The sequence below is a fragment of the Neovison vison genome, chromosome 9 (assembly GCF_020171115.1).
Source record: "Neovison vison isolate M4711 chromosome 9, ASM_NN_V1, whole genome shotgun sequence".
Classification (NCBI taxonomy): Eukaryota; Metazoa; Chordata; class Mammalia; order Carnivora; family Mustelidae; genus Neogale; species Neogale vison.
Genome location: NC_058099.1, coordinates 2,267,812 through 2,336,717, shown reverse-complemented (window position 1 = coordinate 2,336,717; position 68,906 = coordinate 2,267,812). Strand labels below are relative to the sequence as shown.

The 68,906-nt window shown below is 61.8% G+C and overlaps 1 protein-coding gene across 2 annotated transcripts; it reads right to left on the bottom strand.

The window, feature by feature from the left end:
- Positions 1-33,564: 33,564 nt before the first annotated feature.
- Positions 33,565-68,316, bottom strand: OLFM1 (olfactomedin 1). Of its 2 annotated transcripts, none has more exons than XM_044264528.1 (6): positions 68,166-68,316; positions 53,919-54,068; positions 49,588-49,743; positions 47,397-47,616; positions 39,742-39,848; positions 33,565-34,457 (listed from the first exon to the last, which is right to left on the bottom strand). In XM_044264528.1, exons 1-6 carry the CDS (start codon positions 68,259-68,261, stop codon positions 33,783-33,785), a joined length of 1,404 nt encoding a protein of 467 aa, XP_044120463.1. In that variant the 5' UTR covers positions 68,262-68,316; the 3' UTR covers positions 33,565-33,782. The 2 variants fall into 2 exon arrangements, with proteins under 2 accessions (XP_044120463.1, XP_044120462.1); XM_044264527.1 differs by lacking the exon at positions 68,166-68,316 and adding an exon at positions 56,050-56,237.
- Between the last annotated feature and the right edge of the window lie 590 nt (positions 68,317-68,906).

Here is a 68,906-nt window from a genome sequence, read left to right as displayed (position 1 = left end):
TCCGAAAGGCAGAAAACCCAGCAGGATTCTGAGCGAGGGAGCGGAGCCGGGGGAATGACAAGGCAGCCGGAAGTTCGGGGCCAAGGGCAGCGGCTCGCAGGTGGGGACCGCCCTCCTGCCCCGCGGGGCGCCGGCTCGCATGCGCCTCTTTCAGAAAGCGGCCAGGACGCTGAAGCAGTGACGACGACGTCTTTCCCCCACCCGGGGACGGGGGTCTGCGGGGTCTGCCTCGAGCGCTGGGGACGGGGGTGGGGGTAGCGCACAGCTGAGCCCCTCCTCCTGCCTCCTTTCCTTGAAGACCGTTCCTGGAGTCCCAGAGGACAGGTGGCTCGGGGCATCGGAGCACGTGGCAGCCGGAAGCAGGTGGCGTTGCTCTGTTCCACCCGCCTTCACCGCCGCTGAGGTCGTGACCGTCACATAGCTCCGTGCAGCACCTGTGGCCTGGACCGGCGCCCTGGGAAGACCCCAAACCACGCTGCCTTCCGTTCTCAGGTTCCCGTCTCCCAGTGCCCACTGTGCACCCAGCTGGACACGAGAACCCTTGGTCAGAGAAGCTTTAAGGAGATGAGTGTGAGAGGGATGATGGGGGCCTTCCCGGAGGAGGGGATCGAGTCTGTTGGCAAAGGACGTGGGTCCTCCTATCCTGCTTGGGCTGCAGTTCACCAACATCCCTTCCTCCACGGGCCATGGGGATGTCGGCTGCCTGGAGCCCAGGCTGGGTCTGACCGCTCCGTCCCGCATCACCCCCACCCCAGGAACCCCACTGGCCAGGTTGGGCCGCACCCTGGCCTTTGTCCCTGTCATGCCCAGTCCCTCGAGGATCTGCCTGCAACCTGTCCCTCATGCACACTGAGCCTGCCCCCCTTGCAGCCGACATTCTGGGGGACATGCCCTCCCCAGACGCCCACACTTCCTGAGGTCGGTCCCCTTTCTGCCCATCTCAGCAGGCCCGTGGCCAAAGTGTCTACCTCAGTAGCCCTCTCTGTGGGGACAGGGCCTGTCTTGCCCTGTTGTTCAGAGCCTGGCACACAAGCGGCATCTACAGACAGTCCCCGACGGGGCAGTGGTGGGCTCCCCCACCCAGAAGTGCAGGGAAGTGGGCTTCCGGCACCTAGTGTCCCAACCCGTCTCTGGGGGCGGCTGGGACTTCCCACCAGAGGATTCCTCCGCCCAGGAAAAGCTGAGGTGTGGGGGGTACCGTCTGCTAGGACTGGCATCACCCTCCCGTCCCTCCAGCAGGAATATGCCTGATGTTTACTGAAATGAAGCGCATTCGGGACTGTCAGAATTTTGGTAAAAACAACAAAATCCCTTAAACGTCTTGTTTCCCGATGGCTGCTCTCCTGGGGGCTTTGAAAGGCACTTGGACGCAAGCGGCGGGGCCCTTCCCGGCCGACAATGTCAGGGGCTGACGGATCGAAATGAAAAACGGCGCGAGAAGAGGAGCCTGATTGAGAAATTCTCCTGATAAGCATTTCAATGCTTCCCCAAATTGATTTCAGATACCAAGATCCCTGATAAAGTGGAGATTTACAGTCTGACTCCTAAAATTCCTTCTCTATCATCGACTCAACAGATGGTATTTCTTCAGGCCACCTTTAATAGGCCTAGAAATTAAATTAGTGAAAAATGGAGAGCTCCCGTAACATTAAAAGTCATCTGTGGCTTCAGGAACCTGGTGAATTTCCACCCACAGTAGCAATCCTATATGAAAAGAGGTCGGAAATGACTTTCCAGTGTAAAATAGAATTGCGTATCTGTCACCCGCTTGGCTCTTTGGGCCAAACCCAGGGGTTGGGGCTGCAGCCAGCCGGTCCCTCCCGTGGATGAGCGGCTGAGTCCGCCAGGGTGACCTCGGGGCTGCTAGCGTGTGTGTGACATCACGTCCCTCTGCAGGCAGAGGAAAGAGGCACTGAGGTTCCTGCAGGCACACTGTGCGTCAGGCACACACGGACACAGACCGCTCATCGGGGTTGGCACAAAAGTCCCTAGTGAGAGCGACAAGGAGACGGGGCTCGGGTTCTGGCCATGCCTGGCTGTCCCCGCGTCACAGGCTGGGAGGGACACAGCCGGCCCCAAGTCTGTGTCTCTCGGACCTCAGACCCAGGTGCTTTCCTTGACCCAGGGGTGGGTACCATGTGACCAGAGCCTCTTCTGGCCGGAGGCCAACGTCAGCCTCCCATGAGCAGGACCAGGGGTCCCTGGCTTCTTTCCCCGCTGCCACATTGGACATGAACCGCCTTCTCTGGTGCCCGGTCACGCGGTCATGCTAAGCCATCTGCTGTTTGGAAACTCTTCCCATGAAACACGTCCCCACTGACCTTTGCCGCGAGCCCCATTACTGGGACCAATGTAATGAATACCCCTTCCCCCAAGCTCTGTGGTCCCACGAATGCTTCAGGCCTTAGGAGGAGCCCTAGACGTGGCTCGGACGGGGTCTGGAGCCCAGCAGGTGGTCTGCGAGAACCGGGGTGCGTCCTGTTCCCCTCTCATGCGGACTTGCGTTTGTCACGTGTTCCTTCCTGTTTTGCTCACCCAGCTGGCATGCCTCTTCCGTGGGCTCCTGCTATGGATTCCAACAAACTCAGCTTCAAAACTGGGCCAGGAGACCTACCCCCGAACATGGGGCTCCCTTCCTGCCTGATAAACCCAGGTCCACAGTCACGCGCACCGGGAGTGGGGGACACGGGCGACACGGGAGCTGCTGTCCCAACCCTGGGGATCGCTAGAAGTCACCGTCCCGTGCACCCAAGACCCCCACCCCGGAGAGGGATAACACAGGGCGGCCTCGCCATGTGAGAGCCTCAGGGACACGCAGCAGAACGTGCGTTCTCTGCTGATGCCCGCAGGTCAAGGGGAGGCCAGCAGGGAGCCGAGGGCAGGTCTCCCTGCCCTGGGGCCAAGGGCATGAGGAGTCGGGTGCAGGTGGGGAGGGGGCGGGAGGGGGTGCGGCTTCAGCTCTTCCCAGAGTCACGGTCGGTGGAGGCCCCTGCACGTGGATCCCGGGTGTCCAGCTGGGGAACCGGGGCCCCTGGGGTCACAGTGACACCGCACGCCCACGACGTTTGAGACTAAGAAGAGTTTGGAGGAGTAGAACTTGGAACAGCACATTTCTTGAACTCCCTCCAAGCCACTTCTGAACACCACCTGTTCCTTCCTAGGGTTCCTTCCACCAGGCAGCTCTGAGAAACCCCCGGCCGCCCGCTGAGCTCTTCCCTCGCCCACCCCCGACACTCCCTGCTGGAAACTGGCTCCCCTCCCAGAACATTTTCATGCATGTCTGTGGGAACCACGAGGACAGGTACATTTTTCATCTGGACAGGACATTCTCGTGACCTCTCCAGCAGGGCAAAGCGCCACTGTGCCCAGACCCTGTGCGTGTGCACACCACACAGAAGCTCCGGCCAGCCACGGTCCACCTGGCCGTCAGGGACAAGAGGACTTCCGGTCGGAGTCCGGAGGCCTGGTCCCAGCTGGTCTCCCAAGCCCATGTCCCCTGCTGAGGAGCTGCCCGGGCTGGGACGGTCTCCGGTCCCCAGGCACCAGAGAGAGGAGCAGGTGCTCGTTGAGAACCTGCATCCGGCGTCCTGGGGGTGTGATCCCGGGCTCGCCCCCCGGCTCCTTACTGCGCAGTCCCCTGATCTGTGAAATGGGAACCACAGTAGCTCCCAGGTCACAGGACAACCGTGCACATCAACGGGATTGCGCACCGTGGTGGTCTCAGAGTCTCAGACGTACGTGGGGCCCAGCAGAGTCGCTCTGGATTCTCCTGGTTCCATCTTCCCATGCGCCGGCTTTGTCTTTGGGCCGGCGGCCCTCATGGTCGCAGTGTGGTTGCCAGGAGCCACCCCTTGGCGTCAAGTCTCCTCCCTTCCATCTCGGAAGAGCAAGAGCCCATGACATCAGGATGCGCCTGTTACGGCCTGTCTCTGGGCCGCCCCATTCACCCGAGGCCCAAGAGTGGGGTCTGCACGCTGTCTGGTCGGGGCAGGAAGATCAGGTAGAGGCTTCCTTGGTAGCCCGCTCTCTACCCCAGTCCTGCTGCCGTTCTTGCCGATGCCGCGTGTGGCCCATGACCCAGGCTCCGTTCCTGAGCCACCTTCATAATCCAGAATCCGGTGGCCTCAACCTGGGAGTCCCCAGTCTTCAAGTAACAGACCAGGGGTGATTTTTCTTCTTCTCGGCAGATAAAACAATTTTTTTTCCCCAAAGCAATAGAAATGTTCTTGCTCCTTTCTTTGCTGTCCGCGATAAACGGAGAACCCCACGGCCACATCTCACCTTCCCTTTTGCCCCCAGACACCAGTTTGCTTGGTAGCTGTTGCTGTGTAACGGGGAGTGTTGACAGTGAATCGGGTTCTCCTTGCTCTCGCCAGCCCCGGCGTCTGCCTCGTCAGCCTGACCAAACAGGGGGAGCTCGGGGCACCCTCCTTACCTCCCCCAGGTCTGGGCCTTGCGTCCGTGTCCTTGGGCTCCCGGGCAGCTCCGCACCTTCCCCAGCTCTCCTCTGTCCTCGTGGGAGAGAAACGGAGGGAAACCAGTCCCATCACCGTCCCGGGGCTGACGCAGGACCCCTCTCTGGAGCCAGGCAAACCTCTTGGGGCAGGGGGGAGGCAGGCATCAGACCACTCAGGAGTTCAGTATGATGGACAGCGGTCCCCTGCAGGGTGTCTCAGTGGGGACAGTCTTCCCTGCCCTGCGCCAGGCACCCCTCATTTCTCTGTCTGCTGATGGAGAGGCTGGGCCCCTGGGGGGTTCAGCATCACCGGTACAGCTGGGACTGGAGACGGATGGGGGCCATCCCCAGCCCCCTAACCGCACAGCTTGAGCTCCTTGGAGCGGATGTCACGTGAGGGTCCAGTCACCTTGGCCGTGAGACCCTCCTTGGTGCCTCCATCAGAAATGGTCTCGCTGCCACACCCGGGCGCACTGATCTGTCCTACCTGTAGTGCTCTCGGGCGGATAATACCCGGTTTATTTGCCCCGTATTTCTCAATGATGACCCCTCTCCCTGGCGGCACCCTCTGGCGGGCAGCCTGCCAGCCTGGGCCCTGGCACGGAGGGGAGGAAGGACGGAGTAAGGGAGCACACGCACGAGTCCGCGGACTCTCCTCCGTCCACCAGAGACACCTGCCAGAAAGCAGCATTTCCAAAGCAGTGGGTTTTGCTAAAAATATCCCCTCCCCCCCTCCGGGCCTCCCCCCGAATTCCCCCTTGTACCATTCCTAGGGCATTTGGGTTATGAGCCTTCATTTGGGTACAGTGTATGTGGGGCCCCGGGAGGCCCCCGGGCAGCGCGGGGTTTTGTCTCCTGTCCAGGCAGGGACACCTGCTCTGCCTTCCCGTCCACCCCCAGCCCAGGAAGATCTCCAGGAGCCAAGCGGCCAAGGGGACTCTGGGTCCTGGACGCATGTGTCTCAGGGAAGTGCCAGGTGACTCACCCTGCCCTTCAGCAGGGAGGACGTACTGGGACAATCCCTGCGCGCCCACGCAGCTCACAGCCTCAGGGAAGCGCTCATTAGCTTGTTGGAGATGTTTTGGCTCCTGGAAGGCATTAATCCCGAACTACACCCCCACCTTGCAGGCAGGCAGAAGTCTGTCCCAGCCGCTCACGCTCACCCTCAGGGCGAGGGGCCGTTCTGGGGACACTGCTGCGGGGCTGGTCTTGCAGGGGGGCGGGGCGGAGAGATGGAACGGCTCCCAGTCCAGCAGGTCCCGCAGAGGGGCCAACAGGCGACACCTGTGTGAGGCAGGGGTTCGAGAGCCACCTGGCCGGCCATGAGACAGACGGAGCAGGGGACTCAGGGGCCACTGCGGGCAGCCGCCCCCATCTGGCGCCCCTCGGGCCTGGGACACGGCGTCTCGGTGGCTTCCCCAGCAGCAGGGTGTCATCCCATCTCCGGGTTCGGGGTCTTCTCAGGCGGCGTCTGTGTCCTGCGGCTGTCCGGCCCCTCGGTCCCAAGGGCTTCCCCCCGCCCGGGCGGGGCCCCACGCTCCCCCAGGAGGGTGGCGATTTGTGTGGGAACATCGAGTATCCAGCGGTCTGTCCAGGCATGAGTCTGGAGGCAGGTAGGATCACTGCGTCTGGAAGAGGGGGTGCCAGCCGGAGCAAGAAAGCCTGGGGCTCCCATGAGGCACGAGCCTTCAGCCCCCGCCCCCGGCTGAGGGGCTGCTTCTCAGCAGGACCCTGTTGGGAAACCGCCGCCTCGAGGAACCGTCACGCATGCGAGGACTCAGCACACTCCCTCCGTGGCCCGTGGGTCAGCCCCGCGGTAGGAGCAGGGCACGAGCCCAGCAGCTGTTGTTGTCAGAACGGAGAGACGGTCCCTAAGTGAGCAGCGTGGCTCGGAGCGGGCAGGAGAGAGTCGGGTTCTCTGTGGGGTGAGGAGTGTCTGTGGCCGTGCAGAATCTGGCTGACCTGCTGTGGGCAGAGGGGCAGCACGTGCAAAGGTCCTGAGTCGGAGGCCAGCGGGACAGGTTCGAGGAAAGGAAAGGGCAGAGTGCTGGGGAAACCCAGGTGCACTGTGTGCCGGGGGGGCTCTGGCCGACTCCAGAGGGGGCTTCTTGGGAAGATGGGGTGTAGCCCCGGGGTCTGTTTGAGGACCCACGGTTTGATCGATATGGCCCTTGCTTGTGTTCTCCTGGGTGTAGGGCTGCCCAGTGAGTCCTGTGGAAACGAGCAGGTCGGCGCCTTTCTCCTGCTTGGGAGGTGAGCAATGGAAATGACTCTCCCTCCCAGCAGGGCCAGAACTCCCCGCGGCGAGACAGAGTCCCCCAGCGCCGTCCAGCCTCCGGGCTTCGAAGCTGGGGGCTCCCCGGGCACAGGGCTGCAGCTGGAAGGGCTTCCTGGGTCCACGTGGCTTGACCATCCTGTTCCACCGACAGGGGCGCTGGCCGGGTCCTCCTGCCTCGCCTTCCAGCAGATTCCGCCATGTAACCGTAATGCGTGTCGTGACCTCAGCCTCTGCCTCTGCCTCTGGCCTCCACGGGCCGGCTCCATGGGCCTCCCTTGGGGCAAGGCCAGAGAGGCCGTGCTAGCCTAGGTGTGAGGTATGACATCCCAAAGGAGGGCTGGTAACATGCCAGGCCCCTCACAGCCTGTCCCTGGCTCCAGCGGGCTGTCCCTGGGGCCCACGTGCCTTTGGCCGAGCTCGTCTTAATGTCCAGGGGAAAGGGCTGCATCTGCAGAGGTAAGGGGCGGGGAGGAGGGCGAATCTGCCGAGTCATAATGGACCTGCTTCCCCTCCTGCACTCTGGCCATCTCTGTGTGGCCTCCCACTGTCGTTGAATTCTTTAATGGCAAGACTGGGCAAGGGGCTGGGGCTGAGCTCCTGCATCTGGCCAGTGCCCTGGATGCCCGTCCTCTCCCCCGAGGCCCTGCCGGAATGCCCGCTGCCTCATTCTGGGGCGCCCGCTCCTCCCGGAGGCTCTTCTAGCCTCGGCCCGCGGGCTCTGGGAGCCCAGACACGAGGAACGTCCAGACCCAGGTGCGGAGGCAGCCAAGCTTCTGAGGCCTCGTCAGACAAATGCGAGGCTCCGTTCCCCGCTCCTCCCTCCCTCGCCCCCGAACAAATGAGCTGCCTGTCGGGAGGCGGCAGGAGATCCGTCTCCCCTCGAGCGGTGGGGCCGCCGCGCGCCCGACGTGTGCATCCATCTCCATCCACCTGCGAGAATCCGTCTCGTCCTCCTCCTGAATTTATGGGCGGCGGCACAGCCCCTCCGGAGAAAATACGTTAGCAACGATAAATACAGGCTCCAGCCTGGCAAACAAATGCCCGGGCGTGGAAGTGAAGCCACCGCCCTGGGATCCCAGGCAGCTCCGGAGAGGCCTCGCCGGCTTCGCAGCCCGCCCGTGTGAGCCTCGACCAGGACCCCGCTGAGCGCCGCAGCCCAGACCGCAGAGGGCTGGGGAGGATGCGGGTGGAGGAGGATCCGTTGGAGACAAGGCCGTCGGGGGAGGGAGAGGAGGAGAGACACCTCCCGGGGTCCCCGCTGGAACCCAGCATCCGCGGGAGCCACAGCCTCAGCACTCGGCCCGGTGCTTATGGCCGAGGAGAAAGGCCAGCCTGCCAGGCAGCCCTGAAGCTGGGGAGTGGGACAGAGTCGGGGCCTGAAGTCCCTGCAGCCCGACATTGGGCCCGCCACCCGGCATTGCTGCCCCGGAGGCACTACCATGCCTCCCCTGTAGACGGGGCCGGCGAGGGTCTCCCCACACCTCTGTAACAGGGGGGCGGGGGGGCGGGCACGCGCCTCGTCTCCCCACACCTCCGTAACTGGGGGGCGCCAAGAACACGCTGTGCAGGCTGAGAAGCCGGCTCCGTCTGCCGCACCCTGGCCCATCCACGCCCAGTCTGGCCAAATCCGGTGTTTGCAAAGCACTTTCTATCCATCCTTCCCTCCTGGGCCCCAAGACTCTGCCATGACTCCGCCCCGTGGAGGGTAACATCACCCCCGTGTGTGGGCACGAGCCCAGCTTGGAGCCTGCACTGCACCCAGGCCCCGGTGCCCGCTCGGCCCCTTCCCACCTTCCCAGGGGCCCTGCTCCAGCCCCGGCATCGGAGGGGAGCTCTCCTCTTGCTCTTCGTGCCAAACACCGCGGCCGTCACCAAGGGACTGTCTCTGCTACGGAAGGGGGACGCGGAGAGAGCCGTCCACACCGGGCCAGGGTTCGGCTGTAACAGAGGGAAACCAGTGGCGCGTGGGAGCCGGGATTAGTAGAAGCTGGTTGTGTGCACACCGGACGCTCGGCAGAGCGGGGCGCGGCAGCCGGACCACGGACCGCGGCTCAGGCCCATGACTACGAAGCAGCTCATGCGGCGGGAAGGCGGTGACTGTGTCCTTCCCAGGGACTGGCTATGACGTTAGGATTTTCTTTCTTTTAATTTGATTTACTCATTTAAGAGAGAGACAGAGAGAGCACAATGGGGGAGACGCAGAAGGAGAGAGAGAAGCAGACGCCCCACCGAGCGGGACCCGGGGCTCGATCCCAGGACCAGGGGATTTTCTGAAGTGGCGGAGTCCGGGGTCAGCTACCTCGTGTCAACCAGTCTTGCTTGTGGTTTCCAGAGACACGAGCCAGAAACACCCCGGGCCAAAGGAAGCTAAACTCAGCTCTGTTGGCATGAATGTACTGGTTTTGTCTGCTCAAGGAATTTTAAGGCTGGTCCGTTTTGTTTTGTTTTTGATTTTAACAGTCGACCCCCGCTCTCTGCCCTTGGCCGTTCGCTCAGCGGACTGGAATGATGACCGGGTACGACAGCACGGTCCAGTCGCCACTGTGGATGCTGTCGGGCTCGGGGGCCACATTCGGGGCTTTACTCCAGCCGCGTCGGCAGACTGGAGCACCGCGCGGTACCCGCCTTCCTCGCTCTGTGGTCACTGTCACCCAGTCGTCCGATGCCCCAGCGCGGGCTGCCCACAGGCACATGAACCCCCGGCGCGTGTGCACACACCGGACAGCAGGGTGCCGACTGCGGGGGGACAACAGACAGGGATCCTCACACTCCCAGAGCAGAGCTTCCCGGGAGCCAGCACCGATCTTTCAGAGAACTCAGACGGGCTGTAATTTTTTAAAAGATTTTATTTATTTGGCAGAGAGAGAGCACAAGCAGGCAGAGCAGCAGGTAGAGGGGGGAAGCAGGCTCCCCGCTGAGCAGGGAGCCCGATGCGGGGCTCGATCCCAGGACCCCAGGATCATGACCGGAGCCGAAGGCAGACGCTTCACTGATGGAGCCACCCAGGCGCCCCGAATGGGTTACAGTTTTTTGGAAGCTGCTCACAGAGGCACACAATCACGCGCCCTCATGATGACTCGGGACAGGATGGAGAGGAACACGTCTGATCCCAGGAGGGGGTGTTCCGTCCGCCTGACTTAGTCCTCTAAGTCAGTCTCGGGTCTCTAAGCAACCGGGTCATCTGATGAGAACCATTTGTATGGAAACAAAAGAGAAGCAAAGGTTCAGAGCCCCAGCAAGTCACACACCCGCTTTCCAAGTGCGGAGAGCAGCCAAGGCTCCAGACGTGGGCTCTGCCCACACTTGAGGGAACGAGGGCAGGCGGCGGCAGCCTGGTGGCTCTCCCAGGCCTGCAGCAAGCTGTCCCTGCCGGTCTCCCAAGGCCACGCGGCAGCCGGCAGGAGGGCCGTCCGCACGGGAGCCACGGTGGCGATCGCCGTGAAGCTCGGGCTGACCTGTGCCGGGACGGCTGACGCGGCCTCGGGAAGAGGCTGTGCTATCTGCATACTGATTCCAAATCTAAAGAGGGAGAAAAAATGGGAATTAGCATTTGGAGGGCTCCAGCCCCACGCTGGAGGAAGCTAGAAGAAATCGGATCCGGTCTGGTTCCTGGTGGGAAAGGATGAGCCGCTCTAGACTCCGACGTCCATGAAGCCGCGTCCTCAAAACAGGACCTTCTCTTCCGTAATCATTCCTGGCTCTGTCCCAGGTGACCCCGGGAAGCCCCGTTTGTCGGCCAAACAAGTCCGGCTTTCAGTACACTCGGCCGCGCTCTTCAAGCAGCAAGAGTGACCGGTCACGGCTTCCTCCTCATCTGCTTTGCTGGAACTTTCCGTCAAGAATCTCACGTTGCACGTGGAGAAGCCTCCGGAGGCCGGGAAGCCCAGCCAGGCCTCACCCGGTTGGGTCCTGCTCCAGGAGGCATCCGTCTTGGCCTCACGCAAATACATAAATTGTCACGAAGAACGAGAACACTTCCTGAGAGTCTCTGAATTCTGGACGGATCGGGTAGGGAGAAAAAGATAAATGCTTTGACCTTTTTAAAAAGATTTGCTTTGCCAAGTTGTCGTAAGCTACAGGCAGCCACAGAGACGGGCGGGGGGAGCCGGGCCCCGTGAGCCCGGGAACGAAACGCCGAGGGAGAGGGACGCAGAAGCGAGACCCTCCAGCTCTAATCGCCGCCCCCGGCTCACCTAGCCTCCCGCACTCCGCTCTCGCTTGGCTCGGTCCGGCTCTCCTCCAAGGCAGAGAGGAGCGGAGTGCGGCCTCCTTGTGCAGCTCACAGGACAGAGAACCGCCTGCCTGCCTGGGAGTTGGGCGTCCTTCGAACCCCTTCATCGAAAGCACAGGCCTTGACCTCAGCCCAGCACAGGCCCTGTCCGGTGGGGATGGTGAAGTCCTCCAGCGGCCGGCACAGAGGCCTGCCCCCTCTCCTTCCACCCTCTATCCCCTCCTCAGGCACAGCACCTTGTTGGGAAGATGTCCACAACTACATAGGCCCGAGGCTGGGGTGGCCCAAGACTCTGTGCCATCAGGAAGGTGAGCACACGTCTGGGGTTGGGACTTTTGGAAAAGCTGGCGTGTCCCTGATGAAGGGAGGCAGACTCTCCTGCTTCTGTCTTTTGTCCTCCAAGGCTCCCCCTTCCTCCAGCCTAAAATGCGACTGAAGTCCGGGGCTACTGCAGCCATTTTGTGTCTAAGAGGCTGAGAGTGGGTCCCTGACGTCATTGTGGCGTTCCCATACGAGCCTGGCAGCAAAGCTCTGGATTTATGTCGTGTGACGAGACAGAGAATCTGAATTTGGGGAGGTCACTGCACTTAGGTTCCTGAGACATAGAGCTGGGTGCCGTCCATCTGGACCCCCACCTCACCGAACCTGGAAGGAAGGAACGTGTTTACACACACCTCAGTCTGTGCCTGACGGAGCCTCGGGAATGATGGTTAAGACTAAACCGTCCCTCTTGTCAGTTATGAGGGCAGGTTCTTTTCGTGGACAGACGGAGGAGACAGCCAGCCTGGCTGTGGGTGGCGGCCTTCACGGGCACCGAATGCCTGCATGGAAACAGCAGACTCTGTGTTTGACCTGGGTGTCCACGAGAAATGTCAGTATGCCGAGCACGGAGCGGGGTGCTGTCCCCACGTGGGCACTGGGGGAGGCCATTGAAAGGGGTTCCTGGGCCTGGCCAGAGCCTCCTAATCAGAATCCCTGGGGGGTGGAGCCGACTCTGCATTTTTAATAGTCTTCCCATTCCGCAGGGGAGTCCTACACCCTCTGCAGCCTAAGAGCCCACGACCCGGTCCAGTCTCATTTCACCTTGAGAAAAGGAGGGCCAGGCCTCGCCGAGGTGTCACACGGCCAGTGCCCAGCCCAGGGTGGCTCCCGGAAATGCAGGGAAGGGGCTGCTCAGCGGCTCTTCCTCCCCGCCCAAGGACACCCAGCACAACTTAGAGCGGAACCGGCATTAACTGGCTGGAGGAAAAGGTGCTGCCCTCCAGGTTCTTGGCAACCTGCAGCCGGAGACAGCTCGGCGTGCGCACGACCGTCTTCCCTCCAGGGAAGGGCATGGCTGGCCCCTGGACCTCCTCCCTGCACCGTCCTCTGTGGGGGTGGGCGTGTGCACACCCTCTCCCCACGAGCAGGACGCTGAAGGCCGTAAGGACTCAGGACATACTGTACGGAGCGGGTAGCAATATCAACTCTGGGGACATTGCTGTGTCTCTTCTGGGGCTCAGCCTTGAGCTGGAGATCTCCTCATCTGGAAGTCACAGGAGGGCTCCATGGGGCTAGGCCAGCGGGCAGGTGAACCCCGAGGCCCTCCCTTCCCCAGGAGGGGGCGCTGGCTCTGGTGCTGACACCCTCCTGCGCCTGCGTCTGACTCTTCTCCCGGCCTCCGGGTCACCTTCACCCGTCCCTCTATGAGAAGGGCACGGGCTGCAAGGGTGAGCCCCAACGGCCAGGCGCCACAGAGCCCCCGGAGAGCCCTGGGTGTCTCTGGCCTGAATCCGTCCCCGACACCTGGCAGACCCCGCCTTGCATGAGGCCCGGTGATGGCCTCAGCGGGCAGCCTACCATGGAGTCAGAGTTGCTGTGACGGGTGTCATGCAGAGGAAAGAGACACTGGTTCCAGCCCTGGATGACAGATGCCCTGGTGACATGCGGGCTTCGGGTGGAAGAGGAGGGGAGACGGCCAGCCGGGAAGCAGGACAGCAGGAGCAGACTGTGGGGTGTGGGGGCGGGGAGGGGCCCACAGGCAGGGTGAGACTCCAGGGGTCTCCTCTAACTGGTGACAGCACGGATCACCCCGCAGCCCCAGCTCCAGCCGTGTCCTCTCCGGTGAGCTGCGCAGCCCCGTGCAGGTGGCTCTGTTTTACAGAACAGCTTCAGCTGACGGGCCTGGGCCACCGTGCTGCTTTGCATCAGAGGCCACCTTGTCTAAGTCCCAGTCGCGAGCAGGGGCCTGATGCGCTCAGATCTGAGTCTGGAGTGGTCCTGAGCATAAAGGATGGGGGGGCAGGTGTAGCCGGAGAGGTGAGGGGGGACCGTGGAGGGCTGCACGGAGGACTTGGGAAGGCAGGCCGTCAGGTCCAACGGACGAACAAGGTGCACGCACCCACCTTCACTGTCTGCTCCGTCATGGAGGCGGGCGCCGTGGGGGCTGGCAGGAGCTCCCCCAGCCACGGCACGGGAAAGGGATTCTGCTCTGAGCCAAGCCGCAGTCCCGGGAGGGTGTCATACTGGGGGATCTAGAGTGCGTGTGACCACACTTCGAGGAATGGTCCCCAAAACCCAGACTGAGAGCAGACGCCGCTTCCAGTGGGCTCTGCCTTCAAAGAACATGAAGTGTCCTGGGTTTTATGGGCGACCTGATTTGTTAATTTAATAAACACTGAGTACCCCATCTGGCCCTCAGTCGGGGTCCCTGCCCTCCGGGGGTTCGTGGCTCTGGGAGCAGGGTGCTGGGAAGGGGGCATAGGTGGTGTCCGGATGCCAGTGTGTGCGGGTCTCCACCTGCCAGGTACCACCAGGAGGTCACTTCCTGGGTTCCTGTGAGTGGTCAGGCCATGTGACCGCTTGGGGCCAAGGCACTCTGACCAGGAGGGGGCATGGCATTCAGTCACAGGGGCAGGGCCGCCAGGACCAGAGCTGCCCACAGGGCTGCCCTGTGGTGACCTGCACAGAGAGGGCAGAGCCCTCGGCTGACCCCCGGTGCCCGTGTGTGGAAAGGGCAAAGACCTTGCCGTCTCCGTCCGGACTGATTTGGGCACTGAGACATAGTCGGTCGGTAATCCCAGACTGCAGATCAAGATGTGTGTTTTCCCGAAGAGATTCTGGGAGTCGGTTTTAGGGATCCAGGTCCTGTCACCTGTGGGAAGAACGGGAAGGGGCTGAGGGGGCCGATGAGGTGGGAGAGGGGTAGGGTGCCCGGTCCTAACGTAGGGCGGGGTGAGGGGCCGTGACGGGGCCTCTCCAGGAGCTTGACAACAGCTCTGCCAAGTCAGGGCCACGGGGACAAAAGTAAGGGACAAAGGCCAAGTGTTCCAAAAGGCGAGACAAGGAGGTGAGGGCCCTCCCGCAGGGGCCACCCTCGACCCTGGTGCTCCTGGTAGAAAAGTCATAAAGGGTTGTCTTAAAGGGGACCTGACTCCCGAGGATTTCTCCCAGAGGTGTGCGTGTGCGTGTAGGCCCTGCAGAAAGAGGCAACAGTCGGGGTCAGGGAAGGCCAGGGGACAGGAACGCAGCAGGAAACCCCCTACGGGAGAGTCCCCCACATGCTCCCAGACCCGCCATGTGTGGGCACGTGGGCTCTGAGCACTTGCTGGTCGGGAGACTGGAGCCCCTTCCTCCATGGCAACCCTGAGGGTGGGCAACCAGGAGTGGGGGTGGGGGGCAAGGTGTGTGGCGGGGGAGAAGGCCACGTGGCCTGGCAGCCCTCCCGCTGGAGCGCGGGACACAGCGGATGGTCCGTGCAGCATGTCAGTGTCTCTTGACCTGGAACAAGACCTTCTTTCCGAACTGAGGCTGTGTCTTTGTGCCCCGCTGAGTGTCATAGGTCTGGGAGTCAAGGAAGCCTGCCTGGAAGAGGAGGTGTGTCCGTTAGCCGCTGGCCTCTGCTCACTGACCGGCTGCCTCAGGGCCTGCACCTGACACTGCACCAGACAGTGCAGGCTCAGAGCAAAGTGGGAAAGAGGGGTCAGCAGAGGCAGGTGCTGGGGTCTCGGGGGGGCAGGAGTGGGCTGCAGGCACTGCCCTGGGGGTTGAGCCCTCCATCCTCTTGGCAAGAAGCCTTGTGCCTTTGCTCCCAGCTGGAACTCACTTCTCGTCTGTGAGGCCGCAAGGGAGGAAGCAGAGCTCGCCTGCACGGCAAGCGTGCGTTTGAGTGTGGGCTTGCGGTGGGGACTCTGTGAACAAGTGCCCTCACCCTCCCACCAAGGCCTGCCCTCCCGCGGCGGCACAGGGATGGGGTGCGTCACCCCTCGGCCTGCCGTAGGGGCAGTGGGGGAGGGGCGAGGGTGAGCAGGGTCCTGGCATCCTGGAGGGGACAGGCCGGGCTCTGCGGTCCGTGGCCGGTCCGTGCGGACGGGGCGCCACGCACAGGCCGCACGTGGGCATGTTCGGATACGACGGGACGCCTGAGAGCGGGGGCTCAGCACCCGCGTCCTCGTTCCTCCCGCTGCCCTGCCTCAGTCGCCTGCCCTGTCCCCTGTGCATGGGCCCCCCTGCGTGATTTGGTACCAGGCCCGAGTGCAGTGAGCAGGGGCACGCTGGCCGGAGCAAGGCCAGGCTGGCCAGACCTGGTGGCTCTCACACAGCAGGAGGGCCAGCTGGTGTGGGACCCTTGGGAACCAGAGGAGAGCGTCGGGCACAGGCCTAACTCACGGCGCAGCGGGCACATGGGCACAGCTGGCCTCGGAGGGTAGGGTGCACAGCACGGCCCCTCGCAGACAGAGTCAGCTTCTCCTCCTCCCTGGCTACAAGAGGGGGACGCGTCTGCCCCATGAATGTGGCCGAGGAAGCGCCGTGGGCCGGGGTAACGAAGCCCGGGCGTCTGGTTGCCGTGGCTTTTCTGCCAGCGCCCATGCCCCTCCGTTGGCAGAAGTGGGTCACGCGCTCACCTCCTCCTTTCTGAACTTCTGTAAAATAATGAGTCAGAGCCAAGCGTGTGCCCTGCCGCTGCCGTGATCTCGCCCCTTGACGGCTCCTGAGCTGCCCTAAGGAGCTTGCCAGCCTCACGAGGTGTCCCCACTGCAAGTCCCCTCCGGGTGCCTGTGGACCTCCACGCTCCCAGGCCTGCTTGCGGTCCCCACTGGGGAGGTCTGGGTCCCGGCCACACGCCACCCGGCAGGTCCATCCGGGAGCCTGGACTTGGTGCTCTAAGAAGGACTGCCGGCGGGGGCAGCTCTGTCCAGTCTGTAAAGGCCTCCCTGCAGGATTTTTATTTGTCTGGGAATAGGGGGCCCAGCAGGGACTTCTGCTTGCCCCTGCACCCCGCCTGCGGTTCCCCAGAGCCAGATAGAGGTATTTTCACAGCGGCCACCTGTTCTAGGCACGGAGGAGGGCGAGGCAGGCAGACAGACACGGCGCTGCCCTTGGAAGGGGGGTGGGGTGAAGCGATTGCAGGTGCAGGGGGACCCGAAACTAGGAAGGAACGAAGACGCACGGCCGTGGGCAGGTCTGTCCGAGATACGCCTGCTCAGAGCCCGTCACTGTGACCTTCCTTGGAAAGAGTCTTTGTAGATGTAATTAAGTTAAGGATCATGAGATGCGATCGTCCTTGGTATCGAATCCAAGGGCAAGTGTCCTTAAAAGAGAGGAGCCTAAGCGAGGACAGGGTGACGCCCAGTGACGCTGCCCCAAACCCAGGGACACTGGGGGCTCCAGGAGCCGGGAGAGGCAGGAGAGACCCTCCCCTGGAGCCCGTGCCCCACCTGGATCTCAGACTCTGGCCTCCGGGCTGGGGTGGGGGGCACGTTCCCGGGGTTGTAGACCCCCAGGGTGTGCTGGCTGGTTGGGGTGTCCCCAGAGCACTAACCACACTGGCCGGAAGGTGCTGGCCCGAGAACAGCAAGAAGGACCCCCAGCCGGGAAGGATTCGGGCAGAGGAAAGCGAGGCCTGCCCTCTGTGCCAAGCGGGGGCAGGGGCTCTGGAAGGAAGACCGCGGTGGGGTCCGGGGGGCCACTGCATGACATCACGGGCCAGATCAGGACGGGGGGGCACCAGCTGTGAGCAAGGCCCATGCAGACTCTCCGTCGAGAAGCTCGGTCTGCAGTGGGGGCAGGGGCTTGGGGAGTAGAACAACCAACAGGACGGGTGTCCGGGGGGACCAGGCGGAATGCTGAGGAGGCCGCGTGAGAGCAGGGTTTGGGGGCGCGGTCCCCCAGGACACGGCACTGGGCTGAGGTCTAACGACAGGAGATAGGCCTTGGAGACTTGGGGAGGGCGTTCGGGCAGACGAGCTACTCCCCCCAACCCCGAGGCAAGAAGGAGCTGTGCGGGACAGAGCCGGCGGGGGGTAGCGGGCGGAGCGGGCAGGGAGGGGCTCTAGGGAAGCTGAGGGCCAAGCTCGGCGGGAGCAAGAACATGCGGCCTCGTGTCCGGTGTCCAGGGATGGCTCGCGGAGGCTGGACCGTGGAGCAGCGGCGTGGGCTGGGGACGGGCAGGGCATCTGCTCGGGCCCAGAGGCGAAGGTGGTTCCTGTGAAGACGGAGGGACCTGCGTGGTCTGGGGGGTGGACGCGTGAGGGAGGGCCTCCGGCACGTCCTGGGGTTCTGTCTGAGCTGCCGGAGGAATGGGGTGGCAGGGGGTGACAGGAAGGTATGGGGGCTCTGGGAGTGACGGGGACACACTGGGTGGACATTTCCACATAGACGTCGATGGGGGAGTCTGAAGCGAGGAGGAGAGGCCGGGGCAGGGAGGCGGGGACGGGCCTCAGAGCCCTCCGCATGCCCCTGCCTGGAAGGACCGGGCTCAGAGTGGGTGCACGGCGGGTGCCGGCCAGCGGCCAGGGAGCCTGCAGAATCCGCCCCGGCAGGGGTGGAGGCGGGGCTGGGGGTGGTGGGGGCCGCTCGAGGGATGGGCCTTCTCCGGAGTTTCCAGGGAGCACAGACGCCTCCTGCAGCGGCCGTGGTTCGGGGAGCACGTCAGCAAGTCACCGCCCTCGTCTGTGTCTACAGACCCACCCTCCGGGCCCGTTTGGAGCCTGGGGACCCGACGTCGACGAGTCTCACTGCCAACCGTCCAGGCCTTGGCAACCCTCGTCCCCCCAGAGACAGGCAGTTGCGTCACCCTGGGGCCTACCTCACTCCTGTGGCTCTGGCCTGAGGCCCCCGTGCAACCATCCCCTGCTGGGGCTGACCGCCGCCCCCCTGCTCCCCAAACCCTGGGAGCCGGGGAGGTCGGACTTCTCGTGTATGATTTCGGGAGCCAAGGGGCCAGTGAACACATACGGGTCCTGAGAACCTTCGGAGGAGCACAAGAGCGCCCAGGACAACATCTGGTACCCCTCTCGGGGCTCCCGGTCCTGGGCAGGGCGGGGGATGTTGGGGGACACGGTTCTCCCAGCGTGCTCACTGTGCCCACTGGGCAGCTCCCCCTCCTCCCTGGGCTGTGGGTCTCCTGGTTCCTTCACCTGGACGGGACGCTGGAGGCTTCTGCAGGGGCTTGGGTGTGGCTTCTGTGGAGCAGGAAACTCCCCCCAGCTGGTGGGTCCTGGAGACAACAGGGGCTTTGTTGGAAGTGCCCGCTGGGCCAAATGCTCCGCTTCTCAGCTCTGGGGCAGACCGCAGGGGCGGGGGGTCCTGTACTCCCGGCCCACCTACCTGCTCCCAGCACACGCGTTCTCAGGAAAGCGTGCCAGACTGGTTCTCTGCACCTGCCTGTGACATCAGCAGGGGGTCCTGGGACCCATACCCCTTCCCCAAACCGAACGAGAGCTCCTGTCCTCTGGACATGGGCTTCAGACACCACCGAGGGAAAGTCCTGACTTGGAGGCCTTCTGCCTGAGCGTCACCACCGGCCAGGACCAAGGGAGTCCTGGGCCTGGGGAAATCCCGGGCTCCGGAGGCCTACAGAGCCCCTCCCGACGCCCATCCCTGTTGATGTGGAGAAGCCCCCGGGGCTTCCAGTTGGCCTCCTCAGCCTGCTTCTGGTGAGGCTGGCCGCTCAGGGAGTCCCTGCGGTGTCCACACACCGAGGGTCCCTCAGGGTCCGTTTCTCAGCTGCCTATGCTGGGCGTCTCCTCCAGGAGAGCACCCTGGGATCTGCGCCTGGCAGTAGGGGTCGGGAGGCCTTCACTTCTCCGGGTCTCCGAGGCTGGGCTGCTGATGAGGCTGGGGGTGAAGCCAGCAGGCGGGCTGGTCCAGGAGCAGAGGGCCCAGCTTCGGGACCCGTCCTGTCTGGTCATGTCGGAATGGGGCACCCGGCCCCTGGACCTGTCGGGCTGCACTTGCCCCAGCCCCGCGGTGGCGGGTCCCAGGACGGCCACCAGCAGATGATTGCTAAGTGAGCCACTTGAAGTCAGGGGCCACGTCCCTTGCTCAGACCAGGGCTCTCAGCATCCCTGCCTGCCCCCAGCCACCCCCACAATGTCGCCTCCTTCACCGGCACCTTCAGCCCCCGGAGGCTCGGCGGCGGCCCGCCCCCTCCCCGTGTCTGCACCTCGGGACTGTAAGCTCTGACGGCAGAGCTCACTCACACCCTTAACCTCCCGTGGCGGGGGGCGGGAAGAAGGTGGGGTGCTCGTGGCAGGAGGGACGGAGCTGGGAGTCCCACGGCCACCCTCCAGGCTCCCCACGACTCTCCGCAGGGGCAGGCGCAGCGTGGCTCACGGGCAGACACCTGGGATTTCTAGAATCCTGCTCTCCCTGGGGGGGCCCTGCGTCGTGCTCCGGCCTGTCCTCTGCCCCGCCAAGCCCGCACCCGCTCTGGGGCGTCCTGCCACCAGGACTGCCGTGGGCTGAGCGGCAGCAGGTTTTTTCCACTGCTCCTCCGGTCCCTGACACTAACTTAATTAGCTTCTGTTTTCCAAACAGGCGACGTGACTCAGCACTTCCGCACGCTCGCGCCGTCTAAATCTGTCCCTAAACCCCAGGTGTCTCTCAGCTCAGTCCTTGTCACCTGAGATCACAGGGTTAGAGCCCCACGGTGGAGGGTGATTTCCAGCAGCTTCCTGGGAGGACTAGGCTGGGCCCCGCAGATAGCCCTTGCTCCTGCCCAGCTCCCCACGGGGCCACGGCCACAGATGGCCCAGGTTCTTTCCCTAGGTTTGTCCTTCTCCGGGGGGGCAGGAGTCGGGGGGCCACGCTCAATCCCCAGGAGTTGCTGGAGGTTAAAATCAAGGTCACCATCCACACTGTTGCTCTGCAGGCATCGGGACCGGAAAGACCTGCCGAGCTCTGCTTCAGCTGCTTGGGGTGAAGGGCGGCAGAGGGGGGACGGGGTGTGGGGTGGCTTTGGCAGAGAGCAGTCAGGGGTCAGGGTCGCAGGCCGGGGCGCCCTCCCCACGGTCTCAGGTCCGTTGCTCCCTCTCCCTTCTCCCCGCTGTTCTCCCTCTGCCCTGCCCCCTTCCTCCCCCCTCTCCCCTCCCGATCGGCCTCCCTCAGTGCCAGACCTGGCGTGGAGGCCCGTCCTGTAGTGAGGGGTTGGACGTGGCCCCCACCTTCGTGGCTGTCCACAGGACGCCAGGCAGTAAACGAGCCTCCCAAAAGCTGCTGTGACGGGGGAAGGGGAGGACCTCCGTCCAGCCACCCACCGTCCCTCACTCTCGCCCCAGCCGGGTCCTGAGGGCGACGTTCACGACGCTTGTCCGGATGGTCATGGACACCCCAACAGCCAGACCCGAGCCTGGCGCCCCCGACGCACCCCTTTCTCTGCGCAGTAAGAGCGCGTGCTCTGCTCCCACCTGTAGGCGCGGCCGCGGGGTCTGCGGCAGGCGAGAGTGGGCAGCGGTGGGGGCGGTGGGGGGGACCCGGGCTGCCCCGAGGGCCTCGCGTGAGCTTCCCGGGGCTGCTCTAACAGACCGCACAGGTGTGCCCGCTCACACTAACACCCCCTCTAAGTCCGAGCGCCACGGTGTCAGGGATGGGGGCACGCCTTGTGGAAGCTCTTGGGGAATCTCTCCCTTGCCCTTCCTGGGGCTAGTGGCATCTCTGTGCCTTTGTTCCCTTGGTGGGGGGCCCTGTTCCGATTCCCCTCTGGGGCCTGCCTCCGTCCCGTGAGGACCGCAGGACGGTGCTGGGCCCGCGCAGCCGGGAGCATCCCTCATCTCAGGGTCTAGCATCTCGAGGCTCCCTCTTGACCCGGGGCCCATGGGTCCTGTGTCTCAGGTTAGGACACAGGCGTCTCGGGGGCTGGGACTCTGTCCGCCGTGGAGTCCCCAGCTCTCCCAGGGGTGTTCCAGCCGGACCCTTGTTATTGCCGGGAGCCTGGCAGCAGCGCCCCTGGGCCCCACCTAACCCACCTGGCTGAGGCTCCAAGGGGGCCTGGTCCTCGTTAAGGCCCGAACCACAGGCCGCTGCCATCCGATAAGCTGGGGGCCTGGCGCTCTTTCATTACTGGTTGCAAAACATAATTACGGATTTGGAATAAATTACATGTTAACACGGATGATCACTCCCTGCTTCTCCTGCCATCATCAAGCAACTAAATAACACGGCCAGATGCTCCAGAACAGGCGACCCATGTCAGCGCCCGCCCCCCGCCCCGAGCCCAGATGGAGTCACCAATCAGACGCTGACGGGCGAGCGCCGGCTCCTCGCCGTCCTCCCGGGATCGGGGCCCCCGGGCTGCCCCTCGGCCCTCCTGCTGATGCTTCCCATGGGGGGCTTCTGCCGGGGCTCTGACGCCTCGCCGGCTGCGGCCGCGCCCCACCGCTCCCCCCCGGCACGCCTCCCTGGCCCCCAGTGTGACTTCCTGAGGATACACGCTTGCTGTTTTCTGGAGACACAGAAGCAGGATCCCACTCGTTTGGGTGCACGCGTCCCCTGGTGAAGCCCCCTCCCCACCTTCTCGGTCCATCCAGCCTCAGAGGGAAGACCCTCCTTCTGATCTCTTGTGTGGTCTCCAAGAGCCACGTAATTTCCATCCTCTGGGCGGAAACTGGAACGGTGGCCTCAGGCGGTTTGCGTCACAGGGAAGCTCCATCAGCTCTGGACCCGTCTTCTTCAAAACCCAGCGTGGCCTGTTCCCTGCTCTGAGCCCTCCGTGGCCACCCGCTACCCTCCGTGGCTCAGAGCCCTCTGAGGCCGCCCACTGCCTGCTCTGGGTCCAGCAGCCTCGCAGCTGGGCACCTCAGATGGGATCAGAAGTGCCCCCATGTGCTCTTCTGCAAATGGGGACACAGAACCCCCCACCACAGCACGGTGACAACCGCAAGCCCGGAAGGGCACAGGCAGCATCTGGGGAAGTCCCCATAGGCAGCGTCCGTCACAGACCCGGCCCCTCGGTGAGCCGGCCTGGTCCTGAACAGGGCCCACTTGCTCTCTGCAAGGACCTCGCTTAGATGCGCCCACGTGTGGGTGCTGACTGGAGCCAGTCACCCAACCACCCTGTCCGACAGATGACAGGAGGAGGGGGTGCCTGCCACGGCCACACTGCTGTCAGGTCCTGTCCCCCATGATGCTGTCAGCGTGAAGGTGACCTGTGCTGGCTCTGCTGGACAGGTTATGTCCCGTCCTCACGGCTGAGCATTGGGGAAATAAGGACGGGGGCTCAGGGAGGTTGAGTCACCTGCCCGAGGTCACCCAGTGTGGCACCCTGGCTCCTGTGGAGCTGGGCCCAAGAGGTCTGAGGAGGTGAGGTTTTTATTTTAACCGCCGTGGCAAGGCCTGGTCCCCTTCCCCCGCTCCGGTCTGCATCCACGGCCACTCACCCTAACTGTCAGGAAGATCACGGACCGTCCACCCATCACACCGGAGGCCAGACACCCCGTGGCCACCCGTGAGGGTCTCTTTCTAAACCCCCTGAGCAGCAAAGGTTGTCCCTGGGAGTGACAAGCCTCCAGGCAGCAGGTGGCCATGACTGAGCTCGGGAAGGTCCACCCCAGGCCCCACAGTCTCCCCCGCAGATGTGAGGGTCTTCCCAGGACTGAGGCTGGCTGGGACAAGGGCCGCGCCACCCTCCGCCCTGGCAGGTGCCTTTTAGAAATCCTGTCTCCCAGGGCCACATTCTGTGCCCTGGGGCAGCCTCGGGGACATGTTGGCTGACACCTCTCCCAGTTTCGAAGTAGACCATTTGACATCCAGCCAGAGAGCCCGGGCCCCCTCCGCAGCCCGTCTCCCTGATTTATAAAGTCAGCCCTTCCCGAAGCTCCAGAAGCGCCGCGGCCGGTGCTTTATGCGGCCCTTTTAGACGCACAATGCATTTTACGACTTAAGAAAGCGACAGGAAAGTGCCGGCTTTTCCCTGCGCAGGAAATCGACACGCCCAGCATCTCCAATCAATGAAACCGTATTTTGCTGACTTTGAGATGTCATCTCGGGGGTGGGCTGGGCTGCGGGAGCCGGGTGGGGCGTCTGGAGCTGATGTATGGGAAACCGACGTGGTGCTGTGCTCAGACAGAGGGCTGGGGCGGGGCGGAGCACTGGGGAAGTCACCCCGCGCCGGCCGGCACCCACTCTCCCTGTGGCCTGCAGACCGCCCGCGAATGAGGCCCAGAGAGCAGAGGCCATGGGGGACGCAGGGGGACCGGGAGGGAACAGAGGTCCTTCGATCTAGCTCCTCTTTTCACCCAGGGGGCACATCTCCTGGGCACCCACCAGTGATTTCCTCCCCTCTGCTTGCATACCGCCCATGCTGGGGAGCTCACCACCAAGGGAAATGCTCTTCCTGCATCCACTGAAACCACCCCCCGACCCTCCCCTTGGTGGTTCCACCCATTAAGGCCGCGAGTGTCTAGTCTTCCTCCAGAAGTGAGGCCACACCTGACACTAAACGGGGGCCAGCCCCGGAGACACCAGGCTTGGCCACTGCTCCCAGCTACCTAGGTGCCTGCGCGTTTCTCCTGGCCCCAGCCCTCTGCCTCCCTCATCACACCCGGTGCCGACCCTTGTCCCCTACGGGAGCTCACTAACCACACTGGGGAGCACCTGTGTTCAGGGTCTGCCTCCCACAAACGCTTCCCTCCACCCTCCTGCTAGGAGAGCTGGTATCCCCAGGGCCGGGACTTTGCTCCCCGAGCCCCCCCTAGAGTGGGCCCTTTCTCCATGTGGTCAAACTCTGTCTTCTCCCCTCTCTCTGAAGCCCCAGCTCCCTCCCTGTGGCACCTGCGGGGGCCTGCTGGGCACGGTCCTGCCCCACCGGCCCCCCTGGCTCCATCAACTTGCTTTCTGCCCACCAGGACCACCCCGGCAGCAGGTCATGCCCTTGACCTGGTCACCCCGGGCATCTCCTCCACTCAAATCGTCGCTCCAGACTCCAGAGTTTTAACACCTCAGCTGGGGCCATGTACTCACCACGGAACACTGCCACCCCACCTGACCGCACGGTGTCTGGGAGCCGTCCTGGCCATCCAACGGCCCCTCACTCTGTGCCGTCCTGCTGGCCTTCTCGCTGCTCTTGGCTGGCCTGGCACCCAAGTGGCTAACCCCATGGTCGCTCTGCTTGCCGGAGGCTGCGTGGAAGCAGAAGAGCATCCTCGGGAGGAAGCTACCCTGGGGATGGTTCTCCTGCAGCTGCCCACTCCCTGACAGCCCCCAGCATGCTCCGGCACCCCCACCTGGGCAGACCTGCCCCTGGCCCCGTGCCTCTCCCCAGCGGTGCCCCCTTTCCCACCAAAGCTTTTTGAAGAGGCAAAGCTCCAGGCACCTGCTGTGCTCATCCCACCTTCTCCCGGACCTCCCGACCATGTCCCTGTCCTTCCCTCCCTCCCTCCAGGCTCCAGCCACACCAGCCAGCCCCTCTTCCTCACACGCGACCGGGTGCATCTGCCCTGGGGACTTGGATCCTGCTGAACTCTGCCTCCCATGCCTCCCGGACCCCTCACCACTCCTGTCTCAGTGGCCGACAGGCTTTCTGGTTTCTGGCTGCCCCCCACCCACGTGGGAGGCCTGCAGAGGAGAACCCTCGCTGCCCCCTCACCGCAACATTCCCAGTGCCCGAGACAGCCCCTGGCACGCGCCGGTGCTGCGGAGATACTGGGTGGGTGAACGGGTGAACGGCTCTTCGGTTAACCGAGCTCAGAAGCAGATACTTATGTCTACCCCAGCCAGTGCATCAAAGCAGCCCCAGGGAAACTGAGCCCTTTGGTCATTTACAAGCTGGGCTGCCTCATCTTCGCGTAGACACCTGGGTTTATGGGTCTCTGTGTCCCCGTGGCTGCAGGGCCTTCCGCACAGCCCGTGGCCACAGGGGAACCCCGGAACGGCAGACTGGAAGAGACCTAGACCTTCGCGCATCGAGGTCCAGCAGCTCAGAAGGGGAGGTGAGTGGTAAAGAGCCGTAGCCTGGCCCACGCTCAGCAAACCCGCCGCTCCAGCTCCGGGAGCACTGGCGTCTCTCCCTGCTCACACTGTGTGTCCACCAGGAGTCCTGGAGAGACGCTCCCAGGCAGACTTGATGGGAAACGTCATTGTCCACGTCCCCAGGTCCACCAGCCCCAGTGTCCCAGGGCCTTGTCTAGCCATCAGGGAATGTTCTAGATGCCTGAAGCCTCTGCGTGGTTTGTATGTTAGCTGATGGTCTGAATACCCACCCAACGGCTCTGCACCTACTTTCCCACCGGAAGGTCCCGTCTCAGGGCCAAAACGCCTTCACAGCTAAGCTTTAAGGAGCGGCGTGACCAGAACAGACCCACAACCAGCAGAGCCCAGTTTGGGATAATTTCACAAGAAGGGGGATCACACAGTTCCAAGGAGACATCCATGCACCTGGCTTGAGCGATTGGCTTCCCGTGGCCGGGGCCAGACATGCCGGTGGGGGTCACGGCTCAGGGCCATGGTCTGGACCGATAGGAGGGGCTCCCGTGGAGGCAGCTGGAGACAGGACAAGGGCACCCGCAGCGGTGTGCCACAGACGACGCGTGCGGGGGCAGGCATGCGGCCCGGGAGCGGCCGCGAGTGCGTCCCAAGGGCCCGCGCCCCGCCCAGGAGCGCATGGCAGAGAGCGGCGGATGCGGGCAAAAATCCCGGAAAAGACGGCGGAACAGCGCGGGGGGCGGGGGAGGCTGTTTGGAGAAACACGATTTATGGTATTGTTCTCAAAACAACTGGCGGCGTCTAATCAAATAATGTTTCTGTAACTCACCGCTAATTTGTTCTCACGATCAACCTCACGAATTCTTTCGCGTAGGATCTATTTTCTGACTCCGTCTCTGTGCACCTTCTCTCAATTCTGCCTTTCGTTCCAGCGGCTCTGAATAATTCACACACTCCAAATTGCTTCTAGCTCCTTCCGCCTAGACGTGGGAGCCGGAGGCTGTGCTGTCAGGCACGCCGGGGGTGGGGGCAGGGGAGCCCGGGCCTCCTCTTGCCCCCGCTGGTGGGGGGCCTCCATGATTCTGGAGCTCAGCGAAGGCGCAGGGTGGGGGCAGGGCCGGCCTCAACCCCCACAGGGACGTCGAGGGCCCTCCTCGTCCTTCCGGTGTCGCGGCCCGACTCTCGGTTTCGAGCAGCGAACAGGCCAAGAGCAGACGCCCCCCCACGGCCAGAAGAGCCGGGCCAGGTCCTGCTGCTCAGCAGCTAGCTCCCAGGGCTGGCCCCGCGACACCTCCAAGGAGGTCCAGAAAGGTTTGCTCCACTGGAATGGCGCATGGACGGCGGTCAGAGTCCGACTTGCATTTCAAAGGCCCCGGTGCAGCCTGGGCCGGCCTCCCCACTCCGCGCTCTCATGGGACTAAGCACCCGCTGTCATTCACTTATTCGGGAAACTTACTGAGCTCCTACTGTGCGCGGACATGGAGCTGGGCCCTGGGGACGCGGGGACTCACAGACAGGTGGGCGGACGTGCTCCTGCACGGTCAAGTCGCCTGCCGGTGGAGAAGAAGTCAGCCCTGTAGACATCGGGGTGGGGCGGGGGAGGGGACGGGAATGTGCGGAGCAGAGAGACTGTCTGCACAAGGGCACAGGGTCGGGCCATGTGACGGCAGAGATGAGCAGCTGCAGATCCGACATTTGCGGTTTCCTGGACACTGTGTGGCCTTGGGGCTCCAGGAGGGGGCTGTGACTCTGGCTACCAGTCTGGTGAGTGGGGCTGCCCGGGGAGTGCAGCAAGGTGGTGGGCATGGCCAACCTGCCCCCGAGGCCTGCTGGAGGTCCCGGACGGCTCCGGTCCAAGCGTCCCAGCCCACGCGGTGGCATAACCACCAAGACACATGCGTAATGGACTCAAGGGGCTCACCCAGAGCCCGGCACGCTGAGTCAGGCGTCAGGAGCTAGCCTGGCCGGTGCGGGTGACTCACGGCCCAGCCTCCTCACCCAGAGACCCCAGCCTCCGTGCTGTGCAAGGGCGGGCTCAGGTGCTACTCAGGTTGGTCCCATTTGCATCCCTTTCTGCAGCACCAGAAGCTGCCCCACTGGGGGTCAGTTGAGGAGCCATTGCTGGGGCTGGGGTCTGAGCAGGTGACACCGGCCTCCGGCGCTCACCGGCTCCTGCTCTAACGGGCTAGACATCCTTCAGCTTCTGTGAAAACACCTGCTGCAGGGGGAGGGAGCGAGAACGGGGGGTGATTCTTACCAGAAAATCACCTTTCAGACTTCCCCGAGGCTGTATTTATGGAATCATCAATGGTTTGAAGACGCTGCTTAAATTTTTCTATTTTTTTTCTTGCCTTTTTATGGGCAAAAGGAGCTGCTACTTTTGAAACCAAGAAGCGGAGGCTGATGACCAGCTTCTGGAGCTCTCTGTGCCGTTGGCCGGGGTACCACGGGCTGGGGTGCCACAGGTGGGCCGCCAGCACAGAGCTTGGGCCCCAGGCAGCACACCCCGTCCGTCTGTCCTCTGTCATTTCCACAGCGCCACAATGCATGGGCCGGGCTTGGGACTGTGGGCTGCAGGAGACCCTTAACTGAACGTCTCCTTTCTGGGCCCTTCCCAGGTGAGCGTCAGGTCCTCCGATGACTCTGTGCGGCCACTGTTTCAATTCTTGATTATGGCCTGTCACAGCCAACTTAACAGGGACAACGGCGCTAGCCTAAGCCAGACCGGCAGCTGGGAGCGGATAGCCATGCCGGTCCTGCTAACGAAGGGCAGCGGCAGCGGTGGGGCCCGGCGGGGAGCTGGGCTGGACCCGGGCACATCTGCGTCCCTGTGCCTCGGGATGGCCTGGCCGCGGAGGGGTGAGCACCAAATGGCCAGCAAGGTCCTCGCAGCAGCAGCGGCTAGAGGGAGGGAGAGGGGACATCCCCCCGGGATGACACGGAATTCGATAAGCAAAATGAAACAATGAAGCGCGAGCAGGAAGAACATTACTCCTGGCGACCTGATTCTCGGGCCTGTCGAGGGAAGAAGATCAATAAGGAAATTACTGTGTTTCAGAGTCAGCTGCTGGAGCCTCCTGTGAGGCCACAGATCCCCGCCAGGCCTGGCTCCAGAAGGAAGAACACGGCGCCGTGTTGGGGCGTCGGCAACCCCACAAGTCCAGCCGGTCAGGGGACGGCGGCACGACACCCACTTCTGCTTGGCCGCTGGGGAGCGGTGCTGACAGGTTCAGGCATTAACTAGTCTCTCTGGGCCTTGCTGCCTTTACCTGCAGAGTGAGGACGGCCTACAGAGCCAGGGGAGGGGCCCCCCGCAGGGTCACCCGCCAGCGCACAGGCTTCGCCGAGTGGGAAAGCGAGGTGGGAGAGGGTCAAGGGCTCTCGCCTGAAGGTCACTTGGGACCTAACTGCAGAGCAGCCTCCCCAAAAAGCAAGGGTTGGAGCCCTGACGTCTCTGACTCCCAGGGCTGCCCCCAACCCCGGCTGGGCAGGGAGGCCACAGAGCCGCGGCTGCCTCCTGAGAAGAGGGACCGTCTGCCAGCATCAGAGGGGACACTCCCCAGCACCCCTCCCACGAGGCCCGTGTCAGGCAAGGAAGCGGAGACCCCGATCCGAGTGGAGGCAGAGTGGGGCCCCTCCCTCACCGTGATGGCGCAGGGGGGCTTGGAAGGCCAGGCGGGGGGTGGTGGTGGAGGAAGTCTTTTGGGTGGAAGTCTCCCCGCGAAGTGGGCTGGGCCAACCCCCACTTTGCCATGGTGAACCCTGGTCCTGGGAAGGGCGGGGGAGGGGCGGAGGAGGGACCTGCCACTGCTCCGAGCTGGGAGTGTGCGTGTGTGAATGTGTGTGCGTGTGAATGCTCGTGTGCATGTGTGCACGTGCGCGCGTGTGTGAGAATGTGTGCGTGTGCATGTGTATGTGTTCACATGTGCACGAGTGAATGTGTGTGAGCATGTGTGTGTGAACGTGTGTGCATCTGTGTGCGTGTACGTGTGCGTGTGCGCGCATGCGTGTGTGAGCATGTGTGCACACGTGCACAGAGGAAGGTCCTGCCCGCCCCCCTCCCAGCCCCCCCCAGCAGGGGTAGAGCGGAAACAGACACCAGCCTCTGGGCCTCTGGGCTCCCCTCCTTCTGCTCCGCGTCCAGCAGCAGTAACTCACCGGCACCCAGGGTGGGAGGCCCGGCCCGGATCCTCGCCAGGCACAACACTCTGGCACCTTCCACCGCCCGCCGTGTGACGAATGAGCCGCGGGACCCTCAGCAGCCGGAGGACACGTGGTGTGCGCCCGTGTGCCAGCCAAGGGCAGGAGGAGCAGAGCACGCGGCCCGGAGGCCCCAGGTTCAGGGCCAGCCTGCCCCTCGGCAGCGGGTTCTGGCTGCTGCTTCCTTCGGCCGGGTCGGCTTCTGCAAAATGGAGGCAACGCCACAGCTTGGAGGATGCGGGACTTGCCCACGAGCCGCCGGAAGACGGGTTCTCACCTTGCCCTCAGAGTCCCGGCCGCATCTCTGGGTTCAGACACTTCATTTAGAATAGCAAATCATGGCTTCTGAGACATAATCACCCCGAAACCACTTTAATCCTGGTAGATCCAACGGAACTAGTGAGGCAGAAACCCCACCCAGACGGAGGAAGTGGCCCCAGCTAGGTGTCCCCGCACACGAGCCTCTCCGAGACCCTGTCAAAAAGCCATGGCGCACGTGCCTACGTCCAAGGAGTCACGGATATTCACCTACTGCGAAACCCCACCCAAGCTCTGTAAGCGAACCTTTGCTTGGCGTAGGATTTCCAGTGACAGCATCCAACAAGGCTCAGTCAGGGAAAATTCCAGAAAGAGACCCAAGTGCATGGGACACTCAGCATAGGATTCAAGGGGGGCCTGTTGGAAAAAGATAAAGCGGGACGCGTGGGTCGTGCTCCAGGAAGCCCACAGCACCGAGGGTCTCAGTGTAAGGGGTTACCATGCTGCAGTGCCAGGAAGCAAGGCGTGGCTTGTGCCCCCAGGGTCACCTTCAGGAAGAGCCGCTGCATGAGGACGGCAAGGTGCCGGGTCATACCCACGTGGGGTGCCTTTTGTCTAAGAAGAGTGGGGTGCAGCCACCAGCCAATGCCTCTCCTGGCTATTGGCTTCAAAGGACTCCATCTGTCACTCGCATAGCCTGTGAAAACAATGTCTAACAATGGATTTCTCAAAGCAAAATCTTGCTACAAGAGACCCCTTTGGAAACTACTCAGGAAACCGAAACAGAGTGTTCTCTCCAGACAGTCTCCTCAGTACTGCAGGACGGGGCCACCAAGGACGGGACATCGTATCTGACGGTGAGCAGGTCTGCCATGACCGCGTCACAGAGAGAAGGTTCTGCTCAGCATCAGACAGACCGTCCAGCTCCCAGGTTCCTCGCTCCTTGTGGCATGGAATGTTCCACGGCCACTTGCTCCTGGTCACACCTCCGTGGGAGGTGCCACGTCTCTCTGGGCCACGCCCACACGCGTGGCTGGGCAAGGAGACGACCCACATCCCGCTTCAACCTCAAGGTAACTGCCCCCGGGGGGCTCATTTCCCCACGAGCACAAGGAACCGCTTACCGTCCTTGGCTCAGTCCTGCCCACACGTCCACTCACCGCCTCCAGTGGCCTGCAAGGGCCCGGAGCTTCTGGACGCTTCTCCGCGTCGGCCTGTGCCGTCGTGTGGGTTTGGACGCTGTGTCACGGGTTGGAAGCTCAACTGCCCGGGAGATGGCTGAGCCTCTGGAGCCCGAGTTCCCTGATCTGGGGACAGGGACTGGCGCCTCTTCGACGGGTGTTGTGAAGTCAGAGGGGCACGTGGGGGCTGGACGGGCGCTCCGTGGGCACCTAATGTGGTCTTGGCTCAAACGACCACTTGTAACCGTCAGGAATTCAGTTAAAGGTTCCAATAAAGCAACGATCCCCGCCTGTCTCTGTGCTCAGCGCCCAGCAGCCACCACTGCCTCCCATTTCGGGCCCGGCTCACAGAGGCAGCCGGCGCCAGCCTGCGACCCCGCGCTTCCCAGGAGCCCGAGCGGCTCGCCGAGACCACAGCAGCTGCCCCCCTCCAGCAGGCCTGCGAGGGCGTGGGCAGGGAGAAGGGCTCCTCACGGGGCCTTGTGTGAGGGCCGTGCGGGCACCGGGAGTCTGAAGGAGCCACAGCATGGTCTGCAGGCACTGGCCCGCGGGGTCAACCGTCTCAGACTTCCTTCCAGACGGCGCTTTCAGGAATGGGGCAGACCCCCGGCCGGCCGCGCTCGGGACTGAGTGCCTCGTGCCCTGCTCTCCGAGGTCCCCTCCCCAAAGAACCATGGGTTTGATTCCAGGCCAGACTTTTCATAAAGAAAATTCATCCGCAGATGTTGTGCCGTCAGCCGATATATTCAGTTATTGGGATCTGGGAGATTTAGTGGCTGGTCGCTTGTTTTATTTCCTCTCCGGAAGGACCATTTCTCTTGTGTATTTAATATCCTGGAGGCGTATTTTCCCTAGCAAATTCTCAGTCCGAGACAGCAAATCCATTCTGGACCTCTCGGGCCATTGCTTTGTTTCTGGAACTCGGAACGTGTCTCTCTGTGTGTTTGCTCTTCCCTGCGTCATTCAGGAGGACGAGGAGGTGGTCGGCCCGTCTCGGCAGCTGCGATCACCGGGCAGGGTGCACTTGGCCGGGTCCCCGTCACCCCGGGAGCAGCCAGGGGCCTTGTGGACTGAACTGTGGCTTTACCGAAACTCGAAACTCGGGGCTTTTATTCCAATAGCCGGCTCCCATCTCGCAGGGGGAGGACCTTGGGTGCCTCACTCCGAGAAAATCTGTAAGAATGTAGAAGTGGGAACCTGTCTCCCCTTCTACAGTCTTTACTTGCGAGCTTTGCTGGCCGAGGAGGAAGAGCCGTCTTGCTCCCGGGGGACGTCCGGCGAACGAGGCTCTAATGAAATCCCAGGCCTCCCCCTGCCTGACCCTCCTCTGCTGGCGTTGCGGGTGGTGGTATCCCTGAGCTCCCGGCAGAAACACACTAACAGGCCCAGGCCCAGTGACAAGAAAGCAGAAAAGCATTTGGTGGGGGAGGGTTTGGGGCAGGACCCACTTCCTCATGGAAGGTCACAGCCTGTGAGTTGGCCCAGGTCCTGCAGATGCACGAGATTCTCTGTGTCCCAGGCCCCGGGACCTGGGTGAGGTCCCAGAGAGGGCCGACGGCTGACCTCTGGGATGCAGCAAAGCCCCCCTGAGCCAGCCCGCCAGAGAGGGCCTGCTTTACCTCCAAGGACCCCTCCGCGTCTCCTCCATAGGTGGCCCCTCCCTGTCTCCGGAGGGTGCCTCTGCCCGGCCCCAACCAGAGGAGATCTTGGAGGAGCCGCCCAGAGCGGAGTGTGGTGGGGTTCCAGGGCTGCGGCCTCGGTTCGGACCCACCCCGAGGGGCGGCAGAGCCCCAGGCTGGTCCTCCGGCTTCCGGGGGGGGGGACGGGGTTGGGGACCGGCGGCAATCCCTCCAGGACACACCCACAGGGCACACCCAGAGGGCTCTGCCAGGCCCCCTCACCTTTAACACCTCCGAAATGACGAGCGAACCAAAGACATCTCCTAATATCTTTATTGTTCCTTCGATTACTGGACGGTACAAAGCTCTCCTCGATTCAACTTCAGACTGAGCTCCCCACGCACTGTTGTCCTCGGGATCAGTCCTTTCCCAGCGGGAACAGCGTTTCCCTCCGTCAACCCCTCCTATCCGCGGTTACGTTATTTAGATAATTTAACAAGAAGAGAGTAATTCCTCTAGGGTCAACATGAACTTGATCACCTCTTTCTAAGGGTGAACACTGAATTTTTTTTTTTTTTCTTTTTAGGAACAAAACCCATCCACTTACTAAACCCAAACTACAGCACGGCATTTACGACACTCGTTGCAGGAACTGAACACACAGAGCTACCACCTCAAGGAGACGACAGACAGACGCAGCACGACAGATCTACGGGGGGACGCGCGCTCGGACGAGTGGGCGCTGCGGCTGTCCACGCCACGCCCGGGGCGGCCGGCGGCAGGCGGTGCGCACGGGCCCGTGGGGGCGCGGAGCCTCGGGGCAGCTCGGCGGAGACACAACAGGCGGTCGAGAGACGGCAGCTGCGACGGGGTGAGTTCCCGTCGCCGACGGCGGCCCCCGCGGACGCCGAGCGCGGCCGGCCGCGGGCCCTGGGTGAGACACGGAGCCCAGCGCGATCTAGGGGGAGTGTCCATGCGACCTAACAGTGGTTGTCCTCAGGGCGAGAACTGGCCAACAGTCGTTGCCTTACTTCTGTAGGTAATTTGACCAGAAAGGGGGGCCAGGCGGGAAGGGGTGGGGCGACGGGGCAGGGGTGGGGACCAGGACCGGGGATCCCTGGACTGCAGTTCCAGCTGCAAAGACGGGGGCGGGGCGGGGCGGGGGCGGGGGCGGGGGCGTCTTCTCTTCCCAAGCGCGTGGCCCTCTCGCTCCGACCAGAGGCACGGGGAGGCGACGCCCCCACGCGGTGCCGGGGCCCACGCTGCCGCTGACGTTTCGAAATTAGTATTATTAATGTCGTTAGGTTATGTCGGCAGCTGTCCCACAGGAAGGTCCGTGTGGGGGAGGCCACGGCCCCCTGGGCTTTCCGGGCGGAGACAACTACAACTCGTCGGACCGGATGACGTGAAAGAGGGTGACGTTGTAGAGAATCTGGTGGCCGTTGTTCCAAGCGTACAGGGCGCGGTCCTTGGGGTTGTAGTCCAGCATGGAGATGTGGGAGTACTTGTTCTGGAAGGGGATGTCGATGTACTCGTAGGTCGAGGCGTTGGTCTGGTAGGCGTAGTGGACCTTGGTGCCCCCCGAGTAGCCGTTGGTGACGTAGAGGGTCCCGCAGATGATGAAGGCCTCGCCAGCGCTGCGCTTGGGGTAGCTCGTGTTCCACGTCTGCAGCACCTGCAGGGACACGGGGTCCAGCTTGCTGATGACGATGTTGCCCGCGTTCTGGTTGGTGGCGTAGACGGCCCACAGCCCGTTCTCGTCCACCATGAGGTCGATGTCTGAATGGCCGCCCCAGGCGTAGTGGTACATGTTGTTGTAACCGGCATAGTCCAGGCTCCGCGTCTTCAGGATCGTCTCCGTCTTCAGGTCGAACCGGATGACGATGTGGCTCTGGAACTTGTTGAAGTAGATGGAGCCGTTGTAGACCACCTGCCCCGTGCCGGACCAGGGGTGCGGGAGGCGGTGGGACGTGAAATTGTCCGTGGTCATGAAGTCGGTCATGGACTTGTACTCGCGGACAAAGCGGTTGTTGTGGTAGCCGTCCATGTACCAGACCTGCGGGGGGCGGGGGCAGAGAGAGAGAGCGCACCCGTTAGCGGCTCTGGGGGCCGGGCTGTGCTCCCCCCGCGGAGCCTCTCCGCTCAGGTTCAGAGTCTCGTTGACTGGGCAGCAGCCGGGACCTTGAGAAGGACCCGAAAGAACGAGGGGAGGAGAATGAAGGCCGGGCAATGTTCTGTCCCTCCCCCAAACCTACAGGTACTCCTCAGAGGGGACAGGGCCATCCATGCTGGGAAAGAAGAGTCTGGTGAGGACAAAGCATGGGGAGGCACACTCTGGGCAGGACATCTGGGGACAGGTGCCACCGAGCCTGGGCTGTGGCCACCCCACAAGTCAGGGAAGTGGGCGGCAACAGAACCTTCCCAGCCCCCCTGCTTGGGCTGCGTCCAGACTGTGGCTCCCTGCGTTCTCCCTGGCAGGCTCCACAGCAGGTGCTCCTACTTATTAGGGGGAAGGAAGGAACCCCATCAGTGTATGAACCCCCAAGCCAGCAAGACAGCGCTGGACAAGGGGAAACTGGGGATGTGGAGATCCATCACCAATGGTGCCAGAAGGGCGACCTCCTGCGCCCCAGGGGGCTGTTGGGCGTCAGGCCTCTTGTCCCACCAGTGGCCCGGTGGGGGCGTCCTGTCTGCCAGGCAGGAAGGCGTGCGGGACGGTACATGTGGAATCACGGTCCCCGCAACCCCCGAGCTTCTTCTCCAAGAAGAACGAAGGCTTCGTGCAAGGCCCCGAGGGTCACAGAGGGCCACAAGCCACCAAGAAAACAGACCCAGGGGTGGCCCACGTTTGGGGTCAAAGAGGAAGAGTTTTCTGATGATCGCTTAAATGCCAGTTGGCTCCAAAACCGTCTAGACTTTGTGCAAAATGCTTTAGTCATTTTCAACCAATATGGGAGCAAATTAGGAAGCAATGCCGTTACTCAGAGGCAGATCTGCTGGGCTAACGCCATCCCCAGAGCATCTGTCCGGCAATAAGACAGCTGCTTTATCCGTCAAGGCTCTGCCGGCTGCAGGGGAGATTAAGGAAGCGCGGCTTTCAGACACAGCATCACACATGCGTGAAAAATTAAGAAAAAAAAAAAAAAATCCTAACCTTGTTCCTGAGGCATCTATCTGGATGCTTGGAGACAGATGAGCTTTTTCTTTAATGAGCTTTTTTTTTTTTGAAAACTGGGTCTCGTTTGAGGCTTTTATTACCCTCAGCCCCCGCAGCCCGGCCCACGGTGATGCGGGTCTCCGATTAGAACGGGAGAGTGCTGGGCTGCCAGGGGTTCCAGGTGCCATGGTCACGCGCCGAGGACTGGCCCTCCTGCCTGCACTTGGCTCTCTCCTGAGACGGGGAGCTCACTGCTTCTTCTAAGACCCGGCCCAAACAACATGCCCCACTTTGAACCGTCTGTTACCCTTGCCTATGGGAGCTGCCTCTCTCCCGCTCAGCATGGAGAGCACCCCTGAACGTGTGCCAACGTCTCCTCCCTCACGAGTGGACCTGTGGCACGGGGGACCTCCAGGGTCCGGTGCCTCCCTCTCATGGGCAGAAATGGGTGACACGGGCACCAAATTGCTCGGGATTTGTAAACCGCCTCTTCTTCCCGGAAACTAGCGAATCGGACCCAGGGCACGCTTTTGGAAAACGCAGTTTAGGCTGGGAGGGGAAGCTGGCACAAGACCCTATATGTCTACTGACCAGCTCTTGGCCTGTGACTGCAAGACCCCCACGAAAAGCCCCTCTACCGAAGAACACACTGCACTGCAGCTCCGAGGGGCCGGAGAAAAGTCACCCCTTCCCTCACTGTGGCAGCCCCTCCGGGTTCACCATGATCTCCAGATCGGAAAGCCTCTCCTGCCCCACCCCTTTGAGTCCCGAGGCTCACACAGAATCCCATCGCCCCCAGGAAGCCTCCTCCGATTCTCTGGCTTCACCCAGAACCCCCATATCTGAACTTCTAGAACCTGGAACCTGGCTGCCCCGTGAGCCCGGAGCTGCCCCCTGAGCCCAGAACAGTCGCATGGGACTCCAGGGACAGAGCCAGGCACCCGTGCTGGCAAAAGCAGGTGACGCCAATGTGTAGGCAAGGCTGGGCCCTCTGGCTTGGAGCCTGCACGTCTTGCTGTGGCCTGTGCCCCCTTACCCTTGGTTATACCTTCAGCTCCCTATCGGCCTCCGGGGCTGGTGCCACCTGATAGAACCTTCCAGAACTCTGATCCAGACCATCGCTGCTCTGTAAACCTGACTCCCAGTCCCAGGCTCTTCCCGGTAGCATCCGGCAGCCTCTGCACCTGGCAGGCCAAGTCCCTGGCTCTCAGGCACCTGTGGTCCGGCCTCCCTGTGCTCCACACCTGCTGCTCCCACTGTGGTGCCCCCGGTCCACGGATCAAGTTCATCTCCTAGAAGATGTTGCTTACACCCCCTCTACCCCCAGGCAGGGAGGCCTCAATTTTGTAGGGGGTGGCCCCCAAAAGACCTGTCCACATCCGGGACCCTTTAAGTGTGACCTTATTTGGAAAAGAGAGCTTTGCAGATGTCATTAAGGATCCCAAGATGGATTAGGGTAGGTGCTTAAATCCAGTGGGTGGAGTCTTGAGGAGAGGAGAGACGTAGACACAGAGGAGCGGATGCCCACTGGCCTGGGACGTCTATGGCCGAGGCCAGCGAACAGGAGGGAAGGTGTCGTGGACTCCAGACAGAGTCAGGGAGAGGGTCTCCTGGGGGGCAGGGGGCACAGTCTGGCATCAGGGGTGAGAGCATCAGAAGCATGCGGGCTAGTCACCACCGAGGGAAGGCAGCTTTGGGCACAGAAGAACACCGCAGAGCCCAGCGTAGGGCCTGGCACACAGCTGGAGCTCAATAAAGGAGTCACAGAAGGAAAGGCACAAGACGTCCTGAGCTAACCCTGTTCTAGCAGCTCCGTGTGAAGGTGTCGGGTCGCTGTGAGCTGTGCCCACTCCTCTGGAGCCCCCGCCACGGGCCCCCACCAGGGACCCCCTGTGCAGCATTCCCTCCCCACCCCCGCCCCCGCCAACCTCTGGCCACGTGTCTCTGACCACACCGCCATGGCAGTCTGCCCCGAAGCTGACATGGATTGTTTCCCTTTGGAACAAGTTACTGGTGTCCTGCATGTGTGACCAAACTGGGAGGGGAGAATGAGAAAGATCAAAACAAAACATCTGTCCTCCAGAAGAATGGCAGGGCAGGGATGCGTCACTCAGCGCGCTGGGAGTTGGGGGTGGCTGTGCTGAGCGCACGGCTTGGAATGGCCCCAACCACACAGGTGTGCGGCAGAGCTGCCCAGCGTCCCCACCAGCAGGCTCGCTCCCCACTTCCCCTAGCCAGCAGCTCCCCACGGAAGCCTCCTCCCGCTGCCCCCTCTCCGCATGCTCTGTCCATCCCCGGGGCCTCCCTTTCTGGACGGCGATCTGGTCACCAAGCAGAAAACAGGTGTCCAGTTATCAAGAGCACCCCCCACCCCTTGACAGCTTTGCGAACAGACAGCCTCCCTGTTTGGGGCACACAGCCAGGCTTCCCGGAGCCCCGATACTTGGGACCTGAGAAAGGGTCTTCTGAGCAGCACTGCTTACAACAAAGGAAAGGGTGTCACAGTGGGGCCGGAGGCACGCGTGGGCACAAACCCCCAGACCCAGGGGTGTGGGGTGTGTGCGGTGGGCAGGCAGACGGCAGGTGGGCGGGGAGGGACGGGGCAGTCTCCGGGCAACTGCTGTAGACGCTTGTTAGTGAAACCGCCCTTTCCCAAGACCGTGGGCACAAGACTAGACCGGGGTTTTCTCACCAAATAGCAGGGGTAACGCTAACCTCCACACCGGCAGGTCGCTAGGGGGTCACTGGACACCCAGCCAGGACCGGCAGGCAGAGCGGTGCGCCGAGGGCCGGGAATGTGACTAACGGATCACCGCGCACAGAAGGGCTCCGCTGTGCCAGCGCGGGGCCGAACCTGGAGCAGAGCTGGGGCTCGCCGCGGGGCATGTGGGCCAGAAGACCAATCGGGATTACAGTTAGCCCCTTAGACCGTCAGAGAACTTGCAAGCAGCAGCTGACCGTCCAGACTCAGGAATGAGAACAGAAACCACCCCAAACACCTGTCCGCACTGGCATCCCAGGTCTGCAGTCCCCAACCGGCCCCTCCAGGGTCCCCTGCAGCAGAGGCTGGTGTGAGCTGCCCTAGGGGCGGGGATGGGAGGGTGGATAGACAGATGGCAGCCACCACGGGCCGGCGGTCCCTGTCCCCCGCAACCTTCTCCAGCAGAAAGTGTGGGGCCACCTCACTTCCAAAATTCAAGACGCTGCTTCCTGCCACCCGCAGCTGTGGCAGTGGGGGAGGGGAGTGGCCAGGCCAGACATCTCCGGAGAGGAAGCGACCCTTCCCTTCCCAGTAAGAGTCCCCCAGACAAGGCCCAGCAGCCCCCCTCAATCCCGCCTGAAGGAAGAGCAGAGATTTTTTAAAAAGTGATCAGTTTCTAAACGTCCTGCCAGCCGCCCAAAGCCGGGAGGTCGGTGGGAGATGCCCCAGACTTCTGGCTCGTTCTGTGCCCTGAGGTGTAGCCAGCAAGCGGTCACATGCCCAGGCCTCTCCCTCCTCCCCTGACAGCCCTAGGCCAGTCTTCCTCTGGCAGGGGCTCTGAGGGCCACCGAACGGCCACGTCCAGGAGGCCCCGCGCTCAGCCGGCCAGCCTTCACCCCACACCCCCAAAGGGGCTCACAAGGCTCAACCCGGGCCCTGTCTTTCTCTCCTTTTCTGACTTTTTATCGGTGGGTGGGGAACGAACACAATCTCTTCCCTAAATCAAAAAGGAGCCTGCGTTCCCATTGGCCTTGATACAAATGAGATGCCACTGAAGTAAGGAAGGTCTGTCCAACGGGACGGGGACGGTCCTCCTGGAGCAGGGATGGGGCTGGGGTGGCTGGGGGCTCCCCTCCCCTAGAGCAGAGCCGGGGAGGGCTTGGCAGGGGTGCCCTGCTCTAACCATTGCCACCATTGTTCCCATATTGGGCCCCATCCCTGTGGTCTGTGACTTGGGGTTAGCATCGGGAGCTCAGCCAGGACCTGAGCCCCTCCCCAAAGTGGCCGGAGGCAGGGTGGGGAACAAACCTGCGGGGGTACCCAGATGGGCTCCCGCCACAGCCGCTGGGGCGGTTCTTGGCACAGGTGGGCACAAGGGCATTAGCATGAGGGCCAGACGTTCAGGGGATGGAGACCGAGCTCACTCGTCCCCCGAGTGACCGCAGCACCCTCGCACCCGGGTCCGGCAGAGGAAGCACTTACCCTGTTATCACCTTCTGGGGCCAGAGGATCCGTCATCCAGGACCCGAACCTTGAACCCGAGGTCTTGACGGTCACGGGGTCACTGATGCCTGTCAGCTTGCCGCAGGCTGGAAGACAGTACACAGCGCAGAGGAGTGACTCCCTTGGCCCGAGCCCGACCATCCGCTGTGGAGGACGCGGGGTCCCTCTGCCCACCTTGGTCAGGGTGTCAGCTGCTCTTGCCTCTCTTCTCCCCGGTGACACCCCTAGCCCCAAAGTCCAGAGAAGCTCCCCCGCCCCAAACAGAGCCGCTGAGGCCAGGGTGGACAGGGAGAGGGAGGGGCAGCAGCCCCCCCCACCGTCTCCCTCCCTCTGTCCGCAGGAGCTTGGGGCTGGAGGGGCCAGAGCAGGACATGGGGGTGACCAGCCTTGCCACGACATGGTTTTTTTCTTCCAGGCAGTGGGCATGGCAGCAGCTTGAGCCCTTAAGCCTCCGGGAAAGAGAACATCCCAAGCTCCATGTGTTAGGCTCCCCGCAGGGTCCCAAGACACCTCTTTGGGAAGAACCCACAGCTCCATGTCCCGGGGCCAGTTAGAACTGGACTAGGAGAAAGGCCCCCCTCCTTCCCTAGAGAGCCTGTGAGCATCTCCCGCAGAGGGCAAGGTCCCTTCTGCCTGGGGGGAGCCCTGAGGCAGGAGAGTGGAGACTCTGGAGGCGCTGACAGAGCAGGGCAGCTGGACGGACCGGGCCTCAGAGGCGGCCTCGATGCTGCGGTCTCAGGGATGGAGGCCGGGGTGGTGCTGGGGGGTACTTAGAGCCACACCAGCACTCGGGGACAGCGGAGGCTGAGACCCAGCTCTCTCTGCAGCCCAGCGCCCTTCCCACAGCCCTGTGGGCCTGCCAGGCTGCACCTGCCGCCCCAGCAAAGACTCCACAACCACTTAGGTCTTCCAGAATAAATGAATCCCCGCCAGGCTGGAGTTCCCGAGCCCTAGAAGCCAATCGGCGGGTAGACACGGCCCAGTCAGCAAGTCTCCAAGAGGATCCGGTGCTTTCAGAGGACTGACAGTGACTTAAGCCAGGGACACAGTTTAGCCGGGATAATCGGGATAAAAGCGGGGGCAGAGTGGGGCACGGGCCAGGCCGCGGAAGCTGGTCTCTCCCTAAGAACTTAAAGCAGGGGTGTGTATCTGCGCTAACGCCATCACGCAGGACTGCAGAGACAGACCCCTGACACCCCAGCCCAGTGCCGGGCGTCCCATCTCTGTGGTGGCGGAAGTGCAGAGGCCGCGAGGAGGGACGAGCCGCCTGCAGGCCGTTGAGGGGCGGGGGCGGCACCCGGATCCCCGTCAGGTCAGCGGCACCGCCCTGCTCACTGCAACCCACTGCCTTGGGTCCACACCTATTTTTACCAGCCTATCCCTTCCCCTCTCCGAATTCCCCGTCTGTTCCGCTTTTAGGAGCAACCGTGGGCCCTCCCACGTAAACACTGTCCCCTCACAGCCCGCGGCTTCCTGGAGGAGTCATCGCTCGGGGGCTGGCGGCAGCTCTGCAGGTGGGCCTGGTCCCTGCTGAGAATCGCAGCAAGTTCGCTGGGCCCCGTGCCCATGTCCCCCATCTGTGGGAGGACAAGGGGCACTGGAGGAAGGTCCAAGGTTCACCAGCGTCTACAGGGACTGGGAGAAAAAGGGGGTACCCAAGGCTGGCGTCCCCCTGTACTCTCTTGGTTCCTATGACCCGGGGGCTCTGGAGAGAGCAGCTTCTCTGACCTGGGTGGGGATCGGGAGATGGTGACAAGGCCCACGTCCAGCCACCAACAGCCTCCCCACCGCGGAGCCAGGGGACGGCGGTCCTGCCAGCAGCCTGGAAGGAGGAGCCATCGCCCTCAAGGGTGTCATGGCTCGGGGAGTCCGGTGGACCCAGGGGTTTCCCATCCAATAGCACACCGTGGGATCGGACACCGCACAGTGCTATACTGACTCACACCGAGGCTCCGGCCAAGCCCCCCAAGCTGGCTGACCTCCCCAAAGGAGACCAGTTGTCCGTCTTCTACATCACACCCGGCGGGCGAACATGGCGGGCCAGCGCCCTACCTCGGCAGCACGGAGGCCCGGCCCTTCTCGCCGCCACGCCTCTGCTCTGGCTGTCCCTCCCCCTGCACGTCCTCCGCCTGCCCTGCCACCTGTCCTCTACGGCCCAAACCCACGCCTCGTCCTGAGACTCCGCCTTTGGAACCCTGCCCACCTTGTCCTCACCAACTCCTGCCAGTGACCCCCTATGTCCTGGGGCCTCAGACCCGAGGGTCCAGGTCTAGTTGCCCCGGGCTGCAAGCTTGTTGCCCTCTCTTGCTGTTTCCCCAAGGCTCTGCCCAAGGCATTGTCCGTGAACTAGTGAGGGAATCATCTCTCAGTTCCTCAGAGGTAAAATGATTCATCTCTCAGAAAACCCTCACGATGTCCTTCGCCACATGCCCCAGCAGAGGGGACGAGAGGTAAAGCAGGGTCACCCTCCTCTGAGTGTGGGACAGAAGCCCAAAGGGCAGCTGCAGGGGCTGAAGCAGTTGGGAGCTTCTAGAAGGGCGCCTGGCGTGCATGTCGGGCTCAGTGGAGGGAGCTGCCGTTCTCATGACTGAATTCAGATTAAGGATGGGGAGAAAAGTTGGGGTCGGGGCTGCCTCGGACCACCCAGTTGTGTCCTGCCCACTGTGGGCCTTCAGGGCTGGGGCAGAGCAGGGGAGCCGGCCACTGCAGGAAACAGGTTGCAGGTCAGGTCTGATCTGGAGGCAAACGCTTCGCAGTAGCACCAATACCTGCCATCCCCGGGCTGAGGTCTGCTCTCCCTTCACCAAGGTGCTCCCCGGCTCCGAGGGCTATCTGCAGCCTCCCCAGCCCCTTGGAGGGAGCCTGGAGATCATGGACCAGAGCGTGCAGAGAAGGGTCCGGCTGCCCGGGGAGCCCTGCTCTTCCAAATACTGGCTGCAGCCTCAGGTCTCCAGGGCCTCCCGGGCTGGAGGCTGCCCCCCCACCCCCTGCTTGAGTCAGGGAGTTATTTTTGGTTCTCTGTCCAGACTGGTTCTGCCAAGACCTCGGGAGCTGACAGGATCTAAAAAAGCCCCACGGCAGAGCCTCATGGAGGAGTCTTGGCACATTCAGTTCAGGAAAGTGTCCCTCTCTGTCACGCGGGCTCAGGATGTGCGTAAGGAGGGAAGGAGGTCCCTGCGCAGGTGCAGCTCAGAGGAGGCGGAGCTCTGGGGCCGGAGCACCCTGCTGGGAGGGCCTGGCGCCCTCGCCCTCAGAGCTCAGGGGCAGAGCCCAGGACGGGTGTCAGGAGGGAGGGCACCGTGCAGAGCCAGGGGCCTAGACGAAACAGTGCCCTGCGTGAAATCGTTTGCCTCGTGCTATTGCTGGGGGTGCACTTCCGAACAACAGCTGGGACAGTCTCCACGGGGAGCCTGGAGCAGGCCCGGGGTGACATGCCCACCAAGATCCAGGCCAGAGGCCAGAGCGAGGGCCCGAGAGCCCCGCAGCAGGCAGGCTGGGCCCCCAGGTTTCGGTTTCCCTCAGCCCCAGCTTTCATCCCTCCTGGACTGGGAACTGTTTGTGAGGCTGGGAGCTGGGGAAGGCACATGTCCTCGTAGGAGGGAGAACCTGAGGACAAAGCAGACCCCGAGCCTGGGAGTGACACCAAGGGAGGGTCCCCCGTCTCCCTTCCGCACATGGGCAGGGCAGGGCAGGTGCTGGGAGACCTCTCCCCGGGCACAATCCCCAGTACTTTCTGGGAGGCTCCAAAGGGGAAGCCTGCCCTGCCAGCGTCCCACTGGGGCTCAGCTGTGGATTGGTTTCTCTGTCGTGGGGTCTCCTGCAGGCTGAGGTCTCCCGGGCTTATCTCTCCACCCTCCACTGACTGCAAAACCTGTTCACGTGACTTTCGGCCTCACCCTTGGCAGCAGCTCCCTCCCCCAGCCCCTCCAGGCTCCTGGGAGCAGACTAGGGCCAATCCCTCTGCCTTCCTGAGCCTGTCCCATCTCAAGGGCAAGAGAATGGAAAGGAGGCTTCAGACTTGCCTCCCCCAGGAGAGAGAGCCAGGGATGTGGAGCCCAGGCAAAGCACCACGCCCTAACATCCCAAACTGGCAAAGATATCTACGCCCTGACTGTTATCAACATAGACCCCGGACTGGGGGGCTGCTGACACTGAAGCCCACGGGCTTCATTCACTTGTGTTCTTGGTGGAACAATCAGAGCCCCAGAGATTCTGATGCCAGGGCCCCGGGTGTCTGGGCACTTCCTTCCCCCTGGGGGAAGCCCTAAAACTCAGCTATTCCCCCTGCCCCCATTTTACAGAGTGGAAAATTGAGGCCTAAAGCTAACAGACCTACGAGAGGCTCGGGATGTTGATGTACGAACAGCATTTTGCACTGGATCCTGAGTCTCTGGGCCTGCTGGTTTAGCTTCTGGGTCATCTGTGTAGGCTCCCCCAGGGGAGAGGGGTCATGAAGTCTCCCGCCCCAGCCTGGTGGACCAGGTGGCTGGGCAGCTCTGGTGCTCCCCTGTCTGGGAACAAGGGGAGCTCAGGAGAGCGGTCAGAAGCCGCCTCTCTTGCAGAGATGCCCAGAGAGGCTGAGCCCCACCTCTGGTTTTAGAAACGGAGTTTCAGAATCCTTTCTGGCTGGGCCTCTGGGAAAAACATACAATCCCATCGAGACAGCAATCTTTACAAATAGAAACAGAAAACAAACGGAGCCTTGTTTTTGCTCTGTGTATGTACTGGGGTCAGGAATTACCAACCATGTCGACTTAAAAGAGAGGGTGGTCGCAAGAAGCCACCCAATTGAAAGCACGTTGGCGGAGGGGGCTGGAGTGTCTATACCCGGAGGAAATAACAGGGACTGACAGGGAGACGTCAGACCAAGGAGCCAAGGTGCCCAGGGGGCAGGGCAGGAGCTACTGAAAGACTACACCCAGCGGGAGCCCCAAGCTCCCCGGCAGCTGTCAGGAACAGGGGGCCCCACAGTGCAGGAGGTGCCTCCTTGGCTCTGTGGTCCCTGGAACCTCCAAGCAGGAAAGAGGCTGCTGAGATCATACTCATTGGTGAGGCTGAAATAAAGACCATCTCAAGCAGCTACGGGATAGGAATGCGGTCCTTAAATTACTGGGCTTGAATGGGAACCTAGAGAGAGGGCAGAGCCACTGTTCAAACTACCACCTACCTGTTGATCTGCCCCCACATCCACCCACCTACCTGTCTGTTCCTCCACCGGTCAACGTATCTGTCTGTCTGCCCACCTAGCTGCCTACCTAGCACTTACAACTCGCCTGCCCCCCACCCACTCTGCTGGGCTATGAGGTGTCCCTGGACTCACACGGTCATCCCAGGGCATGGGGACTCCTATACCTTCACTGTACAGATAAGCAAGTGGCTGCCCTTGAGACAGTCAGAGCCTGGGGACAGTCACACAGCCGCAGGTGATACCTAACTTACAGACTGAGGGCTCTCACCCTTTGGTGTTCATGGGAATCTCCTGGCTGTTGGTTAAATGCAGATCCCTGCCCCCCCCACGCCTCTCCCCCCCCCCCCCCGCAGACTCTGATTCAGTGGGTCTACCTCCAAGTCAAGGTGTTTCTGAAGAAAGAAACACAGAGGCAAGACAACGTGGTTGCATTCTGATGGGAGAGAGCGGGCCCCTGGGAGTCATCCTCTCTCTTTACTCCCAGATCAAACATCTCGGTGGCCCAAGGGTAACTGTGAGGAAGCCCCAAGATCCTAAGCTGGAAGGAAAATTCACGCAGCTTCTAAAAATAGACCAGGTGCTGATGGAAAGGCGGCTCTTCCCAAGAGGGGTGATGCCCCCCCGGGAGAGGCCTGTGGCTTCTCGGTGTTTGTAACTTTCCACTCTGAATTTCCATTTTGCTCCTTGACCCCCCCTACAGGGAAAGCATGGAGGTCCCATCTCAGTTTCTCACTGATATATGCAGTCTGTATCCCAGGGAGGGCATAAAATAAACAATAACCCCCACCCCCACCACCACCCCGGCTCCTGGATTCTTCAGAGGCTGAGACCCTGGTGGGGGCATTTGGAGGGTCTGGAGAGAGAGGCAGTCAGCGTAGGCTAATGCTGGGTAGAAATCCCAATCTGTGCCCAACGGAAGTCATTATATAACCCACAGTCATAAATACAGTTCTATAATCGTGAACACTCGAAACATCCACACCGACCCCTACAGTGTCCGAACAGGAAATGCTGTGGAGACTACCCCGCCCTGACCCTCCTGCGGCTGTCCCAGGTCCCCCTGCCCCTGACACACCAGGACTAGGGCACCAAGAAGGGCATCACTGGAAAAACGCAGAAGACAATCCCTCATGGGACATAGCAAAGTGCCCATATTAAGCCAGATTAAACTCCCAATGCCTCTCGCCATCCTCCCTGGGCTGGGGAACTTTTGAGTGTTTGCCTTTGCTGGGAGGCCTAGAATAGCATTTGAAATAATCTGGGTGTGCGGACCTGCTCCAACAGGGGGGCTGGCTGACTACTTCCTTGTCTTTTGGATGTTCTCTCCCTTTTGCCTCAAGGCATCAGGGATTTTTAAAAGTATTTGCTACTTTGGGATGTTGAAAGTTTATAAGAAGGTATTTGGGGTATGGGTGGGTAGGTGTGGGGAGGGAGTCAAGTTAGAATATCAGATAAAACCCAAGGAAAACTTCTTCATAAACCAGAATTACCCTAAAAATTACCCTACGGTACACTAAGTATACAGTATGAACACGAACAGCCTTGGTGTCAAACGCACAGCAGGAGAGAAGGGCCAGCTAATCTGCACACGAAAGCCCAAGAATGAATTGGAAATTGGGAAACAGGCCAGAAGAGTGGGCTCAGATGCCAGTAAGTCACGATCTGTGACAGCAACCAAGAGGGGAGTTGTAAGGTGAGTGGGAATTCAAGCAGAAGCCAGAATCCAGATAGGTCGCCCCATGGTGGGGGAACCCCCAGATCTGGTGCCCCCCCAAGGAAGCAACAACAGGGTTGAGGATCAAGTGAGCCCAGGGGCTCCCTCCATCCAGGCCGTTAGGAGGGACTGACGCCTTTTCTCACTGTGAATGGCAAGTCCTCTACGCTGGTGTGACTGAATTTTCTGTTTTCTTTTATTCAAACTACGCATGATTCGCTCTCTCAGGAGTTCTGTCCGCCCTTGTCCCCAGCCTGGAGAGAGTATGAGATGTATGTTTCCAGCCCTATTAAACTCATGCCCTAACTCACCCATCACACACAGACACACACACCCACTCACATGTGCAGGCACACACATACATTCTTCAGATGGCGTGTGGCATCTAGTCCCTTTTCCGGGTGTGTGACGTCATGGGGTCTGTGAGCCAGCCTTTGCACAGGACTGGACAGTGCCCTAGGGTGAGTGCCATCTACCTGTGCTCCTAAGGCGGAGCCCTACCCAGGAGCCCTAATCCGGCCAGGCCAGGCCTCCCTGAAGCCAGGTGGGCGCTGTCCGCTTCAGCACCACTCCCTAAGCCTGTGCGGGAGGTGGGCGGGGCAGCCCCACGCCCCTGGCAGCGCCCTCCCTGAGGCCAGGCGGGCGCTGTCCGCTTCAGCACCACTCCCTAAGCCTGTGCGTGAGCGGAGGTGGGCGGGGCAGCGCCACGCCCCCGCAGGGTTCTGGTCCTACCTAGTTTTTGCATGCATGCACGGAGCCTTTCTTCAAGATTGGACACTCTGCTCTGAAGTTCATCGTAGTCATAGGCGCCAATTTCCTCTTGCAGTTCGTTAAGCACTGACGTCAGATTCTGGACCTCCTCCTTAAATTGCAATACCAATTTGGCATCGGCCTTGTACTCTTCCAACACAGGTATCAAAGGCCTAAGTTCATCCATTTTCGCTTTTATCGCCTGCAAGGTTAAAATAAGCTGGGTTCAGTGCTCTGCGTGCAAAAACTTGCAACACCCTGCCTTGGCCTGGCTTCTCCCCGGGTGAGGGAGTCTGTGCACACTCCTGTTTCATTTATAGGTTTATGTATTCTGGCCCAAAAGAGTTAGAAGAGCATATTAAACAGTCTTCAGAACACCAACATATTTGGGAAAGGTCTTTATTGTCAGTTTAGAACGCAACATCTTAAGGTTACATGCTTTTAGTCACACACACAAAGTTTCTTTTTTTTTTTTTTTCTTTTTCAAAAAATGCATTGACAAGGGTTCAAACTGTCCGTGGAATGCAGCTACAGTCGCATGCAAAAGAGGGTCCTGGTTGTGTTCAAGGTTCCTTAGTGTCATGGTGCTAAGTATTGGGAAATAATAGTAAAAATGCATGGTGCAAAAGCTCTCTGACCCTCTTTCATGGTTACATGGGAGTGGACTGCATCTTCAGTCACTGCAGCACTGAAAAAACGCTTTTAAGTTAGCCCTGCAAGCAAGAAAACGAAATACCGTTGAAGAGCTACCTCACTAGCCTGCCTTAAACAGACAGCCATCAATAGACAAATATTTTCACGGTCACTTAAAAAAAAAACAAAACAAAACACACTCTATTGCTAGATTTAGTCCAAACCAACTGCTTTAACATTTATAGAGATTCTCTCACAATTCCTGGTGTAATTCTTAATGCAATTAAAGCATGGTCAAAGGCAAGGGATTGCTTTTCCTCCCCTGGGGCCATGTTGCCCCAAATTTTGGAACTGAGAGAGATGCCCATGTGGACAGTGCTTGCAAAGACGAGCTAGCTCATGGCCGCTAAAAACACCCCCGTCTTCAAAGGAATCGGACTCTAGCATGGCACAGAGAATGCTGGGCTTTCAGGGAGAGACACAAACTCTTTTTGGTGAGGCAGGTCAAAAATCTCTCTCTCCGAGATAATTCACCACGATGATGACATCAGAAGCAAGGACAACATAGTCACCTGCCTCCACCATGAGCCACTGGCTCATTGCTCCTCGATAGGATCAGGCCTGCTATTATTTTATTTATAATATAGATTTATTACTTCGTTAGCCTGCCGTTTCGTCTGTATAATGTATCAGTTTTTAAAGTGGATTACTTCTTGCTTCATGCAGGGAGCACATCAAAGGAAAACATTAGCATAAAAAGGACTGGAAGACAGAGCGTCAGCAATTTCTAGTCAAGCAGGGCTGTGTAATTTGACCTGTTCATTTATATCTGGGCTAGATTAGTAATTAACATGCACGTGTGCCTTAATTAAGGTGCATATAATTTTTCAATTTAATCGTTTTGAAGCTGAGTAAACTTAAGGTATATATATGTATATATATATACATATTTCTACATATGTATATATAATTTTAGGCCAAACTCTGGCTTTAATGTCCAGAGAGACCTGGAGAGAAAAAAAAAAAAAGAAAAAACACTTACCAGGAAGTGAGAAAGATGTTGGTGTCTCTCTCTTTCCTCCCTACAAATCTACAGTGTGCCCTGTCATAGCTAAATTAGGTCAGATGTGAAAAATTGCCCCGAGTGATCCCTGCTCAGAAATGGCTCTAGTCAATTAAGCTAATCCTTGGCTAATGTGATTTACCTACAGCAGCTGCCGGATGACGAGGACCAATCGTGTCCCTTCCCAGCTAATCTATGACCTGGCTTGAGAAGCCAGGTCCTGGGACCCCGGCCTGGGAAGCTCACAGGGGCTAAAAACTGCAACTCTATCTTCCCATTTGACTGTGTCTTTCGCCAAAAGAGAGCGAGGGCCGGCTGCCTCTCCATTTCCAAGGACAGCGGCAGCCATTTACAAGGCAAAGGCCCATTTCTGCTGGGCTCCTCCCCGGCCCCAAGTGTCTCTTTCTGGAGGGGAAGGGGAAAGCGCAAAGAGAAGCCAAGCCCAGCCTCGACTCAGAGGAGGAGCAGCACACGTACCTTGAACTGCCTGGCCAGGTGTTGCTTATGGCTCTCCTCCACCTGCTTGAACTTGGACTCCAGTCCCTTCATCTGGTTCTCCATCTTCTCCACATACTGCAAGTCCCTCTGGGTCCGCCTGTCCAGGACCTCTATGGATTGAGACATGTTTTGCACCTGTCAAAAAGGCAACAAGTTCAAGAAAGGAGCTGCAGCGGGTGCCTGCCCGTCTTATTTGCCTCCTAACACACAACAGTGACCTTTCCCACGCCGCCGACACCCTGGGAGCCAGAGGCGGTCCATGCATTATTTACTAGTTAATCACCAGCATCGGGGAGTGTTATGACCAAGAACTCCCCAAACAGAGCAAATTGGTTTGGGAAACGTTTCCTCTGCCATGTTCCAGAATGCTTTCTCTTCCAGCCAGGGATGCAAATCAGGGGTTCAGGAGCCTCAGGTCCTCCCTCACCTCCCAGCTCCAGGCATACGAGGCTTTGGGTGACTTTTCTTTTTTCCTTTCTTTTGTCAGTGGGGAAGGGACTGGGTCTCAGTCTCCTTATTCTGTAGGATAAAACCGGATAGGCAGGCTTAAACACCAGCCTGTCTGAATGGTGCTGTTGGGCTTCCCCCACCCCGGCTGGAGACTCTCCGTCCCCCTACATCTCATGGGGATCCTGCTGCGAAGGTGGGGGGCACGAGGGAGCCCAGCTACAAGGGAATTGCTCCTTCTGACTCTGTGTCAACACTTGTCCTCATCTCACGCACCATCCATCACCCCTCCCGGGATCATAGGCAGATGACTGCTCTGCAAACACACGCCTTCCGTGCAGAGAGTCAGGAATCAATCACCCGGCCCATGAAGAATCGCTATTTCCCATCTTTGCAGACAGACATGGATTGAGTCTATCCTCAAGATGGAACTTTAATATTCACAGGATTCCAGAGAGCGTAAGAGAAACCGTTTCAGCGTAACCACCTGCCAGGGCGTTTTATTTTGGGGGAAACTGGCTGGTGCTTCTGTGCACATGCATTTGGGGCAGTGAGGGGAGCAGATGGAGTTCAGGGTTGTGCGGTGGCGTTCGGGTCACTCTGGCAATCGAATCCAATCCCCAGGGAGGAAGACACTTCACAACCACCGCAGATCTCCATTTCTGATTTCCTGCTGCCTTTGAAAATCCCTTTTTAGGCACGGAATCATTTGGGTATGACCCGTAGCTTGACTCGGTCAGTGAAAAGATGACAGTGCGGTTTCCACCACTTCCGGCATAGCCTCCACCCCCGTAAAGAAAGTAAGAGCACAAGCGAAATGCTTCTCGGTAGGAGAAAAACCGATATTACTCACTGCAGCATTTTTAAATGCCTGGGATTTTACGACTAGTTATTTAAAAGTAAGACACAAATCCAGTTTAAAAATTCGGGTTTGTAAAATACCGGATGCGGGTGACTCGGATACTCTCTGATCCTTTCTGGAAACATTTGCTCTCTTACCCTCTCCCTGCCCCCTCACCTGTCCAATTCTGTCACACCCAATAACCACAGGACTTCTTGGAGAAGAGTTGTGAGTTTTGGTTTCCTTCATATTTTAAAGCCCAGCCCCGATACCACCTCCTCCAGGGAGGTTTCCAGGATGCGCCAGAGCCAGAAGCGGCTGCCTACTACTTGGAAACGGCATCACTTCGTTGGCGCAGTGCCTGCCCAGCAGTAACCACACACACATCTGTCTCAACCAGCTGGCTGGCTGGGAAACGCGGGGTGGGAGGGGCCTGGGGCTTTTTCAGTCCCACGACAGCAGCAACCCCCCCACACGCCCCCACCCCATCCCTGAGCCTATTGCACCGAGGTCCTCCCGCAGCCACAATGTTGGGAGGAGGAACACAAATGGCCTCCCCAGCCGAGAGCCCTCTCCCCTCCTGAGACACAGCGTTCCTGCTGTGTTGGCAAAACCGACAAGAGCGGGGGCTTCCGTGGGCTGAGCTGAAGCTGCTGGGTCGGCACCAGCTCCAGATTCTGCCCTCCGACAGGGGCCACACGCAGAGCAACGGGCTTCTCCTCTGCCAGACGAGGGATGCTTTTCACGGATTTTGAGTAAGATTAAATTTAAGACTGAGAAAACCAATGTTAAAGATGCCAAACGACTCCGCTGCCCTAAAACAAAACGCAGACTCTCCGATTTCCGTCCCACCTGGAGTGAGGACCCCTCTCGGGCCGGTCATAAAGCAGACGACTGGTCCGAGGGGCACAGCCACGCCCAGGCGGGTGTTCTCCCTCCAGAGGACCCGGTCTATGCCCCCGCCCCGGGGCCATCCGTCCTCTTTCCAGCAGGCTGTGTCCCTCGAAGCCAACTGAGGAGCTCAAGGTCACACCGTTCCCCCCAGGCTGAGCCCATCCGCTCCCTGATTCTATCCGATTTTTACAACACCCTGGCAGGTGAGCGCGGTCTCGAGTCTCAGGCCACACAGAAGGAGACCGAGGCCCAGAGAAGTTAAGCAGCTTGTCTACCATCCCACAGCGGTCAGCAACCATCCAAAGCCTGGCCTGCCTCCAAAGCCCACACTTCCAAAGTCAGGGCTGACGGCTTTTTCAAAGAGAACGTAACCCGCGGCCCCAACACGCCTTTTCCGCTCGGCGGGTTGCCTGTGGCCCTCAGTCCCGGCCGCAGGTCGGCACTGGGGCCTGCGAGGGAACACACCACCAGAGCCACGCACCTCAGGCACGGGGAGACCCCCCCCCCCACGGAAGGAGCAGCCCTGCCCCCAACCCCAGCACAATGTGAAACGCAGGAAGCCGTGAGGCCCTCTTTTACAACAAAAGGCTGCTGCCCTCTGAAAACACAGTGCCCACTGGGGTATAAAATAGGGCTTTAAATCTTCCAGCCCCGACACGGTAGAGTATGGAGGCAGGAAGAAGGGCCCTAGGCCTGCACCCCCAGGGGCTCCCAGAGCTTTCTGGAATCCAGAGGGCACCTCCCCCAAGAGCTCCGGGGGGCGGTAGCCTGCCCCCTTCCGCCCTCCCCCCGCCCCCCCTCCCAGCTCCACCTCCTTCCCCTGCAATTCTGAATAATTAAAGGCCCAATTAGGCTTTGGTCTAGTTTAGTGTTAATGAACGTTTGCCGAATCTGCTAAATGTATTTTACTTTAATCCTTTCTAAAGGACGTACTGGGTGGGCTAGAGAGAGCAGAACAAAGACTGCCCCTCCCCCGGGAGCAGGGCCCAGGCCGAGCCAGGGCCTCCGCGACCTTCTCCCCGCCCCCCACAACCCCATCTTGGGGATAGCGCAGAGCTGGGAGCACCCGGGAATCGCTTACCCACGCCTTCCCTCCCCACTTTGGGAAACTGAGGCTACGACAAGGACCTGCTTTGCCAGCAGTTGTAGGAGAGGCTGCGGCTGAGCTGGGCTCACACGGGGCAGTTCTGACGTAGCACCTTGTGCTGTGCTGTCCTCCCTCCCGCTGCCAGGGCCAGGACCTGCCCCAGCAAGGAGCACAGCGGGGGGAGGGGGAGGGGAGCGGCTTCCGCGGGGCTCAGGCCCCGCCCCACCCCTTTCTCCTCAACTGGCAAAGTCCTGTCTTACCGGTGTGTGTGTGTGTGTGTGTGTGTGTGTGTTTATGTGGGTGTGGGCATGTGTGTGGGGGATGTGTGGTGGGTGGACGAGGCATTGTGTGTATGTGTGTCGCATGTGTATGTGGGGTGCATGTGCACCCGGTGTGTAGGTGTGGGTGGTGAGTACAAGGCATGTGCATGGGTGTGCGGTGTCCATGTGCGTACATGGGCGATGAAACCAGGTGAGAAATCTCACCGAGTTGACATGATTCTTGTGAAGGGTCTTGAAATGACGGATTTAAAATGTGTGCTGGACCCACACAGCGCTGCTGCCCGCGGCTGCCGAGGGGCGGACTCCGGGTGCACTTGTACCCCGAGACCTGCAACTGGCAGATCCCACCTCCCGTGGGCAGCAAAAGAGCCCATCGGCTGAGACCCATGGGGCTCCTGGGTGCTCTGCCTGGTGGCTGCTCAGCCACAGCCCTGAGCCCTCTGGACTATAGGTCTCCGTCTCATTGGAAACGGTGGCCCCGGGGAGCCGCCTTCGTCCCCTCTCCCCATGCCCACGCGGCTCCTCCGCGGAGTGACCAGCAGGGTCGACTCATCTCCTCCTGCGCCTTCCGTGGGGCATGCGGGTGGCCTCCATCCACCCATCCATTCACTCACAGACATTCTGAGTCTGGACACGCCAAGAGGGCGGTCGTGAAGGTGGGACAGACCGTGCAGGCTGGCCCGCCCTGGGTGCGGGTGTGGGTGCACACACGCACGTAGATGGGCACATGCGCGCGCACACGCGCCCCGCACAGACTCACCTTCTCCAGTAGCTGCCTGAGCTGTTTCGTGCGGGCATCCCGTGAACACATGGTCTGCTGGGGGGCGACCACTGTGCAGATGCACCTGCCCTCGCTGTCCTGGGCGGAGCTGTACACCTGCCAGCTCTCCTCGGGGTTGGTGGGCAACACCTGGATGCAGGGGGGGTGGTGAGGGAGCGAAAGGGAGACAAGTGAGACCAGAAGGCTGCTCACCTGGAACGACAACCAGGGAGGGCTGTCCAAGTCCGACCCCTGGCAGAGAAGGACAAAAAACGGGCCAAAGACACGTTCTGACCCCGGGGAGGGGCAGGAGCCCCTGAGAACAAAAGGGCAGAATCCCATCGAGGTCCCCCGGGGGCTGCAAGGAAGCTTAACAGGCAAGACTTGAAATTTTGTTCCAATTCAGGGGATTTTTCGGTTCCGGGGATGTTTGGTGTCCCGGCATGTGACCGAATGGATAGGCTGGGTAGCAGGAGGGGGGGGAGGCCACACGCCCTGACTGAGGAGTCAGGCAGGAAAGCAGGAGCTGGTTGACTCACAGCAGCACGTAATTCAGAAACAAGATCTCCTCCCCGTAAGGCAAGCCAGGGTGGCTGGCGCAGCCTCGCGACGCCGTCCCTGACGCCCGGAGATGAAGCGCCCGGGGTACTAGCCGGCATCTGGCAGCCCATTAGCCCAGAGCTGCAACGACCCGCGCCCCGGCTGCCGCCCCGCGGGCAGCCTGGCCGACGCTGTCCGAGGGGACGCCGGCCTTCCGACTCCACGAGGACTGCTACCCACTAGTCATTGTGTGGATCTCACCAAGTTTCTGGTGACATGGGGGGCCAGCTCACAGCCAGCCTCAGTCCTGGGGTATGCCAAGGACCACCGAGAGACCAGAGCTGAGCCTGGCCAGTGTCGCCTTGCAGCCCCGCTCAGGTGTGGAGTGCCAGGCACACGCACGGGGCGACGCCACCGTCAGGAAACACTCCCGGAGCACGGACCTTCCCCCGCAGCCTGCCCTGTCGCCTCGGGTCACCTCCCTGCTATTTTTAGCGTGGGGCTGGGGTGGAGAATCTATAGTAGCTGTCCACTTGCTTCATTCATCGCCAACCCCAGCCGCTTAGGACCCAGACTCAGACTCAGGAGCACAGTCATCATGAAAGCAGCCCTGGATGTCATCCTTGAGACATGAGGTGGGGTGAACACGACGAGGGGCTTAGGAGGGGTCACGTGGAGACATCCTCCCAGAGCCCTGTGCCCTGGGCAGCCCAAACCAGGTGGGAGAGAAGCCTCCTGCCGTCTCCACCCCCACCTCCACCTCCGTCTGCCTCCGAGGGAACCAGCCTGCAGCCCTTCCTCACATCCTCCTCCGCTCAGGGGTGCTTCCCGCTTAGCCTGGCTCATGCAGCTCCAGCCACCATCTGAGCCAGCCCTGCCCACAGGCGCCCTGGCCACTCGCTGCCCCCCCCCCCCCCCCGCCAAGGCCTTGACCAGGGAAGAAAAAGCCACCTGGGAGGCAGGACAGAAGGCTGATGGGACGGAGAGGGGGCCAGCGCCACAGCCAGTGCCTCCCAGGGCCCCACCCGGGCCACTGCACCTTGGGGTTCCAGGACCCTGAGGGACCTGGCGGAGGGAAGAGCAGGGAACGGAGCCTGATCCAGAGCGAGCTGCCAGCTCCCCCCGCCCGCGCTCCGGCCCACTCCCGCGGTCCAGTCCCGCTGGCTCGCACAAAGTAGGGCGGGCTCCGCTGGAGCCCTGGCTGGACCAGCCCGACAGGGTGGAGCAGAGGCATCCCCACCCCTTACTTGCTGAGTGACCTTGGACAAGTCCCCAAGTCCCCTGCCTCAGTTTCCTGACCTTGTCAGTGAGGGACTTACTACTAGTTGAAGGGGACTCAAAGCGACAGCGTCCCTGAGGCCCCTGCCCAGCGAGGAAACCCAGCAAAGAAAGGAGGCGGTGCCCCTGAGGACCAGGGCAGGCCGCTGGCGGCTGGGCAGCACGGGGACAGGGTCACCCCCGCCCACCGGGGGAAGCCGCAGGGGACCCTTGCCCGTGCCCTTGGCCCTGCGCCCTGCTCGGCGCCGCCCAGCCCGGGGTCGGGGTCGGAGGGAGCGGCGGGAGGGCCCGCGGGGCGGCGGCCGGGACTTACGCCGGTGCTGCGGTCGAGCGTCCCGCCGCTGGCCGCAGAGAGCTTGGTGGTGTTGAGGCCCACCAGCGAGGGCAGCGTCTGGGACATCCAGTTGGTGATCATGGCCATGGTGCTCAGCACAACCCCGATCTTGAGCAGCGGCACCGACATCGCGCCTCGAGTCGCCTCCTGCGCCCGCGCGCGCCGGCGCCGGCTCCGCGCCCCCGGGCAGCCTTCAGGCGGCGGGCACCGCGGCGGGCAGGGGCGCCCGGCCGAGTCCCCGCGCCCCCTCGGCCCGCCGCCGCCCGCCCGCCGTCGCCGCCGCCGCCCCGCGCGCCCAGGCCATGGCTGCGCCGCCCCGGGCGCCGGGGAGAGAGTGGCCGCTGCCCACTGCCCGCCGCCCGCCGCCCGCCGCCCGCCGCCCGGTGTCCGCGGTGCCGCCTCCCCTCCGCGCCCTGCGCCCGCGCCCCGCCGCCCGCTCGGCTCCGGCTCCGGCTCTGAGCGCCGCGCGGGCTGTGCGCGGGGGCCGCGGCCGGGAGGCGGGGACACGGCCGGGCGGCGGCCGACGCAATCTGCCCAGGAAATGGGTGGATTTTTCCTCTCCGCTCCGGCTCCCCGCCGCCCCCTGGCTGCTGGCAACGAGGCCTGCAAACCCCAGCCCCCGAGAGGCGGAGACGGGTGTTCACCACTCCGGAGTCCTGAAATCCGCCTGTGCCTCGGTGGCCTGGCTGTCCAGATCCGTGCGCCCTGGCTACCCTCCCGGCTGAGTCAGGCCTGGGCATCCCTCTGGGACCACCCCCCACCAGAGCAGGCAGCCAGCTCTGGCTGCCGGGGACCTGCTTGGGGGTGGCTCCACGCTTCCCAAGCCAGCCCTGCCGCCCCCCGGAAGCCCAGGTGGGAGGGGGTCTCCAGCCCCAGCCCCGGGGGAGAGGGAAAGAAGTGTAAAGGGGAAGGCTCTCCGGGAGCAGCGTGGGGGTGCTCTAATGCCTCTGGGAAGAAAGGGTCTTGTGGCAGTGGCTGGCACCCACCAGCGTGGGCTCCTGGGTGTGGGTGGGAGGGGTCCGTGTATGCAGGAGGGGTGCAAGGCCCAGCTCACAGGGCAGGAGCTGGGTTCAAGTTTGTGGCTCAGGCATCTCAGCTGGAGAGCTAAAGGTGCCCTGTCCTCAAGGAGCATGGCCCTGGGTGGGGGCCTTGGGGTCTGTGGTTGGGGGTGGAGAATGGTGCTCCCAAGCTCCGGTGCTGCGGGAGAGGGGCCGGGCATTCCAGCTCAAGTGCCCAGCCTTCGAAGCAGCGTCAGGCCAGGACACGTGCGAGTCTCGGACTCCCGGGGCTGACTGGGTCACACCCCTGCACAGGGCTTTAGCCCCGCAGGAAGCTTCCAGGGGGGTGAAAGGCACCTCCTCCTGTCCCTGTCCAGCTGTCCCAGCCCTCTGGGAAGGGAAGAATTCCCTAGATCGCTGCTGCCTGGGTGAGAATAAACCCCCTTCCGAAAGGGGATTGCGAGGGGCCAGCCTTCCTGGGGCCCCCGGAAGATGGGCACCGCCTTCCCAGGGGCTTCACTCTGCTCCGTCCCCTTTCAGAGAGTGGACTTGATGACAGCCAGGAATGTCCTGCCCTGAGTGCGGGGTGAGACCCGGCAGAAGGGTTGGTTTCCTGATTGGCTTCGCTGAGGAAAGCGGGAGGTGCGGGAGGCCAGTTCCAAGCCTTGGGGAAGGGCGCCATCTCCCAGCGTGTGCTGGTACTGCAGGCTCTGCGGAGCCCTGGGGAGCCCGGGTCGCGGCAGGTCACCAGGGAGGCGACCGGCACTCCGCCTCCTTCCTCTGTCAGCACGCGACGAACGGATTCGGAGCCCAAATCACACACTCAGATGCCCCTGCAGACAGTGGCCACTTACTTGGTGGGAAGAAGTCCAGGTCGAACTCAACCCCATCTACAAACTCTCAGGCCCTAAAAGCTGCACGTACTTGCCTATAACCTGCTAGTGCGAGACACGGGGACAGCCGGCTGTGGACTGAGCCCGGGACAAGGCTGAGACATGGGGACAGAGCGCTGTACGGCCCCGGACAGAAACGGTCCCAGCGCCAGAGCAGGCGGCCGGCTCTGCCACCGCGGACACGCCCTGGCCAGAGGGGAGCATCACGGATGAGAATGAGAATGCAGACTCCGGGCGGACAGCCGGCCGCCGGCTGGGAGACGCTAGCCAGGGCAATAGCCCTCCTGTGCCTCAGTTTCCCCATCTATGAAACGGGTTCGAGAATAATGATCGTCTGCTTTCTCTGCAGGTGTAACGAAGACTGGACGGTTGGCGGAGGCACAGCCTTGGCACGCAGGGAGGTATCCTGCTGGGCACCAGAAAACATGTACCCAGGAGGGCCCTCCACTGAGTCATCAGGGTTTAAGTGAATGGCAGAGCTGGGACGTATGCCCCCGTCCCCCCACCCCCACAGAGACCTTGGCCACCCCTCCTGAGAGCTGTTGCTGCTGCTAACAGACACGCAAAGGCTGAAGCGGTCCTGCCTGGGCACAAAAACAGCACCCGCCAAGCAGAGCCTCGTTCTCGGGCGGTGAGACTCCAGATGCGCAGATGTCAAGAATTAGGCAATGACAAAAAGCTCCTGATTTTGAAGAACATCTGATTTCCCTTGATGTCAGTAATGTCCATGAGGATTTGCAGTTGGCACTCTAAATCTTTAGAGCACCAAGTTGGCCAGGCTCCTCCCTGGAGAGACCGGAGCCCAGGCCAGTGGGGATGACAGAGATGACGCTCCGTCCCAGGGACCGGCGCAGGCAGGAAAGTCTGGGGACGGCGGAGCGGCTTTGCTCTGCTTGCCTGGAACTCGCTCTGACCCTGGGCACAGCACTGGGCTGGCCTGGGGAAGTCCCCTCTGCAGTCACATTGGCGAGCTGGGGGAGGGTTTCTGGCACACCGCACCCCCCCCCCGCCAAGTCATGGCTGGGAGCTGGTTTTTAAACACACGGCTCTGGGTTACTCGTACTGGGTTTGCCACATGAGGACAGTGCCTCGGAGGTCCTGCGTGGCTCAGGAGCAGAACTGGCCCTGGGAGGTTGGGGGGAAGCCAGTCTCCACCCAGCCAGACGCCTTTCAGCCCCTCCTCTCCACCTCTTTCTTCCTTGTCGGTGTTTATAAAGAAGTGGACAGAGGCGTTGTTCACGTCCCTCCCTCCCAGACGGTGTGTGTAGACAGAACAGGGGTGTGCAGCGGGTACAGCCCTGCTCCTGACTCACTGGCAGCCTGCACCCCTCCGCTCAGACCTGCACCCCCATCACCTTGGCATGCACCCCCTGCCTCCCTGCCCTGCACCCTTTCTGCCTTAGCATGCACCCCTGTCACGGTGTCCCCTGCCCCGCACCCCTGACGCCCTGCTGCCCTGCCCTGCATCCCTGTCCCCCTACCCTTCTCCCCTGCCCCCTGCCCCCTGCCCTGCACCCCATCACCTTGGCATGCACCCCTGTCTCCCTGCCCTGCACTCCTGCTCTGACGAGCTGGAGGTTGGAGGGAAGTCACCTCCGACTCATCCAGTCCCAAACCAAGGTCCTCTCCAGTGGCCGGACTGCACGCGTCAGCAGGGAGGCGACAGCCCCTCGTGCGCTGGAGAGGGCCATCCGAGCAGCCTCGAGCCAGCGCGATCTGACTGAGGCGGCCGCACCATATTTCCCAAAGCAAACTATGAATCGTTGTAGAACGAGGCATTTGGATCACAGACCCCTGGCGCCGGCCGGCCCCACATGCTCCCGAGGAGGCACTTAAACCCCAGTTTCCACACGATTTCCCGAGCAGCAAGGCCTCACTTAGGTTCACGACACGGCCGAGCCCCGGAGCACTCACGGACGGAGCAGGCGCGGAGCCCCGGACACCCTCACGCCGGGGGCGTGACGTCCCCTAATCGTGGTGGACGCCCCTGGCCGATGCTTTCCCTGGGTCAGGCTCAGAAAGATGACGAGACCTGTCCAAGGTCACCTGAGGCGCCTTCCATTCTCAGGACCAAGCCCCAAAATGTGTCCCTCCACCCGACAGCTGTCGTGGTGTCTGCCCCCCCCCCCGGTCGTGACAGAGCAGCCCCGGCAGACGGCTTGTGAACAACAGATATTTGTGGCTCACAGCGGGGGGGGGGGCGCTGGGCGTCCGAGAGCACGGGCCAGTGGGGTCGCGTTCTGGGGGGGGCCTGCCTCCTAGCCACGTCCGGGGCACGAGGCCCGTCATGTCGGCAGAGTGCCTCCCACAGGGCTTCCCGAAGGCCCCGCCTCCCGGTGCCGTCACGTTTTGGGGTTAGGATGTCAACATGTGAATTGGGGGGGCCCAGCCAGGTGTCTATTTTCCAGCCTTGACCTTGGTGGACTCTGCAAGTTCACCAGCACACACAAAAACAAGAACGCCGGCCTCGAGGGCCCAGGGCTTCAGAGCTCTCAGAAGGAGGGCCGACGTGACGTGCCTGCGGAAGGACGCTCCTGCTGAGAGCCGCGTCCTTCTTCTAGGGGACGGCACCTGGGGGGTGTCGGGACACGACCTGACGAAGGCCCACTGCATTCCGGTGGCCCGCGGGGAGGAACTCGGGGCATCTCCGTGCCACAGACAGAACACGGGTCCACTCTGCTCAGGTCAGAGCCAAGGGACAGCCCCAAAGAACCAAGTTTGGATACTTTTTTGCTGTTAGGAAACCCTGCACATTTTTCTCAAGCTCTCTGCACGTAGCTGGGGTGGGGGAAGAGGGGAGACAGACATGGGAGTCAGGGAGGGGGTCCCTGCAGAGCCGTTCTGCTCCTTCCAGCCCGTACGCGCCCTTTCCGCTTGCTTCCTTCTGGGAAGAACACCCTGCAGCAGGGACAGGGTCTGGTCTGGGGCCGGGCACCTTGGGGGGATCCCACAGATGACCTGAACCCCCTCTCCCAGCAGCCATGGAGGCCCACCACGGGCAGCCCAATGCAAGCATCCCCTTATTCCGCCCCCTCCATGGCCTCTGGCTTGACCCCGGCGGGACGGCGGTGGACAGGGTCACTGATCCTCACACACGTTCCCAAGGGGGGTCCCCTCCTGGCCCAGCCCTGTGCACTTGCCGGGCCCTCTGTGGGGGAGGGGCTCCGGCCATAGCCGCTGTGGGGCTGGGCCGTGTGGAAAGGCCTGATGTGCGCTTTGCTGAGGATGCTCTGCTCTCTGGCCGACCACCGGGACAGCATGTCCGGAGCGGGTCCAGAAGACCCAGGCCAGGGCTCCACCAGCCGCCGCCAGCCTGCCCCACACGTGCTCCGTCGCTCCTGGGAGCTGCCGCCGCTGGAAGTTCACTCACTGTGCTGCAGGGAACTGGCCCGGCCCGGTGCCCAGCCTCCTCCCAGGCCACTTCCTTCCACTGGCCACGCAGGCTCAAACTCCTCTGAGGTTTTGGGACTCACAGTGTCTCTTCCAGCCCCGTGGGGACAGCAGCAGCCTCCCGGGGTGGGGGGTGCTCTGTGACCCACAGCTGTCCCCGGGCCTGCTTCTTCCCTGAGTCACGACACCCCCTTCCAGCCCTCAGTCCTGACTCTCTGTCCGTCCAGAGAGCTGGCTGCCCATGGCCCCTCCCTGTTGCCCCCCACACTCTCTGCTCCCGCTCTGGAAAGTTCTATGCCGCTTTCATAAACGCTGCCTCAGATGGGCTTGAGCCCAGACCTGGAGGCCACGGCTGCACGTTCTGCTAGTTGCCCAGCGGAAATGGGGTCCACTTCTGGGAGAGGCCTTTCGAAGAGCCCAGACGAGATAACTCTGCAGGGCCCTATGGGCTGAACTCATGGTTTTCGGGGATCCCTCACGAACATCACTGTTTCCCATCGTCCATTAAGGGACGTCCCTGTAACTGACTGAGGAGGACGGACTCGTTTCTACTGAGTCATTCAGGGGTCCTGACACGAGCTCACGGTTCCTGACGTGGATGGGAAGGTGACGGGGTCACGGAAACATCCGCGAGTCCACGCTCGGTCCAGCGGTGGAGGCGGAGGCCCCCAGAAGTCACCACCCGCTCAAAGCAGGACCTGGGCTCTGCCACACGTTCCTCCCTCCCAGAGCCCGCGCTCTGCCCTCAGAGATTAGGACCCTCTGCCCGCTGGGCCCGGACTCGGCCTCAGAAATCTGCCTGGCCAGCTCCAACACAGGGAGGGTTGTCTCCGGAGAAAGAGAGTCCCTTGATGCCAGGCCCCCGGCGCCCTCTCCCGGCTCCCCACTCACAGCAGACCTGCCCCTGCCCCTGCCTCTGCGTCCACAGGACAAGGCCTGGAGGCTGGGCTGCCCGGAGATCTGGAGCTGGGGTGCGCTGGGCAGGGCAGGAGCCCAGGGACTCACGTCCGCGGGCGGCGTTTCTTTCTGAAAGCCCATGCCTGTTTCTGCTCCGAATCCCGCTCTGCTGTCAGATTTAACACCAACACCCTGCGGGCTGAGCTCACTATTTATAACATGTCTGAACACACCTCTGTTCTCTCTTCAACCCTCAGACACCCCAAGCATCACTTGAAACAAGTGGGAGTTGCTTTCTTCCCAGAGCCGCACTCGAGAGCCATCTCGCACCGGAGAAGTCTCCGCCGTGCCCGCTGGTGCCACGGGCGCGGGGCTGCGGATGGGGCTTCCGCCCGCCTCTCCCCAGCCTGCCCCGAGGCTGCCCACTCTCCTCCTGACTGACCGACGGACTGTAGGTGTCATTAGACCCTGCCTACGGACCACACAGGACCAGTCCCTGTCGCCCAGATCAGAGCGAGCGGGTCGGAAAGCTCGAGTCTTCAAACGCTGCCCGAGAGCAAAAAGGCACCTTCTCCCTCTGTCATCCGGCCTTTGTCCTAAGATGTAACCGGGGCCCAGGGGGAGGGGAGCGGGTGTTAGCAGGGTCTGGTCCCTCCTCCCCCGGGGCTGCGCGTGTGATGCCCAGAGCCTCACATGGTGCGGCCGGGACCCCCGGCCCATCCGCGATGAGCGGCGTTGGCTGAGTGTGTCTGTGTGTCCTGCGGCTTCTCCGACTCAGCCCTCAGGCAGATGCTGGGACCCGCAAGGACGGGCAGAGCAACCTCCTCACGCCTCACGTTATTCCCCAGAGGACTGAGGGGTGGGGCCTGGGTGTGCTCTCCCAGACGCCCCCGGGACGGCGACTTGCTCGAGGCCGCCACCCTTCATGGTAGGAAGGAGACCACAGCACGGGCAACACCCCAAAATGTTTGCCGAGCTCTGCTGCTCCCCTTCTAAAGCTGAGTTTCCAGGTCCGAGCGCGGGGCCGGCTGCTGGAGACGCGGCCGACCACACGCCCCAGGGCCGCCCTGCAAAGGTCCGCAGGTCTGGCTGGATGGCTCCAGGCACCTTCTGGCTGCCGCTCATAACCTTGAGCCTTTCCCTCTGCTTTTCACACTTCCTCTCCACCTTAACGGGAAACATGAGCCCGGCGTCTCAGGCGGCAGACAGATCTGGGGCGCACCAGGGCTCTGTCCCTCAGCTACGTCCCCTCCAGCCTCGGGGTCCTCGGTTGGACCGTGAGGATGCCGCACGGGATCGCTGGGCTTGCCCCCTGCTGATCCGGACAGCACTCCCGGCGGGCAGTGGCACTCGGGGACACCCCGCCGACCGTCACCCTCCTTGTGGGATTAACCCTGTGCCGGAGGGTCCAGCGAGTTTCTCATGCCTGTGACCACCTGGATAGCGGAGGGACAGACATCTTTGCTTCCCGCCTGCTGCCCAGGGGCCAAGCCGCCTGGACGGTCGGGGGGGCCCCCGCCATGGGGAGGGCCCTACAGCAGCTGCTTTCAGAGTGTGAGGAACGTCCTCGGTGATCCTTTCAGAGCCAAAAATTGGCTCCTGTGCCTGTCAGCCCGGCTGGCAGTGGCCGTGTATCTAATTCAGTTTAACTGGTAATTAGTTTTGTATTACTTTCCACGGTGATGTTAATACTGATTACAGGGCCTGATAACTTTAGTAATAAATACAACCCAAGGCAGAAAATTACCTTTCTTTTTATTGGGGAAGGCGGAAGTCAGTGGAATGAGAAGCAAATTGCTCTCCGTGATTTGCCAAGGAGGATTTACAGCTTTGTGCCATCCTGGTGTCCCAGCGCCTCCCTGTCCCTGGAAGGAGGGCCCACCTGGGAATGGGGGGGCAGTCCCCCCCACGCTCCTCTGTTGGACCAGCCCTAAGGTGGGAGGGAGCTCACAGACCCTCCCGAAATGCGGTGCGTCATGAACTAACTGGTTCGGGAAAAGACCACAGCGCCTGAGCTTCCCCCGCCCCCCCATCACTACCACCTGCATCCAGTGCAGACGGGGGAGGCCAGGGACAAGGGCAGCTGGACAGGAGGTCAGTGGGCTCATCCATCCAAGGTTAGACTCCAACAGGTCACAGAACTGGGCTATTTTATCCTCATGAAATTTGCTCAGGGGAGCGGGTTTTGTGTCTTCCCCTGTGGGATGGGCAGAATCTCAGGAGAAGAGAACGGATTCGGTGTGATGGGTCCCAGCGGGGCTCTAAGGGACTAACCCCACCCCAGCTGTTCCTGTCCGGGCATGGAGCCCACCCACACCTCCCCCGGGGGAGTCGGCTTTGCTCACATCTGGACTCGGGTTCCAGGAGCAGCCCTGACAAGCACAATGACACTGGGGCCTCAAGTTCACTGTTCACAGCTGGAAGCCCTTCAGGGTGTGGGGGCGAGGCTTGGCGTCCTCAAGAAAGGCCGAGCCTGGCTACAGACAGGAGCCTTGCTTCTCTGTTAGAATAAATCGGATTCCTCCACATAGCCTTGCTCCTGCGAGGTCAGACCCACGGGGAGCCTTCTCCGCCCCCTGCCCCCGCTCACTGCTCGGAACACGGGCTGGCACATCGCCTGCTCCGACCCCAGGGCCCTGGGTGCACACACTCTCCTGCCCCTTACACAAACCATTATGGCAGAGCCTCGGGTCTTCCCACGAAGCTTGTCAGCCCAGACGCCAGACCACAGGGCTCGGACACGCTCTGCACCGCGAACCCTGTCTGACTGTGCCAAACCCCACCGGCTGGCCTCGGAGAACAGCCCGCGGTCCGGGGGCGGGTTAGCAACGGGGCAGGACGGGGTCTGGTCGGGGGCCGACGTCTTTGAGAGGCAACCCATTGTTAAAAGGTGGAAGCTCATACTAAGAAGCTAAGGGCTTTTCTCAAGGTCACCCCAATGGCGCCTGGTACAAGTAAGGGCAGCCGAGTCAAGTCGTTACTATGGAGCCCCCACTCATTTTGCACCTTCCTATGCAAACAGCATGCCTGTATTGCTGGACCAGAAGGGCCTGGGGCTCAGGTAGCCCCAGCTGCCCCCCGCCCCCAGGACAGAGGGGTCAGCTCCCCCACACCCAGCCTCCCCCAGGACAGAGGGGCCAGGCCCCCCGCACCCAGTCTCCCCCAGGACGGAAGGGTCAGGTCCCCCGCACCCACGGGAAACTCCTAAGGCGCTTCTCAAGGAGCGTGAAGCACCAGCCGTTGATTGGAAATCGAAGAACAAGACTGAGTCAGGCGTCTCGGACTGAGGACAGGGTTCATGGGGCCCACCCGCCTGGCAGGCAGTGGGCCGTCCATCACTGGCTGGCACTGGGCCGAGCGGCTCATCACACACGCTGTCGGGGGACAGATGGCGCGGCCGTGTGCTGCTCGCCCCGCCCCGCCCCTCGTTCCTTCTGGCCGCACGCGTGAAGCGCAGGTACGAGCCTCGCCTTTCTGACTCCTTCGCACTTGAACGCGGGCTGACCCCCACCATGACGGCCCTGGAGCCTCGCGTGCAGAGCTCGGGAAGGGTCTCCAAAGGGAGGGTGTGGCCGTGGGAGCGGCTTAGACAGTGGGAGAGGAGCAGGACGGGCGGGGGAGACAGACCCCACCCCGCAGGGCTCAGCCTCCAGTGCTCGGCTCTCTGTTGGCTGATTTGAGGGGTTCACCAGCATTTGGAGCTTTGTGCACGAGGCCACGAGGTGTGGCTTCCCTGGGTTGAATCACTTCAGGATCAAGAGAGCAAGACTCTTGGGTGTGGATGTCCCCAAGCAGCTCTCGATTCCAAACAGCCCGGTTCTGGCCCACACCCTCTCCCCTCTCTGCTCCCCACCTTAGAGGCTACTGATCAAGGGGACAGGCACGGGGTCTCCTGCCACCGGGGCAGGACCAGGTCGAGGGGATCTCTGGAGCTGCTGGCCACTCTCAGAACCTTCCTAGACTAGGAACAATCCCAGCGATTTAAGCTGGTTGAGCCTCGTAGGCTTCCACCAGACAGAACTCTGACAGCCCAACCCCAGAGGCAGCCCTGGGAGGGTGGGGCCATGCCTCCGGGCTGCCCTGAGGGACACAGTCCCCCGAGACATCCATCCTCCATCCTCCATCCGTAGCTCTGCATCAGAACAGGAAAACAACACCATTCCCTTGGCTGGTGCAGGGAGGCGGGGGCCGGGAGCTGACCTGGGTCGGGAAGGGGGACCTGTTTGCAGGAGGAGAGGCAGGTGTGTGGGCGGGGGCTGGCTGACCCTCGGCCGGGGGAGGGGGCGGGGGCGCGGGGGTGGCACGTCCATGAGCACGACCGGGCAAACACTTTGGCCACCAACACAAAGCTTCCAATTGAAGCTGAACGGAAAGTTTCTTCCCAGAACAGGGGATCTTTAAAAAGATGCCAGGAGGAGACCGCCGGAATACAGCCGTCTGTGGTCAGGGTGCCTAGACTCAAGAAGGCCACCGAGGCTTGGAGGGCCCTCAGGACAGCCCCTTCGGGGGCCCTGGAGAGCTAGTTATCTCTTTCCCAAAACTGGCACATGCTGCCAATCACCCCCTGCCCGGCTCCCCTCTGCCCTGGTGTGCTCCTGTGTGTGAGTGCGTGTGTACGCACGTGCATACGTGCAAAGATGTCCATCCACGGCACACAAGCCCTCCGGCTGGGCTCTCCCCGCGCCAAGAAAACTTCTCTCCTGGAGACTGTGCCGAGTCTCTCCAGGAAAGCCGACTATCTGGGGGCACCAGGGAAAGGGTCTCCGAGGGCAGTGGGAGCAAGAGAAACCTCCCCCCACCCTTCCCGAGCAGAGCCAGGGAGCCAGCAAGGGCTTCGAGGCGGAACAAGTGAAGCTTGTTCCAGAGCCTTCTCTCCTGTGATCCACCTCTTGCCCTCTTTGTTTCCTCTTTTACCCTGAGATGGAGGGAGACAGAGGGAGGAAAGGAAGGCCAGGGGCAGCTGGGGCTTGCGGCCAAGGTGTGGGGCCACCCGTCCACCTCCTGGACCTGCAGCTCCAAGGGGCCAGCATCCCTCGGCTCCGAGTGTGGCACAGTGGCACCATCGAAAGGGCGTTTTAATGTCACTCCTGAGCAGCCGGGCTCCTGAAGCTGGCAGCCTCAACCCAGCACCCCGGTGCCAAAGCAACACCCCCATTCCAGCGCTCACAGACGGCCCTTCTCCTCCTCCCAGCCCTGCCAGCTCAGAAAGGGATTTTTTAAAATGGAGAATACCAGCCAGAGACAGGCTTTCTACTGATACATTGTTCAGGGGATGGCAAGCCCGCTTAAAATGCCCAGCAGTCCCCACACACACGCACACGGCGGCTTGCCACTCACACTTCCTGCCGCGCATGTGGTCACAACCCCCCCTCCACCAGGCTCCGTGCGGAGCCCACAATGCACCCAGCCCCGCACGCACTGTCTGGCCTCCGGGGCACAATTGCCACCACCACCTGCTTGGGGAGCCCCAAGGGCAGTGTTCTCCCCAAAGGCAGAGATGCTCTGTAGCAGGGGTGTGGGGGTGGGACTCAGAGCTACCTCTGGAAACGCCAGGAGCTTGGACACCTTGCCCGGCAACCTCTCCCTCCCCCCAGATGACAGTAGCAGCTGGAGGAGCCCCTTAAGCTGCCCTTTGAACTTCTCGGGGGAGTGGGAGGCTGGGGGTCCTGAGAGAGAGGGGGCAGCCTCTCAGCCACTGGGGCTGGGGCTGGGGGTTTGGGAGGAGGGGGCGCGCAGCAGTCTGGGGTCGGCACCACCCCTCCCTCCAAGCCCCGCGCGCTGCACTCGGGCCCCCTCCCCAGCCAGGCGCCAAGCTGCCAGCCAGCCGCTCCGGACTTGCCGGTCCCCGTGCGCGCTGGGCGGCCGCCGCGCTCCCTCACTCGCTCGCGGGGAGGAAAATGGCGTTGGATGCACGTACTTGAGTGAGTTCCGTGCCCATCAGGACGAGGAAGAGGAGGCTGAGGAGCTTCCGGGCCGGTTGCATGTCTCGCTGCCACCGCCGCCGTCCTGGCATGCAGGAGCCCTGGTGCTGGCGCCGGCGCTGCGTGGACGCGGACGCGCTCCCGGCTCTGCTGGCCCCGCGCCTTCAGCACCCGGAGCCTCCGCTCTGCATGGCGAGCGCGTCCTGCGCGCTGTCCCCGCTGTCCCCGGGCGGGGCGCGGCCCTCCGCGGCCCCTCCTCCTGCGCTCCCCCACCCGCTCCGGCGCGCCTGGGCGGGGGTGCCAAAAGTTTGCGAGGAAGGCGGCCGGGTGGCGCAGAGGGACCCGCGCGCCACGCTCACGCGCGGGAGTGGGGAGGGCGGTGGCGGGGAAGCAGGCTGGGACAGGATGTGACATCAAAAAGGCGGGGGAAATTTAACTCCGGAGAGAAGAGTCCATCCTCGCTGGCTGGGGCGGCAGGGGCTCTGGACCCCAGCCATCTGGAATGGAGGTGGCAGGGGGCGGGGCTGGGACCAGCCGCCAGGGGAGGGGCTGGCCTGCCCGCCCCTCCCCCAGGGGAAGCTCGACATCTCCTCTCCAGGAGGTACTGAGACCGAAGGTGAACATGTCCTTAGGTGTCCTTAATGAGACGATACACTGACGCTCAGACCCTGGAAGGGGGTCTCAAGGCAGGCGTGGGAGTGGGGGGTGCGGCAGGCAGGGTTAGCAAGCAGGTCACC

Bases quoted from the DNA above. Each gene is read 5' to 3' on its own strand.
- OLFM1 (XM_044264527.1), bottom strand. From the start codon at position 56,199: ATGTCGGTGCCGCTGCTCAAGATCGGGGTTGTGCTGAGCACCATGGCC. The intron at 54,069-56,049 runs GTAAGTCCCGGC...CCCTGCATCCAG, and splicing joins CGCTCGACCGCAGCACCGGC to GTGTTGCCCACCAACCCCGA. The intron at 47,617-49,587 runs GTACGTGTGCTG...TTAACCTTGCAG, and splicing joins ACCTGGCCAGGCAGTTCAAG to GCGATAAAAGCGAAAATGGA.